This window comes from Lacerta agilis, chromosome 9 (assembly GCF_009819535.1).
Source record: "Lacerta agilis isolate rLacAgi1 chromosome 9, rLacAgi1.pri, whole genome shotgun sequence".
Taxonomy (NCBI): Eukaryota; Metazoa; Chordata; class Lepidosauria; order Squamata; family Lacertidae; genus Lacerta; species Lacerta agilis.
In genome coordinates this window covers 72,197,941-72,259,540 of record NC_046320.1, presented here as the reverse complement: position 1 = coordinate 72,259,540, position 61,600 = coordinate 72,197,941, and the positions used below count along the sequence as shown (strand labels likewise).

General features: G+C 48.6%; 1 protein-coding gene across 1 annotated transcript; it reads left to right on the top strand.

Annotated features, from left to right (window-relative positions):
* Positions 1-22,554: 22,554 nt before the first annotated feature.
* Positions 22,555-61,277, top strand: HSPA12B (heat shock protein family A (Hsp70) member 12B). The gene is given in 16 exon segments (XM_033161090.1): positions 22,555-22,612; positions 30,105-30,137; positions 30,140-30,204; positions 30,888-31,012; positions 32,996-33,182; positions 37,561-37,665; positions 39,533-39,649; positions 46,580-46,751; positions 51,630-51,716; positions 53,121-53,225; positions 54,429-54,687; positions 58,859-58,949; positions 58,951-58,963; positions 60,579-61,058; positions 61,061-61,132; positions 61,135-61,277. Coding segments are annotated over 16 exon segments (2,040 nt in total). The 5' UTR covers positions 22,555-22,569; the 3' UTR covers positions 61,221-61,277.
* Positions 61,278-61,600: the final 323 nt, after the last annotated feature.

Genomic DNA, 61,600 nt, shown 5'->3' with positions numbered 1-61,600 from the left:
AGAATACAGGAAGGCACTAGCCTCAATTTTGTCAAAACAGTAAAATATCTAGGTATCAATCTCACAACCAAGAATTTGAACCTGTATAAGGACAATTACGAAAAACTGTGGATGGAAATAAAGAAAGACATGGAGACATGGACAAGATTGAAATTGTCGTTAACGGGAAGAATTGCCGTGATAAAAATGAATGTCCTACCAAGGATGCTGTTTTTATTCCAAGCCATACCAATTTTGGACAAACTGGATTGCTTTAAGAAATGGCAAAAGGACTTATCAAAGTTCATATGGCAGGGCAAAAAGCCAAGAATCAAGTTTAAGATCCTAACAGACTCTAAAGAGAGAGGAGGCTTTGCCCTGCCGGATTTAAGACTTTACTTTGAAGCAGCGGCCTTTTGCTGGTTAAAGGATTGGTTTAAACTAGAAAATGTTGATGTATTGGACTTGGAAGGACATGATAATATGTTTGGCTGGCATGCATACCTTTGGTATGACAAGGTTAAGATCCACAGAACTTTTAAGTCTCATATAGTTAGAAAATCCTTGTATCAGGTCTGGATTAGATATAAAGACTTGTTAGAGAGAAAAACCCCTAGATGGATCTCTCCAGTGGAGGCCAAAGCCTATAAGAGACCGAACATGTCTGCAAATTGGTTAAGATATATGGACATATTGCAGCAGGAAGGGGACTCTTTTAAGCTAAAAAGCTACGATCAAGTGAAAAGCCAGGTCCCCGACTGGCTGCATTATCATCAGGTACATGAAACATTTAAAATGGACAAAAAAGTTGGTTTTCAAGTAGAAAAATCAAAACTGGAAACAGAACTGATAGAATCGAACTTTAAAAACCTTTCCAAAATGTATAATCTCTTGCTAGAGTGGCATACGAAAGATGAACTGGTTAAATCGTCAATGATAGATTGGGCGAAGGATGTAGGACATAATATTATGATGGATGACTGGGAGAGATTGTGGCAAAAAGGTATTAAATTTACTGCTTGTCATAGTTTAAGAGAAAATATAATGAAAATGGTTTACAGATGGTATTTGACACCAGTTAAGATAGCTAGGATGAATACCAAAATGTCAGATGTATGTTGGAAATGTAAACATGCGAAAGGTACCTTTTTTCATATGTGGTGGTTGTGCCCAGCGGTAAATGCTTTCTGGGATAAGATTTATAACGAACTCAAGAAGGTAATGAAGGTTACCTTTTGTAAGAAACCAGAGGCATTTCTTCTGAGCATAACTAATGAAGAGATACCCAGTCTATACCCAGGATAGAGTGTTTTTTATGTATGCCACAACAGCAGCTAGAATCTTATTGGCAAGAACATGGAAAGGCGAAGAGATACCAACGGTGGAAGAATGGCAGATGAAGATGATGGAGTATATGGAACTCGCAGAACTGACTGCCAGAATCCGGGACCAGAGGGAGGAGAAGGTGTCACGGGACTGGAAGAAATTTAAAGACTATCTAGTTAGATCAGTAAAATTGAATATTTGAGCAGAATTAAATAGAACAGCGGCTTTAGCAGGTTTATGTTAGATAAAATTGTTAGCAAGATATTTTTGTGTGAAAGATTTATTTGTTAGAAAATATGTTAAGATTTGGTGTTTAAGTTAAGATATGATTAAGTAAAGTAAAGTACATTAAAAATTGAGTAAATGTGAATAGAATAAGATACAAAGCTACCTAGAAGATATATATGATTTTGAAGACAGTGGAGGGAATGGGGGAAGTCCCCCAAAATAGAGAAAATAGTAACAAGAAAAGTAAGAGGATAAGTGTTAGTTTAAAGGTTTGTATATGTTTCTTTTTATTGTAATTGTTTGATTGTGTTTTTGTGTTGTGGTTATGTATTGTATTTCTGTATTGTTAATGTTGGTGTTTATGCTATGTTTTTCCTTTGTCTTAATAGAAAATAATAAAATCTTATAAAAAAAAAAAAAGAAACATCCTGGAATACTGTGTCCAGTTCTGGGCACCACAGTTCAAGAAGGATACTGAAGCTGGAAGGTGTCCAGAGGAGGGCAACCAAAATGGTCAAAGGCCTGGAAACAATGCCTTATGAGGAACGGCTTAGGGAGCTGGGTATGTTTAGCCTGGAGAAGAGAAGGTTAAGGGGTGATGTGATAGCCATGTTCAAATATATAAAAGGATGTCATATAGAGGAGGGAGAAAGGTTGTTTCCTGCTGCTCCAGAGAAGCGGACACGGAGCAATGGATTCAAACTACAAGAAAGAAGATTCCACCTAAACATTAGGAAGAACTTCCTGACAGTGAGAGCTGTTCGACAGTGGAATTTGCTACCAAGGAGTGTGGTGGAGTCTCCTTCTTTGGAGGTCTTTAAGCGGAGGCTTGACAGCCATCTGTTAGGAATGCTTTGATGGTGTTTCCTGCTTGGCAGGGGGTTGGACTGGATGGCCCTTGGGGTCTCTTCCAACTCTAGGATTCTATGATTCTAAGTCCAGTCAAAGGTGACTATGGAGTGCAGCGCTCATCTTGCTTCAGGGTAAGGGAGCTGGCCTTTGTCCACAGCTTTCTGGGCCATGTGGCCAGCAGAACTAAACCGCTTCTGGTGCAATGGAACACCATGACGGAAACCAGAGCACAACGCCATTTACCTTCCTGCTGCAGCGGTACCTATTTATCTACTTGCGCTGGTGTGCTTTTGAACTGCTAGGTTGGCAGGAGCTGGAACAGAGCAACAGGAGCTCACCCCGCCGCAGGGATTCGAACCGCCGACCTTCCGATCAAAAAGCTCAAGAGGCAAAGTGGTTTAGACCACAGCGCCACCTGCATCCCATCCTGTCTAGTTGTTGTTGTTGTTCAGTCGTTCAGTCGTGTCCGACTCTTCGTGACCCCATGCATGGACCAGAGCACGCCAGGCACACCTATCCTTCACTGCCTCCTGCAGTTTGGCCAAACTCATGTTAGTAGCTTCGAGAACACTGTCCAACCATCTCATCCTCTGTCGTCCCCTTCTCCTTGTGCCCTCCATTTTCCCCAACATCAGGGTCTTTTCCAGGGAGTCTTCTCTTCTCATGAGGTGGCCAAATCTTGGAGCCTCAGCTTCAGGATCTGTCCTTCTAGTGAGCACTCAGGGCTGATTTATTTGAGAATGGATAGGTTTGATCTTCCTGCACTCCATGGGACTCTCAAGAGTCTCCTCCGGCACCATAATTCAAAAGCATCAATTCTTCGGCGGTCAGCCTTCTTTATGGTCCAGCTCTCACTTCCGTACATTACTACTGGGAAAACCATAGCTTTAACTATACGGACCTTTGTCGGCAAGGTGATGTCTTTGCTTTTTAAGATGCTGTCTAGGTTTGTCATTGCTTTTCTCCCAAGAAGCAGGCGTCTTTTAATTTCGTGACTGCTGTCACCATCTGCAGTGATCGTGGAACCCAAGAAAGTGAAATCTCTCACTGCCTCCATTTCTTCCTCTTCTATTTGCCAGGAGGTGATGGGACCAGTGGCCATGATCTTAGTTTTTTTTGATGTTGAGCTTCAGACCATATTTTGCGCTCTCCTCTTTCACCCTCATTAAATTTCACCCCCTAGTACAGCATCCCATTTTCACGGTGGCCGAGCAGATACTCCAATGGGAAACCTGCAAGCAGGATCTGAGCGCAAGAGCAAGTCTTCCCTCCTCTGGTTTCCAGCAATTGGGATCGGGAAGCATTGCTGTCTCCAACGCTTGAGGCAGAGCACAGCCATCCTGGCTAGTAACCATTGACAGCCCTCTCCTTCTCCATGGATTTGTCTAATCCTCTTCTAAAGCCAGCCAGATTTGTGGCGGTCACTGCAGTTCCATAGCTTAACCCTGTCCTGCAAATTCCCCCTTTCCTCCGTACCACGTATATCTTCTTCCTCACTTTTTTTTTTTTTGCCAAATGCTAACAGTCCCTTAGATAAATAGACAGAGACAGATCCCCTTGGGGCCTGATCCAGCTCCATGATTCTGTGACGGAACCCAGTTTATTAGCAGGTCAGCACCAAAGTTTCCAGCAAAGTCTGCCCCCTTCTCGCACTTTCCCATCAGTTGCTAATGGCTCAGAGCGGGAGTGAAGGAGAGAGATCTGGAAACAAAAGAGCAGCGAATGTGAGCGATAGGGTAAGGAAGCCTTGATAGAACAAGACATGCCTTAATAGCAAGACAGTGTATCCATTTATCCGGCGAAGGGAGCGTGGCATCTCCCTGTCCTTCAAGGCTCAGGAGCCTAAATCTTTGTGACAAAGACACAAGGTGCCATCGCTGCTCAACCCCCGGACTCCTTGGCATTTCGCCGTCTCCATTTCTCCAGGCCGTGGAGGGACATGCTGAGAGGGAAGGTGGGAGGGGAGATAATGTCCCTGTCTAATTTGAACACAGTGTTTAAGAGCAAGATCGGGGCAGCCGCGTCAGGAACGATCTCCTGCGACGAGCGCCTGCAGATGCGGGCAGCTCCCCTGCTGTAAGGTAAGGCGAAGCAGCAACCTCAGATGGCGGGTTTCGGAGCCTCTGGCGGTGGCAGCTGCAGATCTCACCCACGGGGTGCAGCCCAGCAGGAGGTTCTCCTGCAAAGACCCCACCCCACTCTTGCCCATGTCCTGTTTGTTTCCATGAGGGTCACATGGGGCTCCGGGCAATGGTTGCCAGGATAGTGTGCCGAAGAGGTCCTGCCACTGGGCCTTTAGGTACCGAATCATAGAATTGTAAAGTTGGAAGGGAACCCAGGGGTCATCTTGTCCAACCCCCTGCCGTACATAAATCTAAACTAAAGCATCCATGACAGGTGGCCATCCATCCTGTGCTTAAAAACCTCCTGAGGGACACTGTTCCACTGTCAAACAGCTCTTACTGTCAGAACGTTCTTCCTGATACAGTTGTACCTTGGAAGTCGAACGGAATCCGTTCCGGAAGCCCATTCTACTTCCAAAACTTTCGGAAACCAAAGCGCGGCTTCCGATTGGCTGCAAGAAGCTCCTGTCGGAAGCTGCAGAAGCCCCGTCGGACGTTCAGCTTCCCAAAATAGTTTGCAAACTGGAACAGTCACTTCTGGGTTTGCGGCGTTTGGGAACCAAAACATTCGAGAACTAAGCTGTTCGAAAACCAAGCTACGACTGTATTTAGTCAGAATCTCCTTCCTTGTCACTGGTTCGAGTCCTACCCTTCAGACCAGCAGAAAACAAGCTTTCCCCCTCTTCCATGTGTCAGCCCTTGAGATATTTGATGTCTCTCTTTTCCAGGCTAAACACACTCAGCTCCTTCCACCATTTCTCATAAGGCTTGGTTTCCAAACCCATGATCCTCTTGGTTGCCATTCTCTGCACACTTTCTAGCTTGTCAATGCCCTTCTTAAATTGTGGGGCCCAGAAGTGTCATCCATCTTGGGGACTTGAGGTCTTGGGTCATAGAACTGAGCCCTGATATCCCCCAATTTGTCTCTAAGAACTAGCTGCTTATCTAAGGGGTGTCAGGGAGGGTTTCAGGCCATTACCCCCAGAGGGCTCTGCTTGTTAGCAGGGTTGGTTTCTCAGCCCCGCCCAGGCTTCTTTTGATTGGGCCCTGATGGGATAAAGGCTTAGAGGCCAGGTGGTCCTGTGCTTTCCATTCCTGCTGGGGCCAGGATCCCTCCTTGCCTGGCTGTATACATCTGTCAAGGATTGCTTGATTGGGGTGCAGCTGTGGTAAACCACAGAACTACAGGTGGCCACCATCCCCTCCCGAAGATCCTGTGGAAGTGAGTTCCATAGAAGAAGAAGAAGAAGAAGAAGAAGAAGAAGAAGAAGAAGAAGAAGAAGAAGAAGAAGAAGAGGAGGAGGAGGAGGAGGAGGAGGAGTTTGGATTTGATACCCCGCTTTATCACTACCCGAAGGAGTCTCTTTTTTCCTTTTTTAAAAATATAGTTATTAAATTTTATAAAACAAAAAACAAATACAACATAATCAAGCATGATCATCACATTGAATCACATTGAATCAAACCTACAATACAAACTATAACAAAAACAAAAACATAAAAATCTCATTACTTGTACCTAATAATTGTCCCTCACATTGTATATAGACTTTCTCCTATCTCCTCTTCCCACGTTCCTTGTCTATCATCTTTAGCAATTTCTAAACATCTTGCCAAATCTTATTTACTATGAAAAATTACCTAATTCTTTAATCTTAACTATTTTTCTTAACTCATATTCATCTATCTTAAACACTTAACCTTACTCTAAATCTACAGTCTAGCCTTCCTTCCTACTTATATCTAATTATCAATGAAACAATAATTTTTTAAATACAGTTTGAATTTCTTCCATTCTTCTTCCACCGCGTCGTCCCTCTGGTCACGAAGTTTCCCGGTCATCTCAGTGAGCTCCATATAGTCCATCATTTTCATCTGCCATTCCACTACCCAAAGGAGTCTCAAAGCGGCTCACATTCTCCTTTCCCTTCCTCCCCCACAACAAACACTCTGTGAGGTGAGTGGGGCTGAGAGACTTCAAAGAAGTGTGACTTGCCCAAGGTCACCCAGCAGCTGAATGTGGAGGAGCGGAGACGCGAACCCGGTTCACAAGATTAGAAGTCCACCACTCTTAACCACTACACCACACTGGGTCTCATAGTTAAGTGCACTGTTAACTATAGGTTAACAGTGCACTGTGTGAAGGAGGGCTTTCTTTTTCCTGTCCTGAATCTTCCAACATTCAGCTTCGGGTGTCCAAGAGTTCTGGTCCTATGAGAGAGAGAGAGAGAGAGAGAGAGAGAGAGAGAGAGAGAGAGAGAGAGAGAGAGAGAGAATGAAAGTTTCTCTATGCACTTTCTCCAAGCCACACATAATTTTATAAATTTCTATCATGTTGCCTTTTCTCTAAGCTAAAAAGTCCCAAACGCTGGACCCTTTTTTCATATGGGTATCCCTCCATCACCTTGATCATTTGAGTTACAGGTAGGTAGCTGTGTTGGTCTGCCATAGTCAAAACAAAACAAAAAATAAAATAAATCCTTCCAGTAGCATCTTAGAGACCAACTAAGCTTGTTGGTCTCTAAGGTGCTACTGGAAGGATTTATTTTATTTTTTATTTTGTTTTGATCATTTGAGATGCACTTTTTGGAAACTTTTCCAACTTTACAATATCCTTTTTCAGGTGAGGCGACCGAAACTGGACACTGTTCCAAAGGCGGTCCCATGAACCATTTGTACCCTTCTCTGTCCTCCACCAAGGGACAATATTCTCAGTTTAAAGTATTGAGAAATGGGATGGGTGGTGGCATGGAGCGAGTGTCAACTCTCTGCACCCCAGCGCCAGTCTGCCGTTCAAGCCAATTGCTAGGATGTACCCGAAACCTTCCTCTTCAGCGGTACATGGAGTCACACCTTTTGCTGCCAAGGGCAATCACATCAGGCAAATGGGAGGACATGTTAACCTCCCTCTCAGCGCGGCTGGAACAGGGAGCCTTGGAATTAAACCGCTCAGTCAAAACATTAAGGAGCTATTAAAGCATAACACCAAGATGGCAAGGAGACAGGCCCGGCTAAAAGCTTTTTGGCGTCGTGTAGATTGCAATAATCCCAGGCCTGTTCCTGTGCTCAGAAGGGAGACAAGGAGAAGACAAAGACATAACAGGCGAGAGAGAGACTGAGAGGAAGAGACGGGGGAGCAGGGAGTGCTGGGTATTTTATTTGCAATTAAAGCACAAATCAACACTAATAAGCATTTACTGATTAGCTTGATTTGTACTCAGCAGCCGATAAGCCCTGCCGAGGAGTTCGCAGCCTGGTTCAGGACACGATCGTCTGCATCACCTGGAAATCTCTACCTAGAGTGGGCATGCTTTTCTTTGGCAGAGTACAGGATTTTAAGGTTGGAAGGGACCACAAGGGTCATCTAGTCCAACCCTCTGCCTATCTGGGCTGCCTTTGCATGGTAGGACCCCTGCCCTGCCCCAGAGTTTGAGGCTTTGTGTCTCCCCATGTAGGCTTTCCTAGAATCAAGCCACATGCTTAGTCTGCCTGTGGGGTAATCCAGCTGTGCCCCACAGTTTCTTGAAGAGGGTGAATGATAACAATAATATTTGTTTGTTTATTTATTTATTTATACCCCGCCCATCTGACTTGGCTTCCCCAGCCACTCTGGGTGGCTTCCAACAGAATATTAAAATACAATAGTCTATTTAACACTAAAAGCTTCCCTAAACAGGGCTGCCTTCAGATGTCTTCTAAAAGTCTGGTAGTTGTTTTTCTCTTTGACATCTGGTGGGAGGGCGTTCCACAGGGCTGGTGCCACTACCGAGAAGGCCATCTGCCTTGTTCCCTATAACTTGGCTTCTCACAGCGAGGGAACCACCAGAAGGCCCTTGGAGCAGGGGCGGAACAAGGGGGGCAGGGGGCGGTCCACCCCGGGTACCACCCTGGGGAGGGTGACACTCTGGGGGCAGGCCCCACCCCCGCAATAGACACTGTTGGTGCGGCAACTTTTAAAAGGCTGCAACGTGTGAACAGCAGCACAGCATCTGTGCTGCTATTCACGTGCTGCAGCCTCAAAGGTTGCCGCACCGCACGGAAGGGGTGCTGGCCGATCGTGCCCGCCATCTTGGGTTGACTGCGCATGTCCACCCAAGATGGTGGGCGCAGTCGGCTGGCACCCCTTCCAACCGGCGGCGTGCCGCACCGTGTTTTAAGGCTGCAGCAGGCGAACAGCAGCGCTGCTGTTCACCCGCGGCAGCCTTAAAACGCAGCCCGGTGCCGGTCGGAAGGGGCGCCGGCCGATCATGCCCGTCATCTTGGGTGGACTGCGCATGTCCACACATGCGCAGTCCACCCAGGAGGCTGCGCACGCGTCGTGACGTCAGGGCGCGCGCCCTGGGGAGGGGTGCCTTGAAGTTTGCCGCCCCGGGCGGCAGAGCGGCTCGCTCCGCCCCTGCCTTGGAGCTGGACCTCAGTGTCTGGGCAGAACGATGGGGGTAGAGATGCTCCTTCAGGTCTACTGGGCCGAGGCTGTTTAGGGCTTTCAAGGTCAGCACCAACACTTTGAATTGTGCTCAGAAACGTCCTGGGAGCCAATGGAGGTCTTTCAAGACTGGTGTTATGTGGTCTCGGCGGCTGCTCCCAGTCCCCAGTCTAGCTGCCACATTCTGGATTAGTTGTAGTTTCCGGGTCACCTTCAAAGGTAGCCCCACGTAGAGTGCAAAACTAATGCTTCAATTCCTCCCTGAGCTTCTGCAAAGGGTTCTCTCTGAGTGCATGTTCTCCTCCAAGGGAGCATTCCTGAGCCATGGGATGTTTAGGGGAGGCCCCCCCAAAGCCACACCCACTACTCGGTCTTTACAGTGCCAGTGTCCCACTTGGGTTATTTATTCTAGGACCTGGCAAAAGACCTTTCGGAGTGGATTTAGTAACACGGCCTCTATTGTGAAGCAGGAAGCCAGCCAGCCCTTCCCAAGCAGGGTGTGTTCGGTCTGCAGTCCACGATTTGGCTTTTATTTTTTAAACAACAAATAGCCATGGACATTTTCAGACAAAAACATGCCCCTGGACAAGGCGGGGCAGAGTGAGGTGAGCGATAAGCAGTGTTCCGGAGGGCGGCCGCCACCCTGGGAATTCAGGCGTGCCGGTGGAGGCCTGACCCCGCAGGAAGGTCAGCATCTAGAACGTAACTCGGAACGAGTCAGGAAGGACCTCGAGGGTGCGAGGCCTGCCGTCTCTGTCGGGTGGCGCTTCTTGGAAGCCCTGATGAAACGCTCTCCCAATCTGATGAGTCTTTCGTCACATGGTGACCTCAACATTTTGCTCTCTTGGAAGCATGCCACTGGAATCTGTCGTAGTATCATTGAACCATAGGACTTCCAGTGAAGGGGGGGTGTCCACCACGTTCTAAGGTCATTCATTCCACTGTCAAACAGGAGCTTCAATCTGGATTGGTTGGTCGTAAGTGGGTAGCCAATGCAGCTGTTTTCATAATGCTGTCACATGATCTCGGTTCAGATGCTCCCGTCAGCAATCTGACTGCAGCATTCTGCACCAAACCAGGCCCACATAGAGTGCCTTGCAGCAAACCGATCTTTGTTTGTATTTTTTTTATGAGAAATTACCTCCTTCTTACATCCTCGATCGAGACATGAACTGAAACAGAATTATCTTGCAAAATTCGCACGTCTCTGAATTTTGTGATGCACTTCTCTAATGCACAAAAACGCATGTGTATTAAGGGGTGTGCATAGATAATGCCTATATGAGTGAAAATAACATACAGAAATGCATCCTATTGGGGGACAGTGCTTGTAAAATGCATGTATATTAGTTAAAACAGCATCCAAAAATTCAGAATTTTCACACGGACTTTAAAAAAAATGCACATATGGAGAATTGAGAAAACTATGAACTGAGAGAGAAAAAACCCGACAGGTTTGCCCATCCTTAATACAGTGATCTCACTTTCACCTCCTGTAAACAGGTACTATAAATTCCAGCCTTGTTCCGAAAGTCTGCCAAATCTGTTTGGCCAGAGGTGACAATGGAACGAAACACAGGAGTTCATATACACACGATGGGGCAAACAATGCTTCTCTTTGACTATTTTGTTTCAGCCCTGTAAGAACAGAAGAAGAACCTTGCAGGATAAGGCCAAAGGGGGCCCATCTGGTCCAGCATCCTGTTCTCACAGGAACCAATCAGATGCCCTGATGGACAGCCCATAAGCAGAACCTGAGTTCAGCAGCAACTCTCCTTCTGTGGGTTCCAGCAAACCGCTTCTGACTTTGCAGGTGGAGGACAGCCACCCTGGCTAGTAGCCATCAAAAGCCTTCTCCTCCATTGATTTATCCAATCCTCTTCTAAAACCATCGGCCCAGTAGACCTGAAGGAGCGTCTCCACCCCCATTGTTCAGCCCGGACACTGAGGTCCAGTTTCTGGCAGTTCCCTCACTGCGAGAAGTGAGGTTACAGGGAACCAGGCAGAGGGCCTTCTCGGTGGCGGCGCCCGCCCTGTGGAACGCCCTCCCATAAGATGTCAAGGAAATCAGGAAATATCTGACTTTCAGAAGACACCTGAAGGGAAGTTTTTAATGTTTGATGTTTCATCGTGTTTTTAATATTCTGTTGGGAGCTGCCCAGAGTGGCTGGGGAAACCCAGCCAGATGGGTGGGGTATAAATATATTATTATTATTATTATTATTATTATTATTATTATTATTGAAAAAAGAAAAAAATATCAATAACCTCAGATATGCTGTTGATACAACGTTGATGGCAGAAAGCGAGGAGGAATTGAAGAACCTTTTAATGAGGGTAAAAGAGGAGAGTGCAAAATATGGTGTGAAGCTCAACATCAAAAAAACTAAGATCATGGCCACTGGTCCCATCACCTCCTGGCAAATAGAAGGGGAAGAAATGGAGGCAGTGAGAGATTTCACTTTCTTGGGTTCCATGATCACTGCAGATGGTGACAGCAGTCACGAAATTAGAAGACGCCTGCTTCTTGGGAGAAAAGCAATGACAAACCTAGACAGCATCTTAAAAAGCAAAGACATCACCTTGCCGACAAAGGTCCGTATAGTTAAAGCTATGGTTTTCCCAGTAGTAATGTACGGAAGTGAGAGCTGGACCATCAAGAAGGCTGATCGCCAAAGAATTGATGCTTTTGAATTCTGGTGCTGGAGGAGACTCTTGAGAGTCCCATGGACTGCAAGAAGATCAAACCTATCCATTCTCAAAGAAATCAGCCCTGAGTGCTCACTAGAAGGACAGATCCTGAAGTTGAGGCTCCAGTACTTTGGCCACCTCATGAGAAGAGAAGACTCCCTAGAAAAGACCCTGATGTTGGGAAAGATGGAGGGTGCAAGGAGAAGGGGACGACAGAGGATGAGATGGTTGGACAATGTTCTCGAAGCTACTAACATGAGTTTGGCCAAACTGCGAGAGGCAGTGAAGGATAGGCGTGCCTGGCGTGCTCTGGTCCATGGGGTCACGAAGAGTCGGACACGACTGAATGACTGAACAACATCATTATTATTATTATTATTATTATTATTATTATTATTATTACTCTCTCCCCTCCGGCGGTTTCCAGCAACTGGGACTCAGAAGCATTGCTGCTTCCAACTAGCCATTGTGCTTAGTAGCCCTCCATAGCCCACGGGGGTGATAAGACACTGGCCAGGTGATGCAGAATATGTTCTCAGTAGTGGTCCTGTCTGTTGCTTTCTATGCACGTTTGCAAGCCCCCCCCCCCAAGGGAAAAGAAAACAGATCTTTAAAGGCTGGCTATATATGAGACGCAGTTAACCTTTCCCCTCTTTCCTCTCTCTATTTTTCTTGGCCTCCTGCAATTCTCCACCCCAGGCCTCTCTCGGAGAATCTGTGCTGGGGAAGGGGAGGGTCTTTCCTCCCCGCCCTCCCCCCCTCCCCACATGTTGTGTCTGCCCTCCACATCTTGCACATTCCTGCAAAGGAATCCAGGGGGAGCGGGGGGGGGAAGCCTCCCTACATTTGGAAGGGGGTGGTATGTTTCAGCAAGGGCCCAGGCAGAGGAGGAGGAGGAGGAGGAGGAGGAAGGAGGGAGGGTTGGGGGGGGTCTCTGTCCCGCAGGAGGGCCGAGGTGGGGTAGGCTGAGCCTGCCCCCCCTTCTTTCTTCCTCCCACCCCACCGTCCCATGCAGCACATCTGCAGCTGGGCTTGCAATTTGAACGGGAGCCAGGTCTGGGCTGGGCCAGGATAAGGGGGTGGGGAGGAGAGGGAGGCCTGGAGGAAATCGGGAGGAGAGGCAGAGAGAGAGAGAGAGAGAGAGAGAGAGAGAGAGGACCAGGCAGACCAAAAGGACTTTCTCTGGGCATGGTCTTCAGCTTGCAAGGTCAAGAAGAAGAGGTGGCCTTGGGGGGCGCAGGAAGCCCAGCTGGACTGGAGGCCTTTGTCCCTGCCGCCGAATCTGCGGTTTGCTGGCGCCGCCCGTGAAGAGGTGAGGCTCCCTTCTCGGCAAATCCTTTCGGGCGAGAAGAGTTTTGGAAGAAGGAGACAGGCAGTTCTGGAAAGCCATGGGCGATGCCAAGGTTGGGCGGGGGGTGGTGGCAGCTTGTGGCGAACGAAGGATGCAGGATGGAGATTAGGTGGCATCTCCTCTGTCCCTCCATGCCAGGGGAGGGGAGGGTGGGGAGGTGCAGCGGGCGGGGAGGCCTTGGAGTCGGGGAGCAAAAGAGGTTGGGTCTCAGCCCTGCTCACGCAAACCAGAAGCTTGCTGGCTGGCTCCTGGCCTCTGAGCCACACTTTCTGGGCGAGAGACCACCTCGCAAGGTTGTTGTGAAGATAAACGGAGATACGGGTAGGTTTTAAGTTACCCAAGACTGAAAAACCACCCCAGGCAATTTGGGAGGGCTGGGGGACTAGCTTGGGGTAAGACTGCAGGTCTTCTTTTACTTACGTATTGATTATCAGGTGCATTAAAATAAAAGAAAATATCTGTTTAACAACGTTTATATCCCCCTTGATTGTAAGAACAACCGCCACCCGCCAAACCTATTTTGGTTTTTTAAAATAATAATAAATAAAAACAGTTAAAACAGGATTTGTAAACATCCAAAAGATGATTAAACAGTGGCTAAAAGAAGATAAAATGCATGTTAATTTGTTCGTGTCTGGGTAGGTTTGCCTAAGCAAAAATGTTTCAAGCAGATCCCTAGAGTGGCTGGGGAAACCCAGCCAGATGGGCAGGGTAATAATAATAATAATAATAATAATAATAATAATAATAATAATGTTGTTGTTGTTGTTGTTGTTATAGAGTACAGTAAAGGCACCTGCCTGACGTCAACAGGCAGGGAGTTCCAAAGTGTACGTAGGTGCTGCCTTGCTAAAATATTGATTTCTTACAAGTGTGGGTGAGTGTGACGTGGCCTCTATAGCAGGACCGGTTCCGCAGTTCAGAGACGTCACAGAATACCAGAATGGTATAGTTGGATGGGACCCTGAGGATCATCTAGTCCACCCTGCCCAATGCAGGAATATGCAGCATTGCAGGACTGTGCATCTGTCTCATATGGGGATCAAACCTGCCATCTTGGTGTTATCAGCACCATTCTCTATCCAACTGAGCTACCCAGGCTGTCTCGAGTGGGCATAGTTGGGGTAAAATTCTTGAGAGTCCCATGGACTGCAAGACGATCAAACCTATCCATTCTGAAGGAAATCAGCCCTGGGTGCTCACTGAAAGGACAGATCCTGAAGCTGAGGCTCCAAGACTTTGGCCACCTCATGAGAAGAGAAGACTCCCTAGAAAAGACCCTGATGTTGGGAAAGATGGAGGGCACAAGGAGAAGGGGACGACAGAGGATGAGATGGTTGGACAGTGTTCTCGAAGCTACTAACATGAGTCTGACCAAACTGCAGGAGGCAGTGGAGGATAGGGGTGCCTGGCGTGCTCTGGTCCATGGGGTCACGAAGAGTCGGACACGACTGAACGACTGAACAACAACAACTAATCCCATAAGTGTTCAGGATTTGAACCCAGGCCTCCCAATCCCCTAGTTCAATGCTCTATCTCTCCTTCTTTCCTCCAAGGGCTTCAAGATGCTGTACGCGGCTCCGCAGCTCTGCATTTTATACTCCTAGCAACAATGTGAGGTAATAAGGGTCAGGGTCATCCTGTGAGTTTCACAGCAGAAGAGGGATTTGAACCCGGACCCTCTCAAGTCCCATGTACAGCCCTCTAGCCAATACATTTTATTGTTATCTGCTTATTTGTTTTACGTAAACCACTTGAGATTATTATTTTTTAATACAATAAATAAGGAATAAAGAATAAATACACCACACTGGCTCTCGTGAGGTCAGAGCCCTCGGTCCCAATTCCAGGAATGGACATCTGAAACACCTGGAGGTTCCAGGTTTGCTTAGCTACAAAAAAAAACCTTGGACTTGCAGTGGGATCGTAACTCCTCTTACCTGGGGGTCAAAATGTTCCACACCTGCTCTATAACAGTGGCATGAAAGTTTCTTCGTATCATGACTTCTCAGTACCGGGTGAAAGCTTTTCCTGTTGCGTATCTGCTGGTCAGCAACTGGAAAGGGAACCAGGCAGAAGGCCTTCTCGGTGGTGGCTCCCACCTTGTGGAACACCCTCCTATCCAATGTCAAGGAGACGAGTAACTATACAGCTTTTAGAAGACGTCTGAAGGCAGCCCTGTCTAGGGAAATTTTAATGTTTGATGTTTTGATATCTGTTGGAAGGAACCCAGTCAGATGGATGGGGAATAATAATAATAATAATAATAATAATAATAATAATAATAATAATAATACTAGGCAGAGGGCCCTTGCAGAAACATGGGCCTAGAACAGTTTAAGTTCCCATCTGGGGAATAGTTAATGGTTGCCTGGATATTGGCTGAGGTCTACAGGTCCTCTTGGAACAGGTGAATTTATGAGTGTGTGAGAGGGGTCAGGGTGGGGCTTTTTTGCTGATTATGATTCCCAAAATTTCTAAGTCTCATCCCTGCATTTGGAGAAGAGTATAAGAGAAGTCCAGTAGGTGAAAAGGGTGGGAACAGCTCTAGGAAGCAAATAAGTGTATACAGGAAAGAATATTGGCCTGAGACAACAGGGACCAATGTATAATTCCCCAACTTCTTTAAGCATCCCATGATATACAGAATCAGGGTTTGCGAAGGGCATATTTCTCCCCACTCACCTTTTCAAGAAGACACACTTGTGTTTAACAGGAGACGTAGTTGTGAAACGAGTAACTGACAATTACAGCCCAGAAAGTGCATTGTAAACACTCCGTATCCCATGGTGCAGTGCTAAAATTTCTTGGTTTAGACTCAAAAGTCTCAAAGAAAAAAACTTCTTTCTGGGCTCTTGATCTCCATACCTAAACTTGTCCCAAGATGAGAAATAAGAAGCCAAACTCATTTTAAGCATTCAGGGACTCTGAGTATGGAACATGGTGGTGGTAGTTCTTCGAAATTAATTTCCCATGAACTGTGCACCAAGAGGAAGATATCTGGATGTACAGACCTTTCTTTTCTTCCTCATTCCTCCTGTCACAAATATGCAGCATGTAAACAGAACTGCCAAAAGATGGAGCAAGACCATGAACTGCAAATCTCTAAGCTTCTATTAGCACTTAAGATTGCGATGACAAACAGTGGAAGAGAGATCTGCCTCGCAGCTTTCTCACGGTCAACTGGCCGTCCACTGTAAAAAGAGGATGCTGGACTAGATGGGCCATTGGCCTGATCCAGCAGCCAGCTCTACTTACGTTCTGACCCACCTTAAACAACAGTATGGATAAGCCCTTAATTTCAGCTTAAACTGGGCTTCTCCAACCTAGCACTCTCCAGATATTTCGGACTACAGCTCCCATGAGGCTGCGTTGGCTGGGTCTAATGAAAATTGTAGTCCAAGGCATCAAGTTGGGAGAGGCTTGGGCTGATCCTGCAAACTGCCCTTGGTTCGTTTTTTTGCTCGTTTTCATAATGGGCTCGCAGATTTTGACCATTAGTAAAGTTGGAAAGAAATGCTCTTGGTTTCCTGCTCTGCAGAAGTGTTTATTCCGGAATCTAACAAAGGAGCGGCCCCCCCTGTTCTAAGAAATCGCTGTGTTTCACCCCCCCTGCCTCCCCTCAGCCCCTCAAAATGAACCAAGTGGCTGCCCACTTTGGTGACCATGTCTCATTGGGCAGAACCCCAGGGAGATTCCCCGCACTTAGTGGCTCTTGATTCGTCGCCCAAAAATGTGCCACCCACCGGACCCCCCCCCCCGTCCCCTTGACTAGCCTGCTCTCAGTCCTCTGCTGTAGACAACAAACGCTTTCTGTGCTTCTTTATCCAGAAAGCAGCCTGAGTGAACCAACCGTTTCCCAAGAAACGTTTGTGAGAAAAGGCACAATGCTTTGCAGAGCCCTTTTGCACGCTGAAAACTGCTTCGGAAGCAAATTATGATCGCATCTTGGTGGCTGCTCTCCCTTGGCTTCTGCTCAAAGTTGTATTTTCTCTCTCTCTCTCTCTCTCTTTTTGCGAAAGGAGGTGCGTGCGGGGACAACGCCGCTGCAGCCAATCAAATGCTTGTGGTTCCTTTCTGCAGCAATGCCCTTTGATCCCCACAGATGGAAATTATAATCTTATGTATGCTTTGCCTTTTACATCATAGGAAACAAAATACTTTCACTACCAGAAGTCAGGGCAAAGAATCAAACATATGCAAGGCAGGAGAGGGGGAGAAATATTGGTACAATCGCCGGATCGGATGTTCTCTCCGTGTTTTAGAAATACTTAAACCCAAATACTGTGTTGAGACTGGTGGGCAGACCGCACAGGTTAAATTATTCCTGCATCACCAGGGGTAGGACTTGATGACCCTTGGGGTCCCTGTTCCAGCACTACAATTCTATGATTCTATAAGCCCAGAGAAGGATCTCCAGCGTTTCCTAAAATGAAAGGTGCCAGTTCTACTTGAGACTCAAAGCTCCTTCCTTGCCTATGAACCCAACTGTGTCAGGGTAGTTCTTGTTGAAGAAAAGGCACTCTGCATATGCTCAGGGGCCCCTTTCTTGTTATGACCCATGCTCTGGCACTCATACGTGGTTTGAGTGCTACACCTGCCTATTTGTTGTTGTTGTTTAGTCGTTTAGTCATGTCCGACTCTTCGTGACCCCATGGACCAGAGCACGCCAGCCACTCCTGTCTTCCACTGCCTCCCGCAGTTTGGTCAGACTCATGTTGGATTAGAACCCACAACCCTGAGATTAAGCGTCTCATGCTCTACCAAATGAGCTACCCCTGTCTTGTTGTTGTTGTTGTTGTTGTTCAGTCGTTCAGCCGTGTCCGACTCTTCGTGACCCCATGGACCAGAGCACGCCAGGCACCCCTATCCTCCACTGCCTCCCGCAGTTTGGCCAGACTCATGTTAGTAGCTTCAAGAACACTGTCCAACCATCTCATCCTCTGTCGTCCCCTTCTCCTTGTGCCCTCCATCTTTCCCAGCATCAGGGTCTTTTCCAGGGAGTCTTCTCTTCTCATGAGGTGTCCAAAGTCTTGGAGCCTCAGCTTCAGGATCTGTCCTTCCAGTGAGAACTCAGGGCTGATTTCTTTAAGAATAGATAGGTTTGATCTTTTTGCAGTCCATGGGACTCTCAAGAGTCTCCTCCAGCACCATAATTCAAAAGCATCAATTCTTTGGCGATCAGCCTTCTTGATGGTCCAGCTCTCACTTCTGTACATTACTACTGGGAAAACCATAGCTTTAACTATACGGACCTTTGTTGGCAAGGTGATGTCTTGCTTTTTAAGATGCTGTCTAGGTTTGTCATTGCTTTTCTCCCAAGAAGCAGGCGTCTTCTAATTTCGTGACTGCTGTCACCATCTGCAGTGATCATGGAACCCAAGAAAGTGAAATCTCTCACTGCCTCCATTTCTTCCCCTTCTATTTGCCAGGAGGTGATGAGACCAGTGGCCATGATCTTAGTTTTTTTGATGTTGAGCTTCAGACCATATTTTGCGCTCTCCTCTTTCACCCTCATTAAAAGGTTCTTTAATTCCTCCTCACTTTCTGCCATCAAGGTTGTGGTGTCATCAGCATATCTGAGGTTGTTGATATTTCTTCCGGCAATCTTAATTCCGGTTTGGGATTCATCCAGTCCAGCCTTTCGCATGATGAATTCTGCATATAAGTTCAATAAGCAGGGAGACAATATACAGCCATGCCTATACCTTTTGTAATAATTTCTCTGTCTGTCATCCTGGTGGCCCTCCTTTTTTTTTTTAGTAATCTATTATTGGGTGACTAGTTCTGAAGAAGTTAAAAAGATGAACACCTGAGGATGCTTTGTAAAAGGAAAACCATGTTCCCAAATTTCTTCTCCCCCAGCTTTGCCACCTGATATGTTGCAACACACATTCCCATCTAAAAAGTGGGGTGGAGTGGGAACAAGATGGTTAAACCCTGAGTCTAAAAGTAGCATTGCAGAATACTCCAAAGCTCCATGTCCAATGAGTTCAGTAATCTTTATGACTGAATTCAGATAAACAATTTATAAAAAAAATCCCCAAACAATTGCCCGGTCCTTCCATTCAAAAGAAAAACCCCAAAGCAGCTTGCAGATTAAAACCCACACACCGCACTGTATGAAACACCGGCAGCTCTGTAAATAAATTCTCCTTGGTGATGATGATAATCTGAAGACTGCTCAGCCGCAAGATGAGACAAGCCTTGCAGAATCTGAATTACAACATCTTCGCTCCAATAGCATATCTGCAGCTGATTTGCTCCTGAACTGCTAGAAACTGCCTGAAAACTCAGACCTAAGGTTTTGTAAGCAAAATGGCCAGCAAGCCTTTCGAGAGATGACTAACTTGGTCAAATCCAAACCATCCATTTCCATCTTATTTCTACGCCACTTGGAGAATCCCGGGAACTGTTGTTTGTTAAGGTTGCTGACTGATCTCATGGAGCTGCAGTTTCTGGCACCCACCAGCAAACCACAATTCCCAGGATTCTCCATGACTGTTCAGTGGTATAATGATACTTTAAATGGAGAACAGCAAATTTAGAACAGAATAGTTAAAAAAAAACTAGTAAAAAGGTAAACCTTTTATATATGAACCATATATTTAACAAATCGGTTTGGTTCCCTTTATTCTACTCTGATGAGAGAGCTAGTGTAGAGACTGTGCTGTGGATCAGGAGGCCTTTGGTTCAAATCCTGCACCTGCCACAAACTCCTGTGTATCTGAAGAAGTGTGCATGCACACGAAAGCTCATACCAAGAACAAACTCAGTTGGTCGCTAAGGTGCTACTGGAAAGAATTTTCTATTTTGTTTCGACTATGGCAGACCAACACAGCTACCCACCTGTCACTAGGTGCTGTTAGTCAAACCCACTCTCAGACTTGATCCCTCCAACTACAATATGGGAATAATAATTCCGGTTTACTTTATAGGGCTGTTGTTAGGATTAAAACTGTAAATGCACAGGAAGCGCTTTTAAGATGATGCCTCAGATAGGGGAGGCAGGCAGTATGTGGTCAGATGTGAAGGGGGATCACCCCAAAGCCCAAAGTTGGTGGGTTGACAGACTGCCAAATTATGCACCACCTTTAACCTCTCTGCATAAGGACATAATCAGAGCCTGTTGGATCAGGCCAGCATCCCATCTTGCCCTGCATCCTGTTCTCACAACTTGGGCCAGGCAGGCGAGGCGCTGGAATCAGCTTGATGGGTTCCCCTGGTCTCTAACGCAATGGGTGTGCTCTTTAAACCAGCTTCAGAGATCTCTGCAGCTGATATCACTGGAGTCATTCTCCATCCCCTTCCCACCCATTCCTGCTTCTCTATTTATAGGCAGCGCGGTTACGGAAATGTGTTGCTGGTCAGGAAGAGCTTGGCAGCTGCAGTTTTCGAATGAGATCTTTCCTCTCGGGACTTCCGGGGTTTGGAGTGGCCCGTTTGCAACACAGGGTGTGGCCCGTCCCTCCTCAGATAGCCTGCTCCTGTTGTTTGTGCCCAGTATCGGGCCATCATTGGCATATCAATTCTGATCATTGAGGCGCATTTGGCGATAGATCAGCTCATAGCCAGAGAGGAATGGATGACTGTGTTGATTTCAAAACAAAAATAAAAAATAAAATCCCTTCCAGTAGCACCTTAGAGACCAACTAAGTTTGTTCTTGGTGCTACTGGAAGAATTTTATTTTTTAATTTTTAATTTTTGTTTTGACTATGGCAGACCAACACGGCTACCTATCTGTGTTGATTTCAGTTTCTCTCACAGCTGACCTACACCATGAATTGAAGGCACAGCTGATGCACATTTAAAGCACACAACTTTCCCCCAAAGAATCCTGGGAACTGTAGTTCCAATCACACAGAACTGCAGTCCCCAGCACCCTTGGCAAACTACAGTTCCCAGAATACTTGGAGCGGGGGGAATCGTGTGCTTCAAATAACCCAGAGATGCATTTTAAATAAAAGCACACATTCTACTCATGTAAAAACACGCTGATTCCTGGACCGTCCGTGGGCCGGATTTAGGAGGCGATTGGGCTGCATCTGGCCCCTGGGCCTTAGGTTGCCTACCTCTGGTTAAGACCATGTTCATGGAAGACAATCTTACTCAGCTACGAGTGATCGCCAAAGAAGAAGGACCAAATCTTGCGGTCGATGCACATCCCCACCTGAGACAGATGTTCGATATCACTTCTCACCTGCCTTTCGCAATGGCTGCTCATCACCAAAGCCCTTTCCGGTGCGCGTCATATTCCGTTGGACTTGAGTTTATTAAATTTTATACGCTGATAAAAATATGCATTTCATCAACAATAAACCAAGGCTCTTCACAACGAAAAATGCTGGAAACCACGCAATAAAAACATATTTTAGAAGTTAAAAACAGACGTCAATTAGCCTTTGTGGAAATATGTTTCCTTAATTGCCTGCATAGGCCTGGCAGAATAGAAAAATTGACAGCAGGCATTTAGAATTTAAAACAGAAGGTGCCTTCCAAATCTCTATTTGCAGAGTATTCCACAACTCTGAAGTGATGGCACTGAAGCCTTGGTTTCTTCTTGCTGTCAAATGAGCCTTGCTTGATGGATGGCCAGTGACGCTCCTGCAGAGAATCTCAGTAATCGAGCTGGGATGCAAAGGCTAAGGAAATCCCTGGACCCAAGTTGTTCAGGGCTTCGTAAATTAAGAGAAGGACCTTGAACCTGGCATGACTGGAAGTAGGCAGCTGTTTCACAATGGCAACACATGTTGTCGGACAGTTGCCCCCGTCAGCAATTTGGCCGCAGCATTCTGCACCAGTTGGAGCTTCCGAACCAAACCCAAGGACAGCCCCACATAGAGCGCCTTGAGGTTACCAACACAAGGAGTCTTCAGAGCATTGCAGCATGAATACAGTGTTCTGAAATATGCAGTGTGTGGAAGGCATGCGCTGGGACCAAAAATAATACGCATTTGCCAGCAAGCAACACATATTGATGGGCTTGGCGTGATGTTGCCTTCTGGAAATCTGAGGGCAGGCAGTGGGGTGAACCAGGAGAGGCACGAAGAGGGTGGAGGAGAGGTTGGCTGCACGCAGGCTTGGAAAAAGCCCTGGAGAGGATGGGGACGGCTGTGGGGAGTTGGGGACTTTCAGTCTGGGCAACTGATTCACGGTGTAAAAATATGTGGAAAAATAAAGACTTGGAGAATTCTGAAAAATTCATTGCTGCTTGTTGGGATTTTATCTTATCTACAAGAAACACACACAGGACAATCTCTCCACAGTACAACATGAAATTTGGCTTCCTTGATGGTTTCAAGTACTTTTGTTGTTGTTCAGTCGTTCAGTCGTGTCCGACTCTTCGTGACCCCATGGACCAGAGCACGCCAGGCACGCCTATCCTTCACTGCCTCTCGCAGTTTGGCCAAACCCACCTAATATTAAATCTTTTTTTATATATATATGCTGTGCAGCCTTTTGGTACTCCTGTTGTTTTTATTAAATTGGTTTGCATTATTTACTTCAATAAAATCTTTTTTAAAAAAAAAAATCAGAGGGCAATTTGATTGGGATGTTGTGTCTGTCTTTCAGGCAGAAAAGTGATGTGAAGATGTCAGCGCTTGTGGAACCAGCAATGCACACTCTCCAGATCGGTAAGAAATACAGGAAGATAATCAGTGATATGGGAAAACTGGGCATATTCAGCCTGGAAAAATAAAAGAGGATGGGTGGCGGGCGGATGACCTGGGTACCACTTTCCAAATCTCTCAAGAGAAGAGGGTGAAGACAATTTCTCTACTGCCTCAGAGGGCAGTAGACATTAGACCTGGTAATCTTACATTACTTTGCTGTTACTTACCAAAGCACTGGGTGGGAGTTCTGTCCAAGGCCAAGGAGAAAGGAAAGGTAACACGTTGTTTCGAACATGTTTTGAATTGGCAGCCTTAGCTGTGTGTTGCGTTCCTGGACTATCTGAGGAACTGGTAAGTGTCACTTCTGCAACGATGTTGGGCTTGGGGATTTCTGCAGAATGTTGTTGTTGTTCAGTCGTTCAGTCGTGTCCGACTCTTCGTGACCCCATGGACCAGAGCACGCCAGGCACGCCTATCCTTCACTGCCTCTCGCAGTTTGGCCAAACTCATGTTAGTAGCTTCGAGAACACTGTCCAACCATCTCATCCTCTGTCGTCCCCTTCTCCTTGTGCCCTCCATCTTTCCCAACATCAGGGTCTTTTCTAGGGAGTCTTCTCTTCTCATGAGGTGGCCAAAGTACTGGAGCCTCAACTTCAGGATCTGTCCTTCTAGTGAGCACTCAGGGCTGATTTCTTTGAGAATGGTTAGGTTTGATCTTCTTGCAGTCCATGGGACTCTCCAGAGTCTCCTCCAGCACCAGAATCCAAAAGCATCAATTCTTCGGTGATCAGAGGCAAAACAGAAGTTGCTTGGAAGGCGGCACTTCAGAATGTGTTGAGAGAGTATCAACCCACCTTCCCACTTACCTACCGTATCAGGCTCCTTTCCTTAAAACGTCAACAATGACAACAACAATTCCAGGCATTCCAATTTGACCTTTTTGCTGGGGGAGCAAAGATGGACACAGGTTCAAAGCCCTTCTGTCTACACCTAGGGTCTTGATCCAGATTGTGGTTGTTGTGTTGGCAGTGTGTGAGAGAGTGAGACAGGCACAGAGAGGGCGGGGGGAACCTGCACTCTGGCAGAACTGCACAATCAAAATCAGAATTCATATGTCCTTATTTTATATTCTAGCCCATATTGAAAGCTCAGATTTGCTCAGAAAGTTTGCAGGAAGCCCATGCTGGTATCTCAAAATTCAAAGAGGCGTCAAAAATGGATTTCCATGGGTCAGAGAATGGGGGCTCTGACATTGCCCCCTCCCCATGATCAGCAAAAGCAGAAAAAATATCCAAAATTAAAGAAGTGACACTGCTTATTTTAGGCACCTTGTGGAATTCCTGTGGAAGCAGAGCGCTTCTGGATCAGGTCATCTAGCCCAGCCTCCTGTTCTCACTGGGGGGAAAGGGAGACGGGTGGCGCTGTGGTCTAAACCACTGTGCCTCTTGGGCTTGCCGATCAGAAGGTTGGCGGTTCGAATCCTCGCGACAGGGTGAGCTCCCGTTGCTCTGTACCAGCTCCTGCCAACCTAGCAGTTCAAAAGCACACCAGCGCAAGTAGATAAATAGGTACCGCTGCAGCAGGAAGGTAAACGGCATTTCCGTGCGCTCTGGCACTCGTCACAGTGACCCATTGTGCCAGAAGTGGGTTAGTCCTGCTGGCCCCATGACCCTGAAAGCAAGATGAGCATTGCAACCCCATAGTCAACTTCTACGGGACTTAGCCATCCAGGGGTCCTTTACCTTTTACCTGAACCTAATAGAAGGTTCTAGTGACGCGGGTGGCGCTGTGGTCTAAACCACAGAGGCTAGGGCTTGCCAACCAGAAGGTCAGTGGTTCGAATCCCCGCAACGGGGTGAGCTCCCATTGTTCGGTCCTTGCTCCTGCCAAACTAGCAGTTCGAAAGCATATCAAAGTGCAAATAGATAAATAGGTACCACTCCGGCGGGAAGGTAAACGGCGTTTCTGTGCGCTGCTCTGGTTTGCCAGAAGCGGCTTAGTCATGCTGGCCACATGACCCGCAAGATGTCTGCAGACCAACACCGGCTCTCTCAGCCTATAGAGCGAGATGAGCGTGCAACCCCAGAGTCATTCGCGACGGGACCTAATGGTCAGGGGTACCTGAACGTTTACCTTTAATAGATGGTTCTGTTGCTGAACCAGTCAGACAATAATCTTCATAAGACGATGACCTTCGTTGACCACTTAAGGTTCAGCACCCCCTCCCAAATGAGCCGGGATGCAAGAGCTACAGCTAAGGGCTGGTCCCCTCCCAGCTAGTGGGTGGGCCTTTCCTCCAGCCCCTTCACCTAGCTGCCAGGTAGGAGAACAACAGCCAAAGCAGGTGTGTGAGCTGAGCTGGAAGCAATCATGAAGCTGGAGACAGCGAGACCTGGTTGCTCCGCGCAGGATACAAAGCTGTGACTAATGAAGAGGCAAGATGTTTCGTCCTCCTGACCACATGACCTGGAAATCTGTCTGTGGACAAACGCCGGCTCCCTCGGCCTGAAAGCAAGATGAGCGCCACAACCCCATAGTCGCCTTTAACGGGACTTAACCGCCCAGGGGTCCTTTCCCTTTTCCCTTTTTCTACCTTCTCACTGTGGCCAACCAGCTGCCCCAATGGGAAGCCCAGATCCTCTGACACGAGACACAGAATGTAGCCACCGTTCTCCATGCAGCGCCTAGTTAAACTGTGGAACTCCCTGCCACAGGAGGCAGGGATGGCCACCAACTGGGATGGCTTTTGAAGAGGATTAGACATACTCACGGAGGAGGAGAGGGCAATCGATGGCTCCTAGCCAGGATGGCTCTGCCCTGCCCTCCACAGTTGGAGGTAGCAGGGCTAGAAACCACCAGAGGGGAGAGTGGCTCTTGCGTTCGAATCCTGCTTGCAGGTTTCCCACAGGCATCTGGTCGGCCATTGTGAGAACAGGATGCTGCACTAGATGGCCTGATCCAGCAGACTCTTCTTATGCCAGTGGCCGTTCCACTTTTCTCAGGGACGAGTTTGGATTGCCTGCGTACACAATTGCAAGTACTTTCCCACAGAGGAGGCTGAGGGCACGCTCCTGAGCGTATCAACTTATCTGTGGCGTGATTTATAATTTACACCCATGATGTTATTGTTTCCTAAGGATTTGTGTACCATTTTGCGAGGCATCCTGTTTGCTGCATGAGCTCAGTTCCAGCGGCTTTGATCCCAGAGCAGCTATTTGTTTTCATTTCGGCAGAGTGCCTCTTTAATTTCTCCCCTTCCACCTCCCCCCACCCCCATTATGCGCAAGTAAGAAGATCTGGGTAAAGAGCTTTCTCTGAGAACATGTTGGTTTCATTTCAAAATCCTGGCTGGTTTCTGTCTTTTTTTTTTGTACCAGATGAAATATTAACGTGACAGCCACCCGAGACAGAGAAAGCCACTTAGGGAATCGGAGAGAAGGGCCTGGAATCGTGTCTCTCCCGTCGCTGGTTCTTCACAGTGAGAGCTGCTGCGGCTAATCTCTGGAGCTGTATTTGGAAAGGGACAGAAAAAAAAAACCCCATCTTTGACAGGCTCATAAAACCCAACCCTTTTAAAAACAACTCGCTTCTCCAGGCGTTCAGCCAGGAGCTGCGATGGAGTAACTCTCTCAAAAGTTGTCCTTCTCGGGATGTTGGTGGTCTGGGAAGGATGGAGGGGGCCTACTTTAAAGGGATGCTAATGTTTGGTTAGGACGCGGGTGGCGCTGTGGGTTAAACCACAGAGCCTAGGGCTTGCCGATCAGAAGGTCGGCGGTTCGAATCCCCACGGCGGGGTGAGCTCCCGTTGCTCAGTCCCAGCTCCTGTCCACCTATCAGTTTGAAAGCACATCAAAAAGTACAAGTTGATAAATAGGTACCGCTCCGGCGGGAAGGTAAACGGCGTTTCCGTGCGCTGATCTAGTTTGCCAGAAGTGGCTTAGTCATGATGGCCACATGACCTGGAAGCTGTACGCCTGCTCCCTCGGCCAGTAAAGCGAGATGAGCGCCGCAACCCCAGAGTCGGACACGACTGGACCTAATGGTCAGGGGTCCCTTTACCTTTACCTTTAATGTTTGGTTATACTGTATATAAAGAAAATGCTGTCTATCTCTGCCTTTGCCAACCTGGGGCAACCAGAATGATCAAGGAAATGGAGCTACGCCTGTAGGAGGAAAGGTTGAAGTTTTGGGACTTTTTGGAGAAAAGGCGAGTGAGAGGTGACATACTGTATTTTTCGCTCCATAGGGCGCACCTTGTTTTTAGAGGAGGAAACAAGAAAAAAAATATTTTTCTGGTTTTCCTCCTCTAAAAGCCCTGTTTTTTGAGGATCAGCTAAAAGTTTTGCAGCTTTTTTGCAAAGGGAAAAGCCCTGGTTTTTTGAGGATCAGCTAAAGGTTTTGCAGCTTTTTTTGCAAAGGGAAAAACCCTGTTTTTTAGGATGAGCTAAAAGCTTTGCAGCTTTTTTTGCAAAGGGGGGAAAAGCAAAGCTCCTTTTGCAAAGGGGGGAAAGCAAAGAGGAAAACCCCCATTTTATGGGGTTCAACTCACATTTCTGCAGCTTCTAAAGGAAAGGGAGCCTTTTCTACAGTTTCCAGACAGATAATCTAATCAGCCAGTCACATGTAGCTGGGGAAACAAACAACCTCCCTCTGCAGCACATTCAACAAAGGAGGGCGGGGCTGAAAGGGAGCCGGGACTCTTATCTCTCTCCCGATCTCTTGCTGATCAGCTGCTGAGCAGGGTCCTTTCAACACCCCCTTTTCTCTTTGTAAAATAAAAAGCATGATCCTCTTTTGGCCCCTGGGCAATTCACCTCCAGGGACCACCATTCGCTCCATAAGACGCACAGATATTTCCCCTTACTTTTTAGGAGGGAAAAAGTGTGTCTTATGGAGCGAAAAATACGGTACGTGTATGGAGGAAGTTGGACAGCGAAGGGGTTTTCTCCCTCTCTCATAACACGGGAACTCGTGGGCATCGGATGGAGCTGAATGTTGGAAGATTCAGGGTAGATCAAATGAAATATTTCCTCACTCAGAGCAGATAAACTGTGGAACTCCCTGCCGCAGGAGGCAGTGATGGCCACCAACTTGGATGGCTTTAGATGAGGATTAGACATATTCATGGAGGAGGAGAGGGCTATCGATGGATCCTAGCCAGGATGGCTCTGCTCTGCTGCCATGGTCAGAGACAGCAATGCTCCTGAATCCCAGTTGCTGGAAACCACGGAAGGAGAGAGGGCTCTTGTGCTCAGGTCCTGCTTGCGGGTTTCCCTTTGAGGCATGCGGTTGGTGTCCCTATTTTCCAGGGACAGTCCTGGATTTACAGAAGCGGTTTCTGATTTGATCCCAGAATGTCCCACTTCTCCTTCGGACGTCCCTTTTGTCATCGGAGAAATGTTGGAGGGATGCAAACAGAACGCCAGACTTGACCGGCCATTGGCTTGATCTTGCAGGCTCTTCTCGTGATGTTTTGGGCTACAAACCCCATGGCCGCTGCCAGAACAGGATACCAAGCGAGATGGGCGCCTGGCCTGATCCAGCAGTGCTCCTCTTAGAGTGCTGTTTGGCAAGTGCCTGGGCAGACCAGGCCTTGAGATCAGAACCAGTGCCCCCGCCCCCCCCTTCCAGCTCTGAGAGAGGCCCTCACTGCTAGGGGTCTCAGATGCCTTGCAGATAAAGTGACTCTCCTCCTCCTCCTCCTCTCCCCTGAACCAACAGCTGGATCCTGTCAGCCAAGAAACCATACTTCTGGCCTGGAATGGGGCAGCAGTGATGGGGGGGGGAGAGAGCAATTAACTCCATCCCCTAATTGGAACCATCTGTGGCGCAGGGGAGTGCGGTCTATGCGCCGACGGGACGGAGACATGTCTGCCTCATTAAGTGCGCATTGCGTGGGCGAGACGAGGCATCCAGCACACTCAGGGCTGCAATGTCGCACGAACACCATGGCAAAGCCAGAGGCATGTTTTCTTCAGATAGTGTAGAGCAGGGGTGGCCAACTCCCAAGAGACTGTGATCTACTCACAGTGTTAAAAACTGGCTGTGATCTACCCCCTTTTGGGGGGGGGTTCAGGTCGAGGTTGTTGAGCTTTTTTTTAGGAAGGAAAGCCCTGTTTTGGGGGATTCAGGGCAAAGATGTAGAGCTTTTTTTAGGGGAGCCAAAGTTGCTGAGCTTCTTTGTGGGGAGCCAGTGATCTACCAGTGATCTACCGCAGATGTCCAGCGATCTACCAGTAGATCACGATCTACCTGTTGGACATACCTGGTGTAGAGAACGGCACCCGCTCCACTTGGGCTGGAGCAGAGTCCCCTTCTTGGAAAACTGCAGTCTGCAACACACACACACACACACCCCTCCTTTTTTTCCAGGCTTGCTTGAGGTTTCTTATTTGCAGCTTGAGTCCTATTGATTTCAACAGAGCGAAAGAACCAGTTTGCACATTTGGGGCAAGCAAGTGGCAAAGACCTCCCTGGCTTGAGGGTTTTTCCATCTGCGGTTCCAGGTCAGGTTTTGCCGGCAGGGGAGGTTGAGGACCAAAGTCTTCCTTCTCCTAAATGGGCTCCCATCCCAGGTGGACGAGCCCCATCTGCCCCTCACTTACCTCTACAGCAGGCATGTCCAACAGGTAGATCGCGATCTACTGGTAGATCATGGGGTGTTCCTGGTAGATCTCTGGCCCCCCTCGGTGATCTACTCCCCCCCCAAAAAGCTCAGTAACTTTAGCTTCCCCCAAAAAGCTCAACACCGTTGGCTTCCTAAAAAATCTCTACAACTGTGGTTTCCCCAAGGAAGCTCAAGAACTTTGCCTTTCCTAAAAAAGCTCAGCAACTTTTGCTTCCTAGCAAAAAAAGTGGGTCATCAGATTAAGTTCCACTATTGGACTGGGAATTCAGCACCCTCAACTGTGTTTTATATAATCAATGTTTGATTTTGTTCTTTGTATATCGCAACACTTATTCAGTTTCTTTCATTCATATATTCAGTTCCATTCATTCATTTGCTCCCTAAAAGCCACCATTCAATGACAATGAGTAGATCACTGCCATTTTTTTTTTTACACTGTGAGTAGATCACAGTCTATTGGGAGTTGGACGTCCCTGCTCTACAGCATGTGCAGAAACCACATTCTTGGCTGTTGGTAGGGTGGTAGGAACTGTAACTCTGCTAGGGTTAAACTACCCAGATTAAGGGTAGTTTTAATAAGGGTGAAATTCCCTGGATACTTTGGAGGAAGTTCATGTGCTTCATTCAAACAGCATCAAATGTGCTTTAAACGGTCTGGTTCTTCCTAGATCGACCGATGGGCTGACTCTGTATCCTTTATTCCTTTCATGCTTCCCTTTCAGCCCTGCAAACGAGGAGCCCGAAAGAAAGCAAAGAGCTCATACAATTAAAAATGAATGCTTCCCTTCCTAGTCACCTCGAGGGAGATTCCCACTCATATCTTGGTGACCAGGACAGGGGCTTTTGCTAAGCCTCCCTCCCTTGCTATCTCTTCTTATCTGCCAGGTGCCAACGGAGAGAGATCCCGCACCCCGTCTCCCCAAACTCTCCCAGACTCCACAACGAAAGCTGCAGCATCGCCCCTCTGACGCCGTCCCAGTCGCCGGTAAGCAGGCATGCGAAACAAAAATTGACCGAATTCAGAGCTGTGCCCTGGGGAGGTTCACAGGCAGGGTGTGAGGGTGACAATCCCTGCCCCCCCAATCCAAAATAGCCTAAGTTCAGTCTATTGCCTGCCTTATCCCTTTGAGTATTCATCTGGCCTTGTTTAAAAAGCGGTCGTCACAGCATCTTGTGGCAGGGAGTCCCAGAGGCCACCTGCAGTGTGCGAAATACGTCTTTTTCGCTTGGCTTAAGCCAGTTGCCTACAACTTTCCCTCTCTTTTCCCCTATCTCCCAGTTCTATTTACTTACGTGGGAAGCATTTTTTAAAAGTTAAATTTTCAGATTGCTGCATCGCAGGGGGTTGATCTAGATGACCCTTGGGGTCCCTTCCAAGTCTACAATGCTATGATTCTAAAGTAACCCTCCACCATCTAGCCTGCAGTGGAACAGTCTGGGATTTCACCATCTCACTCTGAGCAATGGGTTAAGCCAGTCTTCACCGTTCAGTTGCCCTCCAGAGGGTTCGGACTACAAATCCTATCAGCCCTGATGTGGGACTGATGGAACTTGTAGTCCAAATCATTGGGAGGCGGGGGGGCAAAGGCACTGCTAAGCCCACAGATTCTTAGTCGGGTGTGGTGAAATTGCCCTCCAGGATCTGAACCCTCTGCCTTTTGTTTCCAGAGGAATGAAATTCGGATGCGCCAAACCACTCCTTTCTCTGTGGTGGTAGCCATTGACTTTGGGACCACGTCCAGCGGCTACGCCTTCAGTTTTGCCAGTGACCCAGAGGCCATCCACATGATGAGGTACGTGGCAGTGCTGGAAGGAAGAGTCCTGTGTCGCAGGGGGTTGGACTAGATGGCCCTTGGGGTCCCTCCCAACTCTACGATTCTACGAATACAAGAGGGTCAAAAGGAATTCCCTGCAAGCCTCACCCTGCGTTAAATATTCACCTTCTTAAAATCCCCCCCTGTGAGGTTGAAGGGTGAACTGTCAGGATGCACAGGATCCAACCCCCACGGCAGGTCGCCAGTAATGGATAAGACAAGGAAAAGTTCTTACCAACTGCTTTTTATTCAATACTCACAGAGAGAGGCTTGGAAAGGCAGCCTCTTGGAATAATGCCATTGCCCCGAGTGAGTCTCCACCCCTCTCTCCTTTTCTGGCTGGGAAGGGCGGGGTATAAATAAAATTATTATTATTATTATTATTATGCGCCATCACTACGGGTGCTGACAAGCACCTTCTGCCTTTGAGCTCTTTGCTCTCCTACTTTCAATGCTCACCGGGTTCGGGGGGGGGGTCTGGAACGCTTTCTAAAGACACTGTGTCCGTCAGCTGTCTCCCCCCCCCAGTGGTTTCTCCTCCTCCTCCACTCCCATTATTTCCCAGCTTTCCCCCTCATCTGCCTGTGAGCTGTGATTTCCCTCCCTCAAAACCCTGTTGTAATTCTGAATTGTCTTCTTCTTCTCTGGAAGGGTCAGGCTGGGGTGGCAGTCTCCATCATTCCTCCTCCTCTGCCGAGTCCCTGATATGAATATTACCTGTACCTGTACCTGTAGGGACAACTGCCCTTCTTGCTCCCCTGCCTGTGGACGCCCCGGTTGTGCAGCAGGTTGTGGACCAGTGAAGGAAGTGGTCTGGGAAGGGGGTGTGCTGAATGGAGGGGCCTGGGGACACACCACCCAGGTGTTTCATCTGTGGTTCCACCATAGCTGTCAACTTTCGGATTTGAAAATAAGGGATCCGCAGCCTCACCTATGACAGTCACATGGCAGTGGTGGGCGGAGCCTGAAGCAAAAGTGGGCGGAGCACATCAGCCACACATGCAAAATAAAAATGGTTAAGGATTCTCCTTCATTGGGAGATTTTTACACAGATGTTGGGTGTCATGGATGTATGAACTAATTTGAGATTCCGGCATTGCAGAGGGTTGGACTAGATGACCCTTTGCATCCAATGCTGCTCAGTGATCCAGACCAGATTTTTATTTTACCAAGTGTGTGGTGGGTGCTTTTCTTTGGGGGGGGGGAGGCTGCTTATTCTCTGCCAGCAGCTGAATAAGCCTCCCCCCCCCCCCGAAAGGAGCCAGGCTGCACGAGGCGGCTGTAATAAGAAAAAATCTGCCCTTATTCCCTTATAGGGTACACAAGAGCCCTTGCAAAGTCCTTTGCAGGTTCTCCATTGGTAGGAGTAAAAAACAGAGGCCAACCAGAGAAGATTGAGAAGCAAAGCATTGATCTTTATTGAAGCTGTTTCAACAGCTGTGATTTTTAGGGGGGGGGGAGACCCAGAACAAAGCAGGCTGTCATGCTCTTATAAAGACATTTCAAAATCCCTACTTTGTCCATTGACGACGAAGTCCAGGGATGTCCTCTTCCAGGGATGTCCACTTCATACAAGCTCTGGAGCCAATTCAAAGCTCCACACGGCTTCAAAACTAGGAGCTCTAGGAGGGACCAGCGAGTGGCAGCCGAGGCGGCCAATGAAGGCTCAGCTCCCCTGCCTTGCAGCATCCAATCCCTAAAGGCAGGAGGCGGGATTTCTTCGCTGCAGCCTTTAACCCTTCATTGCCCGTGACTTGTGAGCCGGGCAGAAAAAAAGCATTCAGAACTTGCTTTTAAATACGTGATTAAACGGGATTATCAAACAAACGGGATAAAGGCGTGAAAAGCAATTAAAAACGTGATAATCCCGGGGAAAACGGGACACTTGACACCTCTGGGTTCCACACACCTGTTTAGGACATGGACAAGTAAGTCAACCATATTTCTGATCCCTCCTTCCAGGAAATGGGAAGGTGGAGACCCAGGAGTAGCCCACCAGAAGACCCCCACCAGCCTCCTCCTGACTCCAGACGGCAGTTTCCACAGCTTTGGCTACACCGCTAGGGATTACTACCACGACCTGGATCCCGATGAAGCTCGCGACTGGCTGTACTTTGAGAAGTTCAAAATGAAGATCCACAGCACTAGCGTGAGTTCGGTGGCTGAAGCCTCCTTTGGGGGCCATGCAAGGCACAGTATCCCCGACTGATAGGATAGGGAAGCAGTTTCAGGGCAGCCCACAAATTCCTCTCGGCCTCGAGGCTCAAAATTTGAGCTCACAGGGGCTGTTTGAAGGTGGAGCGGTCTAGCCCCAGGAGGTTGTGGACTCTCCTTCCTTGGAGGTTTTTGAGCAGAGGTTGGATGGTCATCCGTCAGGGGTGCTTTAGTTGCAATTCCTGCATTGCAGGGGGTTGGACTAGATGACCACTTGAGGTATCTGCAATTCTATGATTCTATTAATCTAGAGCCCTGCTTCTATGATTCTATTAATCTAGAGCCCTGCTTCTATGATTCTATTAATCTAGAGCCCTGCTTCTATGATTCTATTAATCTAGACCCCTGCTTCTGATTTGATTAATCTAGACCGGTGCTTCTATTATTCTATTAATCTAGACCCCTGCTTCTGATTCGATTAATCTAGACCCCAGTTTCTATGATTCTATTAATCTAGACCCCAGCTTCTATGATTCTATTAATCTAGACCCCTGCTTCTATGATTTGATTAATCTAGACCCCCTGCTTCTATGATTCGATTAATCTAGACCCCTGCTTCTATGATTTGATTAATCTAGACCCCTGCTTCTATGATTTGATTAATCTAGACCCCTGCTTCTATGATTCTGTTAATCTAGACCGGTGCTTCTATGATTCTGTTAATCTAGACCCCTGCTTCTGATTCGATTAGTCTAGACCCCTGCTTCTATGATTCGATTAATCTAGACCCCTGCCACCCTTTCACAGGGAAATGCAGATTGTCAGGCATGCCTTTCCCATAGGCTTCTGTTCCCATGGACTGTTTAGTGTTTTCATACATAGAATAATAGAATTGTAGAGACAGAATGGACCCCTGCAATGCAGGAATCCCAGCTAAAGAATCCCTTTACAGATGCTTAAAAACCTCCAGCGAAGGAGAGCAATTTGTGTAACTTGTATCCATGAGGCTTCCACCTATTCTGCTGCATTTATTTTGCAAGATGTTTGTTGCTTTCTTCGTTGAGAGCAACGCAGCAAAAGTGACCTTCCGTTTTCAGTCACCCACAAACCTCTCCTGGACGCTGGGTGCTCTTTATCCAAAATGAAAGCAGCCTCTCTCAGCTGTTTTTTCCTTTCTTTCTTTCCAGAGAGAGGTGTGATGATGATTGGTGTCGATATCTCCAACTCTGAGCTCTCAGAGACAACCAGGAACAAGTTAGGCAGGTTCCGATAACCCAAAGGCAGGAGTTGGTGATTCTAACCTGTTTGTGCACATCTCAGTTTTGTTAAGAATGCCATGTGGACACTTTGAATTAAGCTACTTAAGAGGAAACCCGTTTGCCTCCAGGGAGATTCTGTCTGTTCCATTGGGCCATGACACAGATGATCTCCCAGTGATCTTTGCCCCCCCCCCATGTGCAATTTGCAGCTGATGGTCATGTTGGGATAGGGATAGATGCTAAGAGAGGATATATCTATTGGATACTGTTCTTCCTTCCTCACGTTTGTGAGTTCAGCAGAATTTCCATCTTAAAGGGGAAGCTTTTAGCGTTTAAGTCTAATTCAGCATGTTTTAAGACTGGGTTCTCCTAGCATTACTCCCTCACCGCCCCCCCCCCTTAAAATAACAATCAAACACAAGGTAAAATTACATTTACTCACTCAGAATAGTTACAGGTGGGTAGCCGTGTTGGTCTGCCATAGTCGAAACAAAATAGGAAATTCTTTCCAGTAGCACCTTAGAGACCAACTGAGTTTGTTCTTGGTATGAGCTTTCGTGTGCATGCACACGAAAGCTCATACCAAGAACAAACTCAGTTGGTCTCTAAGGTGCTACTGGAAAGAATTTCCTATTTTGTTTCACTCAGAATACTTCTTGAAGAGTAAAAGAGAAGCTTTGTTCAGGCAGGCTAAAAATGGCAATTCAGTTACAATGACATGCTTAAGACCAGCTTAAAAATGGAGTTGCAATGCCCTTGGGAAACCTGGCAGTCTGTCTCGGTGGTGGTCCAGGTGGAAGCATGCAGATGGAGAAGGGAATGTTTATGAGAGGCTCAAGGGGCCTGTGTATATCCCCTCGAGGCTACAAGTTTATGGCAGACCATAAACTTGACATGAGTCAACAGTGTGATGCAGCAGCTAAAGAAGCCAATGCAATTCTGGGCTGCATCAATAGGAGTATAGCATCTAGATCAAGGGAAGTAATAGTACCGCTGTATTCCGCTCTGGTCAGACCTCACCTGGAATACTGTGTCCAGTTCTGGGCACCACGGTTCAAGAAGGATACTGACAAGCTGGAACGTGTCCAGAGGAGGGCAACCAAAATGGTCAAAGGCCTGGAAACAATGCCTTAAGAGGAACAGCTTAGGGAGCTGGGTATGTTTAGCCTGGAGAAGAGAAGGTTGAGGGGTGATATGATAGCCATGTTTAAATATATCAAAGGATGTCATCTAGAGGAGGAAGAAAGGTTGATTTCTGCTGCTCCAGAGAAGCGGACACGGGGCAATGGATTCAAACTACAAGAAAGAAGATTCCACCTAAACATTAGGAAGAACTTCCTGACAGTGAGAGCTGTTCGGCAGTGGAATTTGCTGCCAAGGAGTGTGGTGGAGTCTCCTTCTTTGGAGGTCTTTAAGCGGAGGCTTGACAGGTGTTTCCTGCTTGGCAGGGGGTTGTACTGGATGGCCCTTATGGTCTCTTCCAACTCTATGACTCTATGAGGAGTCCAGGTGAGATGTAGCAAGGGGGCAGGGCGTGTCGGTGGGAGAAGATCAGGACCCTGGTCAGTTCCCTGTGGAGAAAGCCTAAAAGGGAAGAAGCCAAAGACACGCTTGCTCCCCTGGATGTCCAAAGCCAAGGGTGGGATTTCATAGCCCCGAAGCTGAGAGGGTTTCACCACGGAAGGGCCATGGCTCAGTGGCAGAGTGTTCGCCTTACAAGCAGAAGGTTCCCAGGTTTAATCCCTGGCATCACCCATAGGGTTAGAGGAGTCTCCTGCCTGAAATCCTGGAGAGCTGCTGTCACTACTGAGCTAGATAGGCCACTGGTCTGACCTGGCATAAGGCAGCCTCCTATGTTTTGCCACGTTCACCCCACTGCTGCGAAGGAAAGCTGTTGCATCCTGATTTTCAGGTGTGGCCTCTGGCAGAGCTGGGGAGCCCCCGTTTCCCTGGGATTTCAAATGATACCCTGTGGGGTGCTTCCCTCCATGCCCACCATGGAGGGTTCTTAGGAGGAGAACAGGATGACTTCTGGGGGTGCACTAGAAACCAGCAAAGGTAGGTCTGGAGCTTTCCAAATTGGGAGGGGTGGCTAATACCCCAGAGGACAGGATCACACTTCAAAATGACCTTAACAGACTAGAGAACTGGGCCAAAGCAAACAAGATGAATTTTAACAAGGAGAAATGTAAAGTACTACACTTGGGCAAGAAAAATGAAAGGCACAAATACAGGATGGGTGACACCTGGCTTGAGAGCAGTACATGTGAAAAGGATCTAGGAGTCTTGGTAGACCACAAACTTGACATGAGTCAACAGTGTGATGCAGCAGCTAAAAAAGCCAATGCTATTCTGGGCTGCATCAATAGGAGTATAGCATCTAGATCAAGGGAAGTAATAGTACCACTGTATTCCGCTCTGGTCAGACCTCACCTGGAATACTGTGTCCAGTTCTGGGCACCACAGTTCAAGAAGGATACTGACAAGCTGGAAGGTGTCCAGAAGAGGGCAACCAAAATGGTCCAAGGCCTGGAAACGATGCCTTATGAGGAACGGCTTAGGGAGCTGGGTATGTTTAGCCTGGAGAAGAGAAGGTTAAGGGGTGATATGATAGCCATGTTCAAATATATAAAAGGATGTCATGTAGAGGAGGGAGAAAGGCTGTTTTCTGCTGCTCCATAGAAGCGGACACGGAGCAATGGATTCAAACTACAAGAAAGAAGATTCCACCTAAACATTAGGAAGAACTTCCTGACAGTGAGAGCTGTTCAGCAGTGGAATTTGCTGCCAAGGAGTGTGGTGGAGTCTCCTTCTTGGAGGTCTTTAAGCGGAGGCTTGACAGCCATCTGTCAGGAATGCTTTGATGGTGTTTCCTGCTTGGCAGGGGGTTGGACTGGATGGCCCTTGTGGTCTCTTCCAACTCTAGGATTCTATGATTCTCCGGATACCTGTGGGAATCTCCATCAAGGCAGGTATTTCTGGGCTCTCTCCAGGTGTGAGTCCTGCCCCCGATTTTCCTCCTCACCTGTGTTCTGGGCCAGAACGCTTGACCAAGACGGGGGCTACTGAATGATCTGAGGGCAATCCATCTCTGTTTCCCTCCTCTTTTGCTAGGACTTAACCATGAAAACCGAACTGGAAGCAGTGAACGGGAAGAAGGTGCAGGCTCTGCGGGTCTTTGCTCATGCTCTCCACTTCTTCAAGCGACAAGCACTGCAGGTAAGGGAAGGGGGCGGGGAGACACCCAGAGGTGCATGTCCGTCGTGCAGAGATGCCGCACAGAAGCAAAATTTGGCTGGGCGTGAAAATAACTTTCTGCAGTTGTCTGGAGAAAGCATTTGACAGGTTGGTGTTTCTCCTCCACCATAATAATTTGTTACAGGCTCCTTTTTAGCCTCTCCCCAGAGTTTCTTCCCCACTCAGAGACCCTCCCTTTGCTAATATTTCTTCTTCGCAGACTTGGGGCCCCTGTAGATGGCGGTTCCTTTGCAGGGGTCTTCTGCAAAATGTCACTGATGCAATAATTATGCATTCGAGGTGCGTTTATACACCGGACATCATTCTGCTTTATTAGTTCTCATGCAAGGCTTCCCCCAATGTTATTGCACTCAGGGGCGTAGCAAGGGGGGCCGGAGGGGGCGACGGGCCCCGGGAAGCGCCCCTGCTGGGGGTGACACATCAGGGGCGGCCCCGCCCACTGGGCTTTTTAAAAAACTTTTTTATTTAAAAAGTATTTCTTTTCTTTTTAGGCTATTTTTGACACTGCTGGGGTGGAGCCACAGGGGCGGCCAGCGAGTAGGGGTGTCACCCCCCCCCTCGCTGGCTGCCCCTGCGGCTCCGCCCCGGCAGCGCCAAAAATAGCCCCCCCTTCCAGCGGCGGAGCTCAGCATGGAGGCAAGGGGCGGGCCAGCGAGGTGGGGTGCCACCCCCTCCTCGCTGGCCCGCCCCTTGCCTCTATGCCGAGCTCCGCTGCTGGCTGGCTTGCGGAGCCGGGGCAGGGAGAGGGGCGGGCCAGTGAGGAGGGACACCCCTCCTCGCTGGCCCGTCCCTCTCCCTGCCCTGATTTGCGCTCTGCCAAGGGAGCCCGGGCGGCAGATTCGGGAGTCTTTGCAGCCCGCAGAGACTTCCGAATCCGCTGCCCATGCAGGCACGAGCAGCCGCGGCACGAAGGGGTGCCGCCGCCCAGCACCCCTGGGGGCGGGGCGTCGCGTGCGTCATGACGCACACATGCACCGCGATGCCCCGCCCCCAGGGGTGCCTCTTGGCTTCCCGCCCCGGGCAGCCAAGGGGCTAAGAACGCCCCTGATTGCACTGCTGCCCTCTGGAGGGGCATCCATGCCCTATATTACAGCTCACCCCCCCAACTACCTGTGTGCTGCAATTAGGCTTGGAAAAAGCCCTTTGTTGAAATAGAAAGCTTCTTTTCCAATCTAATGCAAGCAGGGAACAGCAAGGTGAGGAAGAGACACTGTGGGATGGATTTGCAGGCCCCCTGTGCATGGACACACACACACACACACACACACACACAGCTTGGGACCAGAGTAACCTAAAGAGCCACCTTCTCCCCTGTAAGCCCACCTGATCACGAAGCTCAATCAGCTGCACAGGCCCTTCTCCAAACTGATGTAGGTGCCAACTGGAGAAGCGGCCTTTTCAGTGATGGCCCCACGTCTCTATCTCCCTCTCCAAACAGATTTGGGAGGCACCCACAAAATGGCAATTTCCAGGGCTGGTGGAGCACAGAGGAGTGACCGGATTCAGGCAGCGCCAGGGAGAGGTGGGCAAAGAAGAGAGAAGAATTGGTGTTTGGGTGTCGCAGCAGGACCTTGAAGGTGGTGGTCCCAATTGTGTGGAGGAGGCAGCATTTGGGCTCCACTTCAGGCAGCAAAATATCATGGGCTGGCCTGGGACATGGCTGCCAGGCAACTATCTGCATGTTACTTTGCAACTATCTGCATTCCTTCCAGTTAGAAGTAGCCGTGAATAAGTTTGCCTCTCCTTCCTATGGTTGCTCCCTTCTCCCTCCGTTTCTTGGAGCCAGAGGAGAGTCAGTGCCTCCTGCTTTGTTCCCTGTGACTTTCAGGAACTCAAGGACCAGTGCCCAGCCTTGCCAGAGAAAGATGCCATCCGGTGGGTGATCACTGTGCCGGCCATCTGGAAACAGCCCGCCAAGCAGTTCATGAGGGAGGCTGCCTACCTGGTGAGTGGAAAAGCCAACGCTCTTAGAATCATAGAATCCTAGAATCCTAGAGCTGGAAGAGACCCCAAGGGCCATCCAGTCCAACCCCCTGCCAAGCAGGAAACACCATCAAAGCATTCCTGACAGATGGCTGTCAAGCCTCTGCTTAAAGACCTCCAAAGAAGGAGACTCCACCACACTCCTTGGCAGCAAATTCCACTGCTGAACAGCTCTCACTGTCAGGAAGTTCTTCCTAATGTTTAGGTGGAATCTTCTTTCTTGTAGTTTGAATCCATTGCTCCGTGTCCGCTTCTATGGAGCAGCAGAAGACAACCTTTCTAGGCTGCATCCACAGAAGTCTAGTGTCCAGATCAAGGGAAGTCATAGTACCACTCTATTCTGCCTTGGTCAGGCCACACCTGGAGTCCTGTGTCCAGTTCTGGGAGCCGCAATTTGAGAAGGATGTTGGCGAGCTGGAATGTGTGCAGAGGAGGGTGACCAAGATGACCCAGGGTCTAGAAGCCAAGCCTTATGAGGAATGGTTGAAGGAGCTGGGTATGTTTAGGCTGCCACAGAGCAGATATGGGAGCCATCTTCACATATCTAAAGGGCCTTCACATGGAAGATGGGGCAAGCTTGTTTTCTCCTGCTCTGGAGGGCAGGACATGACCCAATGGCTTCAAGTTACAAGAGAGGGGATTCCGAGTAAACATTAGGAAGAAATTTCTGAAGGGAAGAGCGGTTCAAGAGTGGAGTGGACCATCATGGAAGGTGGTGGACTCTCCTTCCTTGGGGGTTTTAAAACAGAGGTTAGGTGGCCTTGAATGCTTTGGTTGAGATTCCTGTATTGCAGGGGGTTGGACTAGATGGCTCTTGGGGTCCCTTCCAATTCTACAGCTCTATGATTCTATGAGCCCTGTTAAGAGTAGGAAAAGCTTCCAGATCAGGAGGTGCCGCTCCCAAACTACCTTGAGCCCCAGCACCTCTTTTAATGTATTTTAATATTTATTGGAAGCCGCCCAGAGTGGCTGGGGTGACCCAGCCAGATGGGCGGGGTACAAATATTATTATTATTATTATTATTATTATTATTATTATTATTATTATTATTATTATTAGTTTGGAATGAATTTAAAAAGAAAGAAAGAAAGAAAAGCCAGATGGGCGGGGTACAAATAAATTATTATTATTATTATTATTATTATTATTATGGAATGAATTTAAAAAGAAAGAAAGAAAAGAAACATTTACATCCTCTGGGATATTAGCTGTCTGTGGTCCTCTGTAATTTACACTGAGAAAACGCCAAGTCGAAATAAATTAAAAAATTAAAAAATTGTCCAGTAGCACCTTAGAGACCAACTAAGTTTGTTCTGGGTATAAGCTTTCGTGTGCATGCACACTTCTTCAGATACCAATAACTTCATTATTAAGTCATTGATAGGAATAGTTCACTAAGTGTTTTAATAATTTGCAAAAGTTTTAAATATTCCGTTCTTTCTTTTTAACAGACCATTAGGACTTCTGTAATGAGACAAGAATCCAATATCTCTATTCAGACGAGGTCTCTCCATAGTTTTCAATTTAGTAATAAGTTGTAATTCAGCAACTTCTCTTTCAAGTCTATTTCTGAAATTCTTTTGTAATAAGACAGCTGCTTTGAGATCATAGAATCCTAGAGTTGGAAGAGACCCCAAGGGCCATCCAGTCCAACCCCCTGCCAAGCAGGAAACACCGTCAAAGCATTCCTGACAGATGGCTGTCAAGCCTCTGCTTAAAGACCTCCAAAGAAGGAGACTCCACCACACTCCTTGGCAGCAAATTCCACTGTCCAACAGCTCTTACTGTCAGGAAGTTCTTCCTAATGTTTAGGTGGAATCTTCTTTCTTGTAGTTTGAATCCATTGCTCCGTGATCTTGTATAGAATGTCCTGGGAGATTGAAGTGTTCTCCTACTGGTTTCTCTGTCTTGTGATTCCTGATATCAGATTTATGTCCATTTATCCTTTGGCGTAGGGTTTGGCCTGTTTGTCCAATATAGAGAGCTGAAGGGCACTGTTGGCATTTGATGGCATACACAATGTTAGAAGATAAGCAATTAAGTAGTCCTGAGATGGTATGTTGGATGATCTTGGGGCCAGTAATGGTGTTGTCCGGGTGTATGTGGCAGCAGAGTTGGCATCTGGGTTTATTGCAGGCTCTGGTACCAGTGTCCATGTTAAGTCCTGTTGTTGTATTATTGTGGGTGAGGAGCTGTTTAAGATTGGGTGGCTGTCTGTAGGCGATGAAAGGTCTTTCTCCCAGAGCTTGAGAAAGAGAACCGTTATTGACTAGGAGAGGTTGTAGATCTCTGATGATGCGTTGAACTGTTTTAACTTGGGAGCTTTTATGTACTGAGCTGAATCCTAGAACAATAGGATCTAGATTGCAGCAGTCTGATTGGTCCGCAGGAGCCACCCAATCCAGCTCCAGGTGGAAGTGTTTCAGCGACATGATTGGCCTGCAAGAGCAGCCAATCAGGCTCCTGGAGGAAGTGAATCCACAACCTGATTGGCCTACAGGAGTAGCCCGGAATTAGCCAATCACGTGGTGCCCATTGTGCTTTGGGGAAAGACTCATTCCTTGCTACTATGAGCTGAATAAAGAGCATGAAATTCACACTTGACTCTGAGTATATTTCAGGAGCTGTATGTGATTACTAGTGGTGCTCTGTTATTTTCTCTTTTGGGTCTGTCTTGCAGCAAGACCAAGTGTTTCAGGTCAGGAGTCTGGCGTTCACACAATAAATTCAGGATGTTAGATGCCTGCGAGATTCACGTCGTCTGTGGTTTTGGCTGACATTGAGCTGTGTTTTCTTTCTTTCTTTCTTTCTTTCTTTCTTTTAAAAAATATGGTTGTCAGTTATATACGGTACATTTCAATACTTTTACAGTCATTTTAACATTTCAAAACTCGACTTCCTTCCTCCTCTTTCGGCAGTTCCTTAAATTCATTTCCTGCATATTCTAGATTAACTTAAGTTATTCTTTTATTAATCTACTTTAATTACATACTCTTGCAAAACTGCAGGCTGTTACAATAATCCAATGTCCTTATCTGTTTACAATTTGTTTGTAGATATTCAATGAACCATTCCCATTCGTTTATAAAAAGTTTGTTATCTTGATTTCTTATTTTTCTGGTAAGTTTCGCCATTTCTGCATATTCCATAAGTTTTTGCATCCATTCTTCTTTCGTTGGGCCTTCTTCTTCTTTCTATTTTTGGGAAAACAACATTCTTGCTGCTGTAATATGCTCCAATTCTGACCCTCCAAGTGTCCCTATTTTCCAGGAACGTCCCTGATATACTTAAGCTGTCCCTGTTTCTGATTTTATCTTGGACTGTCCCTCTTTTCCTTGTTGTTGTTCAGTCGTTCAGTCGTGTCCGACTCTTCGTGACCCCATGGACCAGAGGACGCCAGGCACTCCTGTCTTCCACTGCCTCCCGCAGTTTGGTCAGACTCATGTTAGTAGCTTCGAGAACACTGTCCAACCATCTCATCCTCTGTCGTCTCCTTCTCCTTGTGCCCTCCATCTTTCCCAACATCAGGGTCTTTTCCAGGGAGTCTTCTCTTCTCATGAGGTGGCCAAAGTACTGGAGCCTCAACTTCAGGATCTTCCCTTCCATTGAGCACTCAGGGCTGATTTCTTTAAGGATGGATAAGTTTGATCTTTTTGCACTCCATGGGACTCTCAAGAGTCTCCTCTGGCACCATAATTCAAAAGCATCAATTCTTCGGCGATCAGCCTTCTTTATGGTCCAGCTCTCACTTCCGTACATTACTACTGGGAAAACCATAGCTTTAACTATACGGACCTTTGTCGGCAAGGTGATGTCTTTGCTTTTTAAGATGCTGTCTAGGTTTGTCATTGCTTTCCTCCCAAGAAGCAGGCGTCTTCTAATTTCGTGACTGCTGTCACCATCTGCAGTGATCATGGAGCCCAAGAAAGTAAAATCTCTCACTGCCAGGGGCGTCGTTGGGGAGGGGCGGTAGGGGCGGTACGCCCCCAGTGACAGGGTGATAAGCGGCGGGTGGGGGTGAGAAGCGGCGGCCCCTCCCACGCGCCGCTGCTCCCTCCGTCACCCTGGGAGCAGCAGCGCTGCACGGACGGGGTGCTCGCTCAGCCAAGCACCCCGTCTGTGCAGCGCTGCTGCTCCCGGGGTGACCGGTGGTGCGTGGGGAGTGGCAGGAGGGGCCGCCGCTTCTCACCCCCACGCACCGCCGCTCGCTCCGTCGCCGTGGGAGAAGCAGCTGCTGCTGCTCCTGGGGCGACAGAACGAACGGCGGCCGAAAGAGAAAGCGGGCAGGGAAGCAAAGCCGGCGCTTAAACGCGCCGCTTTGCTTCCTTTTTTCCTCCCCTTTCGGCACTGAAAGGGAAGGGGGGGGAAGCAAAGCCGGCGCTTAAAGCGCCGCTTTGCTTCCTTTTTTCCTCCCCTTTCGGCACTGAAAGGGAAGGGGGGGGGAGCAAAGCCGGCGCTTAAAGCGCCGCTTTGCTTCCTTTTTTCCTCCCCTTTCGGCACTGAAAGGGAAGGGGGGGAAGCAAAGCCGGCGCTTAAAGCGCCGCTTTGCTTCCTTTTTTCCTCCCCTTTCGGCACTGAAAGGGAAGGGGGGGGGAGCAAAGCCGGCGCTTAAAGCGCCGCTTTGCTTCCTTTTTTCCTCCCCTTTCGGCACTGAAAGGGAAGGGGGGGGGAGCAAAGCCGGCGCTTAAAGCGCCGCTTTGCTTCCTTTTTTCCTCCCCTTTCGGCACTGAAAGGGAAGGGGGGGGAGCAAAGCCGGCGCTTAAAGCGCCGCTTTGCTTCCTTTTTTCCTCCCCTTTCGGCACTGAAAGGGAAGGGGGGGGGAAGCAAAGCCGGCGCTTAAAGCGCCGCTTTGCTTCCTTTTTTCCTCCCCTTTCGGCACTGAAAGGGAAGGGGGGGGGAAGCAAAGCCGGCGCTTAAAGCGCCGCTTTGCTTCCTTTTTTCCTCCCCTTTCGGCACTGAAAGGGAAGGGGGGGGGGAAGCAAAGCCGGCGCTTAAAGCGCCGCTTTGCTTCCTTTTTTCCTTCCCTTTCGGCACTGAAAGGGAAGGGGGGGGGAAGCAAAGCCGGCGCTTAAACGCGCCGCTTTGCTTCCTTTTTTCCTTCCCTTTCGGCACTGAAAGGGAAGGGGGGGAAGCAAAGCCGGCGCTTAAAGCGCCGCTTTGCTTCCTTTTTTCCTCCCCTTTCGGCACTGAAAGGGAAGGGGGGGGAAGCAAAGCCGGCGCTTAAAGCGCCGCTTTGCTTCCTTTTTTCCTCCCCTTTCGGCACTGAAAGGGAAGGGGGGGGGAGCAAAGCCGGCGCTTAAAGCGCCGCTTTGCTTCCTTTTTTCCTCCCCTTTCGGCACTGAAAGGGAAGGGGGGGGGAGCAAAGCCGGCGCTTAAAGCGCCGCTTTGCTTCCTTTTTTCCTTCCCTTTCGGCACTGAAAGGGAAGGGGGGGAAGCAAAGCCGGCGCTTAAAGCGCCGCTTTGCTTCCTTTTTTCCTCCCCTTTCGGCACTGAAAGGGAAGGGGGGGGGAAGCAAAGCCGGCGCTTAAAGCGCCGCTTTGCTTCCTTTTTTCCTCCCCTTTCGGCACTGAAAGGGAAGGGGGGGGGAGCAAAGCCGGCGCTTAAAGCGCCGCTTTGCTTCCTTTTTTCCTCCCCTTTCGGCACTGAAAGGGAAGGGGGGGGAAGCAAAGCCGGCGCTTAAAGCGCCGCTTTGCTTCCTTTTTTCCTCCCCTTTCGGCACTGAAAGGGAAGGGGGGGGGAGCAAAGCCGGCGCTTAAAGCGCCGCTTTGCTTCCTTTTTTCCTCCCCTTTCGGCACTGAAAGGGAAGGGGGGGGGAAGCAAAGCCGGCGCTTAAAGCGCCGCTTTGCTTCCTTTTTTCCTCCCCTTTCGGCACTGAAAGGGAAGGGGGGGGGGAAGCAAAGCCGGCGCTTAAAGCGCCGCTTTGCTTCCTTTTTTCCTTCCCTTTCGGCACTGAAAGGGAAGGGGGGGGGAAGCAAAGCCGGCGCTTAAACGCGCCGCTTTGCTTCCTTTTTTCCTTCCCTTTTCGGCTTCTTTCAGCGCCGAAAGGGGAGGAAAAAAGGAAGCAAAGCGGCGCGTTTAAGCGCTGGCTTCGCTTCCTTTTTTCCTCCCCTTTCGGCGCTGAAAGAAGCCGAAAGGGAAGGGGGGAGCAAAGCGGGCGCTCTCAAGCACCTGCTATTTCCCTTTTTTCCCCCCGGGGGCGTGGCATCGCGCTGTGAACGTGCGTCATGACGTCATGACGCACGCACGCGTCACGATGCCCCGCCCCCAGGGGTGCCTCTTGGCTTCCCGCCCCGGGCGGCCAAGGGGCTAGGAACGCCCCTGCTCACTGCCTCCATTTCTTCCCCTTCTATTTGCCAGGAGGTGATGGGACCAGGGGCCATGATCTTAGTTTTTTTTTATGTTGAGCTTCAGACCATATTCTGCGCTCTCCTCTTTCACCCTCATTAAAAGTTTCTTTAATTCCTCCTCACTTTCTGCCATCAAGGCTGTGTCATCCTTATTATCATTGGAGAAATGTTGGAAGGTATGGAGTTGTCAGACCCCCGAGCCATCTGAAGGCAGCCCTGTATAGGGAAGTGTTTGAATGTTTAATGTTTTATTATGTTTTTATATATGCTGGAATTTGCCCAGAGTGGCTGGGGCAACCCCGGTCAGATGGAAGGGGTATAAATAGTAAAACTATTGTTATGGAATGGGACGTCCCTATTTTCATCGGAGAAATGTTGGAGGGTATGCAGACTGCCTTGCCCTAGTGAATTCTGCACTGTATATTTCTATGGATGATGTTAGTCCAGAAATGGCTGTTGCCACAGGCTCTCCAGAGAGATTTTTGGGCTGTCTTCTGCAACGACCCCTTCCTCCCAGTGACCTCCTTTCTCTTCCTTCCTTCAGGCTGGGCTGGTTCCTTCGGAAAACCCCGAGCAGCTCCTGATCGCGCTGGAGCCGGAAGCGGCCTCCATCTACTGCCGCAAACTCCGCCTCAACCAGCTGATCGACCTGAGCTACAAGCCCCAGGCCAACGGACTCATGTCGGATCTGCCCATCGATTCCAGCTTCAGGCAGGGTAAGATGGGATCCTGCATTCTGGAGCGGGCAAAATGGCAGGTCACAGGGCATGGCTGTTGGGCCATGCCAGACACAGAGTATCCGGATTTTAGGGAGCCGCTCCTACTGAACCAGACCCGTCTACAGTGATGGCCTTTTGGGTGGTTTTGAAAAAGGACTCGTTGAGGTCAAATTGTTTGGTGTCATCCAGGCCAGCCCCTTGCAATGCAGGAATCTCAGCTAAAGCGTCCATGGCAGATGACCATCCAACCTCTGCTTAAAAACCTCCAAGCATGGAGAGTCCACAACCTCCAGTGGCTATGTCTATCATATCTCCTCTCATCCAGGCTAAAAATACCCAGTTCCTTCAACCGTTCCTCATCAGGCTCGGTTTCCAGACCCTTGATCATACTGTTTACCCTCCTCTGCACACCTTCCAGTTTGTCAACATCCTTCTTAAATCGTGGTGACCTCTTCTTAATTCGGATTGTGACCCTTTTAGCCTCCTTCAACTCCCCCTCGTCTGTGCGGCGTCCTCCCTAAATCTGGATGCGCACTAGCCCACTGACTGCATAGGGATGAGGAAGTGTGGGGCAGCAGTAGCTGGGGGAACTAAAAGGAAGCACAATCCACATTAAGCCAAGGTGAGATTTGCTGATACCCATGCGGTCAGTTGCCTTTGCAACATCTTGTGGCCGTGAGTTCCGCAGGTGGTGTGTGCATCTTCTACCCAGCTCCACCCAGTTTTCCCTCTTGGGCCGCCTATTCTCTGACGGAGCCGTTTTAAAAACAGTAAGAAAAGGGGGGAAGCACCAGAAGACAGTGTTTTAAATTAAGGTTTCCACACATCTGGTCTTCATTTGATTTTATTAGCAGAACAAACCACAGTTAATAAAGAGCCCGTCTCACTGCAAACAGCTTTGCGGAGTCTTCTGCAGCTCTGCCTGTAGAAAGGAGAGTTGAGGGAGCCTTTCTTGAGTCCACCAGCGACTGCCACACCTGAAGTTTCCAGGATCTGAACCACAAAGCCTCTCTCCTTCTCAGCAGAAGTTATTCAACCCCTCTCTCACATCAACAGTCTTGGGACCCTTTCTGAACACAAAACCTGGTCTGCCTCACAAAGCAAAGGCATTCTGCACATGCTCAGGAAGGGAGTACTGTGCATATGATTACCAGAAGAGGGCAACCAAAATGGTCCAAGGCCTGGAAACGATGCCTTATGAGGAACGGCTTAGGGAGCTGGGTATGTTTAGCCTGGAGAAGAGAAGGTTGAGGGGTGATATGATAGCCATGTTCAAATATATCAAAGGATGTCATCTAGAGGAGGGAGAAAGGTTGTTTTCTGCTGCTCCAGAGAAGTGGACACGGGGCAATGGATTCAAACTACAAGAAAGAAGATTCCACCTAAACATTAGGAAGAACTTCCTGACAGTGAGAGCTGTTCGGCAGTGGAATTTGCTGCCAAGGAGTGTGGTGGAGTCTCCTTCTTTGGAGGTCTTTAAGCAGAGGCTTGACAGCCATCTGTCAGGAATGCTTTGATGGTGTTTCCTGCTTGGCAGGGGGTTGGACTGGATGGCCCTTGGGGTCTCTTCCAACTCTAGGATTCTATTCTATTCTATTCTATTCTATTCTATTCTATTCTATTCTATTCTAAAACCCAAAAACAAGTCATGCCACACAAATCTCATTTCTTTTTTTTTGATGGAGTTACAAGCTTGGTGGATGAGGGGAATGCTGTGGATGTAGTGTATCTTGACTTCAGTAAGGCTTTTTGACAAAGCCCCCCATTATATTCTTGCAAGGAAGCTGGAGGTTTTTAAGGAGAGGTTGGATGGCCATCTGTCATGGATGCTTTAGGTGAGATTCCTGCCTTGCAGGGGGTTGGACTGGATGACCCTCGGGGGTCCCTTCAAACTCTATGATTCATTTATCCATACATTTATATCCTGCTTTTCATCCAAGGAGCTAAAGGTGACGTATGTACTTTCCCCTTGCCTATGCTATAGCCTAACAACAACCCTGTAGGGTAGGCTGGGGTGAGAGATGGCGACTGGCCCAAGATCCCCATGTGGGGATTTGAACACTGGTCTCCCCTAGCCTGGACTCTAACCCAGTGCTTCCCAAATTAGTGCCACCTGGCTGGGGGGGGGGCAGTGGGATTCCCTAGTGGGGCTCAACAAGCCAAGGGGGGCAGCACTGGAGGTGCAAATAGCTACCAGACTTTGAAAAGCTGGTCTCAGTATGAAGTTCGTCAGTTTTGTTGACTCAATTCAGATAAATTATTTTAACTGGACTTGGAACAAATGTGCAATTAATTGCCACTGCTTTGAATTTTCATGTGTTTTCTTCGTCCGTGGGTTGTGCAAAGCAAGGAGCAAGGAGGCCCTGGGGCTGAGTTTATGGAACCAAGTGGGGTTGTGTATCTAACCCGCTACACTGCACTTTGTACGTGTTCAGAGGCAATGGGCCCCAAAGGGCCAGAACTGTTGAAAGCCAAAGCTTTCACGCTCCCTAGGTGTGAGCTGAGGCAAAGTTTTTTCTTTGTGGCTCAGTCCGAGTGGTAGTTCCGAATTCAGGGGGATTTTGGTTTTCAAACGCGGTCTTCTCCCAAAGTGACTCGGAGGTGCTGATCTGCAGGCTGCTTTTACATCTGTGCGTTCTTGTGCCAGAGGCAAGGCCCGTAATTCCAAAGAAAGGCTTCTGTCTTGAAGCCAAGGGAGGGAAGCCGGAAGCCAGGAGACTCTCAAGAGGGAAGTTGTGGGGAAACGGCCTTTTTTCCTGAAACCTTGACCAGGTCAGGGAGTTTCCCTACATCTGTTCAGTCTTTGGCGGGCGGGGGGGGGGGGGGCTAACTGTCCTCAGCCCCACATGGACCATCCGGCCTGTACTGCAGTGCTGCTTTTACCCAAGGTGCTCCAGGTCTTGCTCGTGGAGACTCCAGAACATCTCCGGATTGCTGAACATTGCTCCTTTGAGAGCCAGTGTGGTGTAGTGGTTAAGAGCGGCAGACTCGTAATCTGGGGAACCGGGTTCGCGTCTCCGCTCCTCCACATGCAGCTGCTGGGTGACCTTGGGCCAGTCACACTTCTCTGAAGTCTCTCAGCCCCACTCACCTCACAGAGTGTTTGTTGTGGGGGAGGAAGGGAAAGGAGAATGTGAGCCGCTTTGAGACTCCTTCGGGTAGTGATAAAGCAGGATATCAAATCCAAACTCCTCTTCTTCTTCCTGGACTTCTCGGTAGTGTCCCCAATCTCCCCATTTTCTTGCCCAAACGATTTTTGCAACCATTGGTCAGATGGAGGAGAGAGTCAGATCTTGAGTCTCTGCCTCATTGATTAGGGGTGTTAGCTGTGATTCCTGCATTGCAGGGGGTTGGACTAGATGACTCTTGGGGTACCCCCTTCCATTTCTATAGTTCCACACAGTGCTTTTTTCTGGGGTGGGGTGCAGGGTTACGCATACCCCTAAACATTTTGTGTATCTTTGTACTTTTGTCCCATTTACTGTATTTATTTTCCCCGATTTGAATCATAAAATGGTGGTTTTCTTGAGTCAAAATGAGAGTACCCCCAAACATTTATTTTTTTTAGGAAAAAAGCACTGGTTCTATGATTCTAAGCCTGAGAGGTTTCTGGAGGCAACAACACCCCTCTGTGTGTCTGCTTCTTTCCAGCTCCCTTCTCTGCTCTTCCTAATAAGATGATGCACAAGGCCAGAGGCATTGCAGGGGGCCAGACTAGATGACCCTTGGGGGCCTTTCCGACTCTAGAATTCTAGGACCCTTTGGAGCACTGGGGTTACAGCTAAGCTGAATGGCATGAAATGCCAGCCCAGGAGTCTGGTTAAAACCATACCTGGACACACACTGGGTTTTCTTTGAGCTTTTCATTATTGTTTACCTTCAACTAAGAGTTCAGTGTGATCCGGAAGCTTGCAACTTGTATTTTCATCTACAACTAGTCCAACTGAAATTCACTGGGTGACCGTCGGCCAGCTACTCACTCTCAGCCCAACCTACCTCGCAGGGTTGTTTTGAAGATGACATGGGGAGGTGGAGAGCGGTACGCCACCTTGTGCTGGTTGGAGGAATGGCGGAATATAAATGTTAACGTTAAAATAAATGAAACAAAACAAAATAAAATAATAGGAGCTGGATAGCTCCGTTGGTTAGAGTGTTAGAGGTAGGTAGCCGTGTTGGTCTGCCATAGTCGGAGAAAAAAAAAATTCCTTCCAGTAGCACCTTAGAGACCAACTAAGTTTGTTTTTGGTATGGGCTTTTGTGTGCACGCACACTTCTTCAGATAGGTTAGAGCAGGGGCATCACTAGGGGGGCGGTACTCCCCGGGTGCCAGGGGAGGGGGGTGACAAGCGGCGGCCCCTCCCCAAGGGGAGCCCCGCCACCCGGCACCCTGTCTGTGCAGCGCTGCTGCTCTCAGGGTGACCGGCGGTGCGTGGGGAGTGGCGGGAGGGGCTGCCGCTTGTCACCCCCACGCGCCGCCGCTCTCTCCGTTGCTCTGCGGCTTAAAAGGGGGCTGCGGAAGCGGCGCCGGCCCGCCGATGGAGCGCGCCTGCGCGACATATCGCGCAGGCGCGCTCCATCGTGATGTCGCGACGCTCCGCCCCTGGGGCGTTTCCTTTCGCCGCCCCGGGTAGCGCGGAGCCTTCCTCTGCCACTGGGTTAGAGTGTGGTGCTGATAATATTGCAGGTTCAATCCCCGTGTGGGGCAATAGCATATTCCTTCATTGCAGGGGGTTAGACTAGAAGATCCCCAGGGTCCATTCTATAATTCTAAAACAAAACAACGAAGGGATTATTCCATTCCCCCCCTCTCTCTCTGTGTGTGTGTGTTTTCCCCCATCTTGCTGCTCCCTTACTTTCCGATTTGTCTCCCTGCAGCCCGAGAACAACTCCGCCGTTCCAGACACAGCCGCACCTTCCTGGTGGAGTCCGGAATGGGGGAACTCTGGTCTGAGATGCATACAGGTAGGAGGAGCCCGCGGGGCGATTCAAAGGCGAGGAAAGGAGGGAAATGCGACTGATTATTATTTTTTTTTAGAAGAATTCACAAGTCAGCTGGGATTTGCGTGTTTGTGGAGGGAAATATTCCGCAGTTTGCCGGACTGATGGATTGATTAAATCGCTTATTTAGAATACAAGGCCGGTGCTCGAAACAGCCTGAGTCAGACTCTCCGAATAAAATGCAGGGACTTGCCACCCAGCGCCGGGCTGGGAGATCCGCTTTGCTCCCTGAGACTTCCTCCTTCACATACCCTCCAAGCGTCCCGATTTTCCAGGAACAGTCCCGGAATTGCGAAAGAAAGGAAGAAAGGGGCAGCCTTGCAGAGCGCAAGGAGTCTTGATTTGTTTTAAGAAATGCTTTGTGCATCCGCAGCTAATCCTGCCCCTTTCTAATATTCATTTATTGCTGTGTTTTTCTTTTTGTAAACCTACCGAAGAATAAAAGAAAAGAAAATCAGGATTAAGGAGTTTTCTCCCCCCCCTTTTATATTTTTTATTAAATTTTCCATTTTACAATTTAGAATATTCTTTTAAACAACTTTAAAATGTCAACGACTTCCCTTCTTCTCTTTCCGTGGCTCATTTTGCACAACAGAAATCCCTGCATATTTTATTTAAACTAAACCATTCAGCATTCCATTATTGCATCCATCAAAACTTCATTTTACATACCGTAAATCCCTGCATATTTTACAAAAACGATCTGCATCCACCGAAACTTATTTACGCTGTCGAATTTATCTTAATGCTGCCAGCGTTTTCAAGTGTACACAATTCCCCCCCCCTCCCCCGGTATATTCAATAAACATTTCCAGTCTTCTTTAAACGTATGTTCTTCTTGTTCTATCTATATATTAAATCTGCAAGCTGTGCGTATTCCATCAGTTTGAGTTGCCATTCTTCTGTGGTTGGGACCTCGCTCGTTTTCCATTTTTGGGCTAACAAAACACGAGCCGCATTAATGTCATATATAAATAACCAGGATTAAGGAGTTTTCTCAGGACTGTGGAGGCTGTGTGTGTCCTGGGGGGCGGAGGAAGAATGGAGGGAGGGGTCAAGGAGGCCAGTTGGAGAGGGAATGTCCCTATTTTCATCTGAGGAATGTTGGAGGTTCTGCCAATCCTCTTCCTCCTCTCTGCCATCATTTCTGGGCATCATGACCTGGCGTTGATCACCCTCAGTGGACTCTCTTTCCTCAGAGGTTTCTAAGCAGAGGTTGGAGGGCCACCTGTCATGGATGCTTCAGTGGAGATCCCTGCCTTGCACGGGGTTGGACTAGATGACCCTCAGGGGTCCCTTCCAACACTCTTGATCCTGTGATTCCTTTCCTGAACCTGGCACCACCACCTTCTTTCCTTCATCCCGCAGGGGACCGCTACATCGTGGCCGACTGTGGCGGAGGGACGGTGGATCTGACCGTCCACCAGATTGAGCAGCCGCAGGGGACCCTCAAGGAGCTCTACAAAGCGTCAGGTGAGGGGGGGGCTGGGGAGGGTCCGCAGAGCAAGGCCACCTGCAAGGAGGTCCTGGGCTGCAGGTGGAGGAGAAAGGCAAACTTATCGAATTCACGCTTTCCGAAACCCTATGGGATCTGAAACACAGAATTCGTACTTCTCCGAATTTTGCCATGCAAAACAATGTGTGCAAGAATCCACGTGACTAAGGTAAAGCGTGGATAAAACTGCATATAACTATGGTAAGGAGAGCATGGGAAAGGAATCTGCTAGTGAAAATGACATTAAGAAATGCTTCATACTGGGAAAAAGTGCTTTGCAGAAATGTGCATACCAGTCGTATCTTGGAAGTCAAACAGAATCCGTTCGGGAAGTCCGTTCGACCTCCAAAACGTTTGAAAACCAAATCGCAGCTTCTGATTGACCGCAGGAAGTTCCGGCGGCCAATCAGAAGCTGCGGAAGCCCCGTTGGACATTTGGGTTCCAAAAGAAACCGGAACAGTCACTGTTTGCGGTGTTCAGGAGTCAAAAGTTCCGAGTTCCAGGGCGTTCGGGACCCAAGGTACAACTGTATTTGGCAAAATCCCACACACACATGGCTACAGCCCTGAACTTTCACGTAATCCGTGCAGTTTTGCAGCTTTGAAAGGCAGCTGGGTTTGTGTCCAAGTTTGTCTCCCGCCCAGCTATTTGGCAGGAACGGCCATTCCTGGGTTTCCAGGGTTGTCTGAAGCCAGCCTCCCCTTTTGGTGTTCTGATGTTAGAGTTCCACCCAGCGGCTGAAACTGAAATAGCAAGCAAGAAGCAACATAGGAAGGAAATTCAAAGCCTTTATTTGAAGGTGGAAATGCAAGTGCCTGGGACTCACAGCATTCTTCTGATTGGTTGTTCATATTTGCAACAACACCTTAAGGAAGTGCATTCCTCAGCTCAGGGGGCCACCCTAGACAGTGCCCTGACCTTTGGGAGGGCAAAAAACACACAGAGAGGCTAGCTTCTCTTTTTCTTTTTCCAAGGATCTCAAGAAGGTACACATGGTTTCCCGTCTCCTCATTCTGCAAAGTAGGCTGGGCCGAGAGGCAGGCAGCCCAAGGTCCCAACCAGTGAACTGCATGCCAAGCGGGGATTCGAACCCTGGGCTCTGAAGCCCTAGTTTGACACGCTAGCCGCTGCCCCTCTCCCTTGCTCCTTTGACCTTCCCTCTCCTGTCGCTGCCTTCCAGGAGGTCCTTATGGGGCCGTGGGGGTGGACTTGGCCTTCGAGAAACTTCTCTGCCAGATCTTTGGCGAGGACTTCATTGCCACCTTCAAGGCCAAGCGCCCGGCGGCCTGGGTCGACCTGACCATCGCGTTCGAGGCCCGCAAGCGGACGGCTGCCCCGCACCGCGCCAACTCCCTCAACATCTCTCTGCCTTTCTCCTTCATCGACTTTTACCGGAAGCACCGGGGACAGAACGTGGAGACGGCTCTGAAGCGCAGCAGGTGAGGGTCCCAGAAGGTTGGATGAAAAAGGGGGTTGGGCTAGATGACCCTTGGGGTCCCTCCCCGCTCGCAGACGACCTTGGCCCCGACAGGGATAAAAGGATCGCGATTCCACTGCCCCACTCCGAGTTCTTTCCCCTTTTGTTAAAAATTTGAGGCCTTCTTTCAGTAGAACACCATCAGGGCAGAAAATGAGGCAGAAAGGTTATCTTTTAAACAACTCGTCCCACTTCTGTTAAGTTGGAAGAAAAAAAACCTTTCCTGTTTTCCAAATGCATTGGAGCTGCAAAGTGCAATTTTGTGGGATTGGTGTAAACTCCCTCTAGGTCAGTGGTGGCGAACCTATGGCATGCGTGCCAGATTTGGCACGCAGAGCCCTCACTGCTGGCACGCGCACCATCGGCCCATCCGTGCTGTGGTTGTTGTTTTTTCCCCAGGATTGCGTCCGCTGTTGAAACCTTGAACTTTTAAAAAAAAAAATTGCTAGTCGCTGGAGATTATGTTCGGCGATTGATCTGTTTTTCAATTTGCTGCGTCAGTAGTTGTTTCTGATTGGGCATAACAGCGTTCGTTTTTTTAACCCTTATTGTGCTGTGTGTGTGGTTTTTTGGCGCTTTGGCAGATGTCGGCGCTGCATGTTAGTTCCAGCGAAGGTATTATTTGTCATTTATTTCTGTTCTCTTCCCCCCCCCCAAAAAAGCTCAGCAGCTCTGGGGCACCCCCCCCCAAAAGCAAAGCAACTTCTGTGCAACCCCCCCCCCAAAAAAAGCTCCAAAACTTTGGTCGGCAGCTCCCCCCAAAAAGCTCAACATGTTTGGGCACTTTGTGATAAATAAGTGGTTTTTGGTTTACAGTTTGGGCACTTGGTCTCTAAAAGGTTCGCCACCACTGCTCTAGGTTCTTGGGTGCCTCTCAGCAGGGGTGTTCCTAGCCCCTTGGCTGCCCAGGGCGGGAAGCCAAGAGGCACCCCTGGGGGCTGGAACATCCTATAGTAGTGAATTACATACTATAGGATGTTCCAGCCCAGAATGACAGAAGGGAACCCCTCCTCGCTGGCCCACCCCTCTCCTTGCCCCAGCTCCGCAAGCCAGCCATCGGTGCAAAAAGCCGCTGGAGGGCGGGGGCTATTTTCGGCACTGCCGGGGCGGAGCCGCAGGGGCGGCCAGCGAGGGGGGCGACACCCCACCTCGATGGTGGCCCCTGCGGCTTCGTCCCGGCAGCACCAAAAATAGCCTGGGGGGGAGCCCGGGGGCAGGGCCACCGCCCAAAGTGTCACCCCCAGCAAGGCGGTGCCTGGGGCGGGTCACCCCCCCAATCCCCCTTTCTACGCCCCTGCCTCTCAGCCTAGCCTACCTCTCAGGTATGAGCTTTTGGGTGCACACACACTTCTTCAGATAAGGTATAATGTCCAGGTTCTTGCATTTAGTCAGAAAGACGATGTCAGTCTGTACCTGTGCAAGTTTCTTGGTGAGGTTGATGCTTTCCATAGTTCTAGTTACAGGTAAGTAGCAGTGTTGGTCTGCCACAGTCGGAATTTCCCCCCCCCTCCCAGTAGCACCTTAAGAGACCAACTAAGTTTGTTATTGGTATGAGCTTCTGTGTGCGTGGTATTGTTATTCAGGGGCGTAGCAAGGTAAATTGGTACCCGGGGGCAAAAAAGTTTTTTGTCACCCCCCCCTCCAAGAGGCGTAGGAAGGTCAGGTGGTACCCGGTGCGGAAAATTTCTTGTCAACCCCCCCATTGATCCGCCCCCCCCCCCGCAAAAATGGTTTTACGTTGTTTCACATTTCTTACAAAGGAATAATAACAAGTAATAATAATAATAAACTATTATTTATATCCCGCCCTTCCCCGGCCGAAGTCGGGCTCAGGGTGGCTAACATCAGATACATAGCATTGGTATAAAATCAAACAATAATTAAATTACCTCCTAAAAAAAATCTCAGAATCAAATTAAAGTCTAATTAGATGGCTTTCCACAGGGTTAGGGTTGGGAACAGGAAGTGCTCCACTGAACTGAAATTTCAGCCTTCACGACATAGGAAAACAGCCAAGTGAACAGCTATTTTGGTGTAGGAGGGTCAAGATATGAACCGATATGCATGAAATTTCATATATAGCTATATAATCCCTATTATATTAAGATAAGACATTTGTAGCAGGCATTTTTAAAAAAAGTTTTTTATGAACCGCCCTAGTAGGGCAGTAATTGTTCCTTGATAATTTGTCACCCCCTCCATTATGGAACATGGGGCTGTCCGCCCCCTACGTCCCCCCTTGCTACACCTCTGTTGTCCTTGTTATTGGTATGAGCTTTCGTGTGCATGTATCTGAAGAAGTGTGCATGCACACAAAAGCTCATACCAAGAACAAACTTAGTTGGTCTCTAAGGTGCTACTGGAAGGATTTTTTAATTTTCTTTCAACTTTGGCAGACCAACACGGCTACCTACCTGTAACTACCTCTCAGGGTTGTTGTAGGGTTTGAATGAGGAGGGGAAGAACCACAATCACCGCCTTGAACTCCTTGGAGGAAAAGGTGGGGTGTATCTGTCTCCCTCAGAAGGTGACGGACTCTCCCTTCTTGGGGTTTTTTAAGAGAGGCTGGATCCCTGTCGGGGATCCTTTAGTTGTGATCCCTGAATTGCAGGGGGTTGGGCTAGAGCAGGCTTCCTCAACCTCGGCCCTCCAGATATAAAATAATATTTTATTATTTGTACCCTGCCCATCTGGCTGGATTTCCCCAGATGTTTTGAGACTACAATTCCCATCATCCCTGACCACTGGTCCTGCTAGCTAGGGATCATGGGAGTTGTAGGCCAAAAACATCTGGAGGGCACAAGTATGGAAAACAGAGGAAAACGCCAACAAAGGAAGAATGGCAAGCTAAGCTTATGGACTACGAGGAACTGGCTAAGCTGACAGAAAGGATACAAGAGAGAGACAACACCGATTTCAAAAAGGAGTGGGAACCATTTATAAACTACTGTATTTTTCGCTCCATAAGACACACTTTTTTTCCTCCTAAAAAGTAAGGGGAAATGTCTGTGTTTCTTATGGAGCGAATGCATGGTCCCTGGAGCCGAATTGCCTAGGGGCCAAAAGCAGATCGTGCTCTCTTTTTTACAAAGAGAGAAGGGGTGTTGAAAGGAAGCCGCTGAACAGCTGTTCAGCAAGTGATGGGGAGAGAGATAAGGCCCCCTTTCCAGCCCCGACCCCTTGCCCATTGTTGAATGCAGAGGGAGGCTCTTTGTTTCCCCAACAACATGTGACTGGCTGATTAGATTATCTGTCTGGAAACTGTAGAAATGGCTGTAGGACTAGAAGCTGCAGAACTGTGAGTTGGACCCCATAAAAACGGGGCTTTTCCTCTTTGCAAAAAAAGCTGCACCACTTTGAGCTGATCATCAAAAAACAGAGCTTTTCCCTTTGCAAAAAAGCTGCACCACTTTCAGCTGATCCTCAAAAAACAGGGCTTTCCCCTTTGCAAAAGAAGCTGCACCACTTTCAGCTGATCCTCAAAAAAACAGGGCTTTTCCCTTTGCAAAAAAAGCTGCACCACTTTGAGCTGATCCTCAAAAAAACAGGGCTTTTCCCTTTGCAAAAGAAGCTGCACCACTTTCAGCTGATCCTCAAAAAAACAGGGCTTTCCCCCTTTCCTCCTCTAAAAACTAGGTGCGTCTTATGTTCAGGTGCATCTTGTGGAGCGGAAAAAAAAGTGGTATATAAAAAGACAGTATAAACATTTGGACTCATTGGCAGGTTTTGACTAAACTTTCACAACTTTATAAGAGGTAAAACCAGCAGGGTATAGAATTTGTTTAATAAATCAATATGGAAATACGGGGGGGGGGGGGAGAGCCAAAGAGGGGGGAGGGGAGAAATATGGATATATAAATTGTTCAATTAAGATTTGTGGAAAATGTATTGTTATAATTTGAAAATTCAATAAATAAAAATAAAAAAAACATCTGGAGGGCTGAGGTTGAGGAAGCCTGAGTTAGAGGACCCTTGGGGTTCCTTCTAATTTTACAATTTGATGGTTCTATGAAATGCAATAATTGAATAAACTTGCTAATCGCCTCCTTCACAATTGTCAGGTGAAGTACGAATACGGAAGGGGGGGTGGGCAGTTGAAAATGCATAAGTAATCTCTTTTCTGGCATCTCCAGCGTGAACCTGGTGAAGTGGTCCTCGCAAGGGATGCTGCGCATGTCCTCCGAAGCCATGAACGAGCTCTTCCAGCCAACCATCAACCAGATTAATCACCCACATCGGTGAGTCCCGCAACTGGAGAACTCGGCTGCGTGTAGCCGCTCCAGCTTGGTGCCAACCCTCTTCCCTGTGGGCAATGCCCTCAAATGGGCAAAAGGAAAAAGCGTATGCTGGTTTGTGAGTGTGGATAGCTTCATTGGTAGAGCACGTACCTCTTAACCACAGGGTTGTGGGTTCGAGCCCCACGTTGGGCAAAAGACTCCTGCGTTGCAGGGGTTGGACCAGATGATTCTCAGGGTCCCGTCCAACTCTAGATCGGTTTCATTTTGGTGGTCAGTTCCACCAACTTGCAGCCTGCTCCCGAGGATGGCCACAAGGTCCTCGCTTCGCTGGCCCAAGACCCCCCTGGCCTGTGGTCTTGCTACCCTTCAAGTGTCCTTATTTTTCAGGGACAGTCCCGGACTTACAGAAGCCACCCTGGTTTCTGATTTGATCCCAGAATGTCCCGCTTGGACCTCCCTATTTTCATCAGAGAAATAAATAAATAATGAATATAATAATAATAGTAATAGTAATATGTTGGGGTAAAACTGCGTTCTGCAAATAAACTCCACAGAGTCTGGCTTGTTTTAAGCAAGCAAGCTTTATTTACAAGCATAAATCACTTCCCGGAGAGACGGACGACATGTCTGCGCTCCGGTCAAAAGTGAAACTAGACAGAAAACAAACAGTGCGTCACATAAATCACATAGGCTTCGCATACAGCAGAACTACCCGGATGTTGTGACATCATCCTCCCTGTGGGAGGGGCGTACTGTTGAGCTTATTTAACCCTGAAAGCTCCAAACCTCAAATAATAATAATAATAATAATAATAATAATAATAATAATAATAATTTATTTATTTATTTATTTATACCCTGCTCACCTGAGTTGGTGGGTGTGCAGTTATGCGACCCTCAAGCCAAGGAGATAAGTAACTACACAACCTTTAGAAGGCAGCCTTGTATAGGGAAGGTATTTTTTTAATGTTTAATGCTTTGTTATATATTTTTTCGGGAGTCCGTTCGACTCCCGAAACCGTTTGAAAACCAAGACACGGCTTCTGATTGGCTGCAGGAGCTTGCTGCACTCAAACAAAAGCCGCGTCGGACGTTCGGCGTCCAAAAAATGTTCACAAACCGGACCACTTACTTCTGAGTTCGGGAGTCGATTTGTTTGACAACCAAGCCGTTCGAGAACCAAGGCACCACTGTATGTTGGAAGCTTCCCAGAGTGGCATCCAGTCGGATGGGTTTCATACAAGTAATGAAATTATTATTTTCATGGAACAGGACATTCCAATTTTCACCAGAGAAATGTTGGAGGGTATGTAGTTGGGGGGGGGCAGCAATGCTTCTGAATCCCAGTTGCTGGAAACTGCAGGGGGGGGAGAAGTCTTGTGTTCAAATCCTGCTTGCTGGTTTCCCCACAGACATCTGGCTGGCCACTGTGAGAACAGGATGCTGGGCTAGATAGGATGTTGCCCTGATCCTGCAGGATCCTCTTATGTTCTTTCTGCCGACTGTGAACCTACCTGACAGGTGTGGAGCATTAAAAAAAGCTTTGCCCTGGAGCCTTGACGGTTACCGGCTCCGACCTCTCCACCTCCCTCCACTGTCCCCTCTCTCCCTTCAGGTGACCTCATGAAGAAGCCGGACGTCAGAGGCATCAAGTTCCTCTTCCTGGTGGGAGGCTTTGCCGAGTCCTCGATGCTGCAGCACGCGGTCCAGTCGCCTTCAGCGCCGCCTGCCGGTCTCATCATCCCGCAGGACGTGGGCCTGACCATCCTGAAAGGGGCGGTGCTCTTCGGCTTGGACCCCACCATCGTCCGCGTGAGGCGCTCCCCTCTGACCTACGGCTTGGGGGTGCTCAACAAGTTCGTGGAGGGCAAGCACCCCAGGGAGAAGCTGCTGGTCAAGGAAGGCAAGAACTGGTGCACGGACATCTTTGAGAAGTTCGTCTCCGTGGACCAGTCCGTGGCGCTGGGCGAGGTGGTGCAGAGGAGCTACTGCCCCGCGCGGGTCGTGCAGCGGAAGATCATCATCAACATCTACTGCTGTGGCACCGACGACGTGGTCTACATCACCGACCCCGGGGTGAGGAAATGCGGTACCATCACCTGGACTTGGATGAGTTGGAGGAGCCCAGCTCTCCAAAGAAGAGCCGGAGGGAGATCAGAGCCAGCATGCAGTTGGAGACACGGAGATTAAGGTGGCAGCCATGGACGTCCAAACGTCCAAGACCGTGAGAGCTTCTATCGATTTCCTTTCCAACTGATGCCCTGGACTTCTGAGGCCTTGGAGGAGGAGGAAGAAGAAGGGGTGTGGCTAAGGTCCTCTTCCTCATCTCCTCTGTGGATTTTTCTGCAAATCTAAAGGTTGAGTCATCTCAGACTTGGGAAGAAATCCAGCACAGCCCAGGCTCCAGAAACAAACCCTCTTGGCTTCAACTCGCCAAAGAAGCCGGAAATACCAAGTGGACCCCTTCCATCTTTCCGATCATTAGTCTTGGTCTTTGGTGGTGGCAAACTGGATCACAGTCATATATTACTTCTCAGGACTCTAGAAGAGAGCAGAGGGGTGGTCAGCTCTGCAGGCCAGCAGTAAAAAAAAAAACTCCAAAGAGAGAAATTCTGCAGAAGAGGCTTGTATGGTTGG